Source organism: Sturnira hondurensis, unplaced genomic scaffold (genome assembly GCF_014824575.4).
Source record: "Sturnira hondurensis isolate 20B ecotype Veracruz unplaced genomic scaffold, ASM1482457v3 Scaffold0015767, whole genome shotgun sequence".
Taxonomy (NCBI): domain Eukaryota; kingdom Metazoa; phylum Chordata; class Mammalia; order Chiroptera; family Phyllostomidae; genus Sturnira; species Sturnira hondurensis.
This window is the reverse complement of record NW_028088398.1, coordinates 526089-596770: the sequence shown is the minus strand read 5'-3', so window position 1 is coordinate 596770 and position 70682 is coordinate 526089. Positions and strand designations below refer to the sequence as shown.

General features: G+C 48.1%; 2 protein-coding genes across 7 annotated transcripts; both read left to right on the top strand.

The window, feature by feature from the left end:
- Window positions 1–34188: 34188 nt before the first annotated feature.
- On the top strand, window positions 34189–51227 carry CXCL17 (C-X-C motif chemokine ligand 17). The gene is made up of 5 exons (XM_037065531.1): window positions 34189–34290; window positions 37370–37666; window positions 46064–46144; window positions 46754–46855; window positions 50840–51227. The coding sequence occupies exons 2-5, from the start codon at window positions 37588–37590 to the stop codon at window positions 50935–50937; spliced, it is 360 nt and encodes a 119-aa protein (XP_036921426.1). The 5' UTR covers window positions 34189–34290; window positions 37370–37587; the 3' UTR covers window positions 50938–51227.
- Window positions 51228–54922: 3695 nt separating this feature from the next.
- On the top strand, window positions 54923–70116 carry LIPE (lipase E, hormone sensitive type). Of its 6 annotated transcripts, none has more exons than XM_037065529.1 (10): window positions 54923–55128; window positions 61956–62491; window positions 64231–64321; window positions 64428–64573; window positions 64742–64927; window positions 65149–65443; window positions 66177–66404; window positions 66647–66823; window positions 68970–69391; window positions 69816–70116. In XM_037065529.1, the coding sequence occupies exons 2-10, from the start codon at window positions 61967–61969 to the stop codon at window positions 70029–70031; spliced, it is 2286 nt and encodes a 761-aa protein (XP_036921424.1). In that variant the 5' UTR covers window positions 54923–55128; window positions 61956–61966; the 3' UTR covers window positions 70032–70116. The 6 variants fall into 6 exon arrangements, with proteins under 6 accessions (XP_036921424.1, XP_036921420.1, XP_036921425.1 ...); XM_037065525.1 differs by lacking the exon at window positions 54923–55128 and adding an exon at window positions 55428–55608; XM_037065530.1 differs by lacking the exon at window positions 54923–55128 and adding an exon at window positions 59269–59468.
- The last annotated feature ends 566 nt before the right edge of the window (window positions 70117–70682 follow it).

Below are 70682 nucleotides of genomic sequence, written 5' to 3'. Positions count from 1 at the left end.
TACGTCACAGGGTTGTTGTCGGGAGTCGGTGAGTTACTTCACGTGTGAAACATTTAGAAGATGGTGGGCAAACCATTCCTGTTCATTGTAATGGTAGCAGTGTCTCAGCCCACCATCCCACACATTTTGAAAATTGCACCTAATTTCTATTTGTTGCTCGTCTTCTTTTTGTTAGACCGTATACTCAGAAAGCAGGGACTGTGTCTCATCTATCTCTACATCGCCAGGACCCCGCCTAAGGCCCTGCCATAGCAGGCACTCACCAGGCAACTCTTGTATAAGGCAGCAGGGGAGGGACTGCCTTACTCCCCTGTGGATTGTACCCTCCATTCCCACAATTCTTTGGCTTCCTCTTGCTTCCTTCCTTGTCCCCACCTCCTCCCTTACTCTGCTTCAGAGGCGTTTATTCACTAATGGTGCTCTCTGGTCCCTTCTCCGCAGGCGGTCAATGCTTCCTTTCTCTCTCTCTCCCCACAGCTCTATTCTCCAAATGGCCTCTGCGTCCCTTATTCTGCAGTTGGTGAAGGGTGAAGGGCAGCCGGATTTCTAGACCATTGGCCTCATATCTATTTGTTAGAAGTAGAATCCTCTGAAAAATAGAAAAGCAGGTAGGATGGTAGACAGAAAATACAGACCCATCTTTGAAGAAACCCTGTACACTTACTTGTGCAGTCGGCTACCATCTCACTGGGTTTTGAGAGGTTCAGAAACTACCGGGGAAGAGAGAGGGGCATGAGAGGCAAAAAGCCCAGTTTTGTGTTCATTTTTGCTTTGCAAATTTCAGGATTTATTTTCCCACACTAAAAAACATTCTCATTTTCCCCCGAGGGCAGAGGTAAGAGAGGACCTCAGGGAGGAAGAGGATATAACGATCCAGAGACTAAGAACCAAGAAGCTACAAAACCACAGACGGCTGCAGATTCTAAAGGTGAAGTAAGGAAGGTCAGATGCAGATGTCTCTCAATCACAACTCTCTGAACAAAGTGCTCTCTGCCCTGAGCCCTGATATGGGGTGGAACCTGACCTTTGTCTCCCCAAGTGCGGGAATTGCTGGTAGAACATTAACTAGCTAGCCAGGAGCAGAAGGAAACGGAGCCCTCTGAAGTACATCTCCCTACCTATCCTCCCAAGTTTCTTCTATGAGGAGGACAATTCAAGGCTATACTCCCAGCCCTAGGCTCTTTTTTTTTTTTTTTGCGGGGGTGAGGGCTTATGGGGGGGTACCCAGTCAGTGAGGGGATCACAAAGCAGAAATGGGACACGGGTAAGAATGCACTAAAAAGATAGTTTCAGCATGCTTCATTTAAGGTCAAATTCTTGTGAAACGCACCAATCTCTCTCCACTGCTGTCTGGGCTCCTTACTTGGAACCCTACCTGAACTTGAACTAGAGCAAGAAAGAAAAAGGGGAACTAGGAACAGGAAGACAAATTAATACAGAGTGATAGTCTCCCTGAAATACTAGGTGTGACTACAAGGAAGTGAAACTGGTTTTATATGAGTCAAGCTGCTTTTTGAGAACAACTTTACAATGATTAGTGACCAAAATATTTTAATTCATGGCAGGACTTTTGGAGTGTATGTATAGTCACCCAGGACAACTACTTTTAAGGTGCCCCTATTTATCTGAATATGATACACCTATAAAAGAAATCCTATAATTTGCATGAGTCTCACAACTTTGTTGACTTAACTTACATAGGAACCAGGAACACGTCGATACAACCAGGAGTTTGAGGAGAAAGGGAACTGCAGGGAACAAGAAAGTGTATATGGTGGCAAAGACTTGTGGAGAGGAAGAAAAAAGAACCAAGGAGAAAAGTAATATAAAAGAAACGATAAACTCTTATCATAAACCAGAGATGGAAGCAGTGATTTAACTATGGCTAAACTCAGCTAGCAGGCCAAGTCCCCCAACTGAAAGACCCCCTGCGTGACTCTGACAGCCGGCCCTTTGGTCCAGGGGTGGGACAAAGACGGTGGGCACAGGCAGGGACAGACACTAAATTCTCCCGCTTCCATTTAAACCCAAGAAGGGCTTTATCACCCGCACAGGAGAATTACACTTTGCACATTTGTTGACTACTTTATATTACTGTCCATTCCTCAAAGGCAGCTGTAAAACTTGCCCATCACTAATGAAAGAGCACAAGTTATTAGTGCTTCGTGTGTTTGTGAGCTTTTTCCCTAAAGCGACCTCTATTGTTAGGAATCCTAAGGCTTCTATATGACCCAGCAATCCCACTCCCAGGGGTCGGGGTTGGGGGGTGGTATGTATGTATCCAAGAGAAATGAAAACATATACCCACACAAGAACTTGTTCACAAATGTTGTTAAGAAGCATTCTTTGTAATAGCCAAAAAAAGTAAAAACAACCACCTGGCCATCAACTGATGAATGAATAAACAAACTGGGTGTACAATGCAATACTATCTGTCAATAAAAAGAAAAGAAGTACTGAGACATGATACAACATGGATGAATCTTGAAAACATTTTGCTAAGTGAAAGAAGACAGGCACAAAGGCCCATATTATATGATTCCACTTTTATTAAATATCCAGACGAGGCAAATTCAGAATAATAAACCAATGAGCGGTTTCTGGGGGGGTGGAGGGAGGAGATGGGGAGGAGGTATGGGAACAAGGAGTGATTGTGAATGGGTATAAAGTTTCTTGTTGGGGTGATGAAAATGTCCTCAAACTATTTGTGGTGCTGGTGGCATAATTCTGTAAACACACTAAAAACCATTGAATCACACACTTTACATGGATAAATTGAATGGTATATGAATTATATTTCAACAAAATGATTATTAAAAAGAAAAGAATCTTAAGGCCTCGATAAGGGCTGTGTCAGCTGGCTGGAATTTAGATTTAGCTGTTCTACCCCATAAGCCCATTATGACCCATACTCAGTTTGTAAAACTGCAAAAATCCGAAATTTTGCTTTAATTTTTTTAAGTGACATCAAGGCCTCAAACCTCATTCCTGCTCTCTCCCTACCAGCTCTGTACCACTTGCTCAATTGGCTTAATGAGAAACGTGTTTGAAGTAACTATGGTGAATCATTCACTGATGTCACAAATATCTACTGAACTTCTACTATGCGACAGGTCCTTTTCTAGGCTTCAGGGATGCAACAATGAGACTTGGAGTCCCCCCCTACAAAATGTTTACAGAACCTTCACCAGGCCATCTCCAGAGAGCACAGATAAGTGCTGCAAAAGGAGTACATGATAGGTACTTCAGGAGCATGATCTGGAGTTGGAGTGTTAATGTGAAATCACAGCAGAAGTACTGTATTAACCAGGAAGTACTGGATTAGCCTGAAGGATAACTGAAATTTATAGGAAAATAAGAGTCATGACAGGAGTGTTCTGGCAGACAGGATAAGTACAAGGGTCTAGATGTAATTGAAAGCAGAGGCATTTAAAGAACTATAGTAGTTTTCTGCCCTGGCCAGGTAGCTCAGCTGGTTAGAGCATCATCTCAATGCACCAAGGCTGTGAGTTCAAACCCTGATCAGGGCACATACAAGAATCAACCAATGCTTTTCTGGCTGGTGTGGCTCAATGGATTGAGCACACCTGCCTGTGAAACAAAAAGCTGCCGGTTCAATTCCCAGTCAGGGCATGTGCCTGGGTTGTGAGCCAAGTGGTGCCTCCAGTAGGAGGTGTGCAAGATGCATACTGATGTTTCTCTCCCTCTCTTTCTCCTTCCCTTCCCCTCTCTCTAAAAATAAATAAATAAATAAATAAATAAAATATTTTTTAGAAAAAAGAATCAACCAATGAATGCATAAATAGGTGGAACAACAAACTGATGTCTCTCTGTCCTCCCACCCCTCTCTAAAAATCACTAAAAGAAAGAAAGGAAGGGAGGGAGGGATAAAGGAAGACACAGGACAGAACCCTAGAGACCATGGACTTTTGTGGAATAGACAGACCAGAAGTGGCAAGGAAAAGTGAAAAGGATTGGCCAGACTGGTGGGAAGCCAACAGAGTGAGGGCCGTACAGTAGTCCCAGAGTGAAGCAGTGGTCACCAGCGGCAAGTGCTCTGGCATCAGGTAAAACAAGGGTGAGAAGGGTTTATTTGTATTTGAGGACAACTTCACCATTGGAGACCTTGGTTAAAGTAGTTAGAGTTGCATGATGAGGGGGTGCGGGTGGGGGAGTTCAGTCAACTCCATGATGCTGAGGAGTAGATGTGAGAGATTCTGGTTAAAAACAACTCTTGGAGGAAGTTTGTCTGTAAAAGGGAAGAGAGTGATAGAGTGGAAGCCAGCAACACTAATAGGGTTCAAAAAGGGACTTTTTAAAAATGTGAGCAAGAGCTAAATATATTTAAATACTAAAACAGATGCAGGGAGTTTGCAGTTCTGTATTACAGTAATGGTCTCCCCTCCCTCTCACAGGAAACCTGGCAAGAAACATCTTACGATATGCTAGGTGCTCAGGGTTTTTTAAAAATTATTTTTATTTTAATTGTTGTTCGAGTACAGTTTTCTGTCTTTTACTCCCATCCCAGCCCACCCACCCAGCCCTCCCCACTCCCTCCCAGTTCTACCCCACCTAGTTTTTGTCCATGTGTCTTTTATACTTATTCGTGTAAACCCTTCCCCTTTTTCCCTGAAATACCCTCCATTCTCCCCTCTGGTCACTGTCAGCCTGTTCTCAATTTCTGTGTCTTTGGTTTTATTTCACTTGTTTGTTTTGTTGATTAGGTTCCAGGTAAAGATGAGATCATATGGTATTTGTCTTTCACCACCTGGCTTATTTCGTTTAGCATAATGCTTTCCAGTTCCATCCATGCTGTCACAAATGGTAGGAGCTCCTTCTTTCTTTCTGCTGCATAGAATTTCATTGTGTAAATGTACCACAGTTTTTTGATTCACTCATTTACTGATGGGCACCTAGGTTGCTTCCAGCACTTGGCTAATTGTGCTGCTATGAACATTGGGGTGCATACGTTCTTTTGGATTGGTGTTTCAGGGTTCTTAGGGTGTAATCCTAGCACTGGAATTGCCAGGTCAAAAGACAGTTCCATTTTTACTTTTCTGAGGAAATTCCATAGTTTTCCATAGTGGTTGCACCAGTCTGAAATCCCACCCATAGTGCACAAGGGTTCCCTTTTCTCCAAAACCTCTCCAACACTTGTTTGTTGTTTTGTTTATCATGGCCATTCTGACTGGTGTGAGGTGGTATCTCATTGTGGTTTTATTTGCATCTCTCTGATAGCTAGCAGTACTGAGCATCTTTTCATATGTCTCTGGATCCTCTGTATGTCCTCCTTGGAGAAGTGTCTGTTCAAGTCCTTTCCCCACTTTTTAATTGGGTTGCTTATCTTAGAATAGAGTTGTGCGAGTTCTTTATATATTTTGTAGATTAAACCCTTGTCTGAGGTATCATTGGCAAATATGTTTTCCCATACAGTTGGTTCTCTTTTTTATTTTAATACTGTTTTCTTTAGCCATGCAGAAGCTTCTTATTTTGATGCAATCCCATTTGTTTACTCTTTCCTTTATGTCCCTTGCTCTATCAGTAAAAATGTTGCTGTGTGAAATATCTGAGATCTTCCTGCCTATGTTTTCCTCTAGGACTTCAATGGTGTCAGGACTTATATTTAAGTCTTTTATCCACCTTGAATTTATTTTTGTGTATGGTGTAAGTTGGTGCTCAGGTGTCATTTTTTTTTGCACATAGCTGTCCAGTTCTTCCAACTTATAAAGCTCTAATGCAGACACGCAAAACACTGACTTTTTCCTCTTTCTTGTACCAGCAGAGAATCTCCATTGTACCAGCAGAGAATCTCCATTGCTACTTCATGAGAATGCTTATTTGTTATTGGTTTTAAAGGAGCTGTGGTTTCAGATATAGAAAAGGGAAAAACCTGTCAAAACAGTAAGTGCATAGGAGGTGCTGATCCTAAGCAGAAAGTCTATCCTGCCTGGCCTCTGTGCAATTACTCAGAATATCCCCCGACTCTACCTCAAATTTTCACTCCACTTTATTGAACTACCTGATAGTTCATCTGATTCACTGAACAAATGATTCTGAGAAGATTAGGCAGCTTTTGACTGTGCATCAATCACTTGAATAGTCAGACTGCTTTTCCCCCACTACCTACCTCTGACCTACCACATTGAGTTGGGAACTTTGATGGGGTAGGGTTGGAAAGAGGACTCAAAAGCAAGGCAAACTTGGGGCCCAAGTGAGGAATAGGCTGGGCCTAGGTCAAGTACTACAGTGAAAGACTAATGGAAGTATCAAATTCCTATGTGCCTGAAATCTTGGAAAAAGAAGAAAAGTTGAAATGAAAAGACTTCAGGAAAATGAAAAGCTATCAAAGGTAAGCATCACTTTTTAAAATATTTTATTTATTTATTTTTAGAGAGGAGAAAAGGGAGGGAGAAAGAGAGGAAGAGAAACATTAGTGTGTGGTTGCCTCTCACACACCCCCACCAGGGACCCAGCCCACAACCCAGGCATGTGCCCTGACTGGGAATCAAACCAACAACCTTTGGTTCACAGGCCAGAGCTCAATCCACTGAGCTACACCAGCCAGGGCTGCATCATTTTTAAAGTGTCCCTCATGTTTTTCCAGTGCCAGGAGGTAGATCAAACTTTTTCTCTAGCATATTTCTAAAATCTAGCACATACATCAAGGTTCTCCAAAGAAACAGAACCAATAGGATATACTGAGAAAGAGAGAGAGAGAGAGAGAGAGAGATAGACAGATAGAAGGAACTGGCTCACAGGGGTACAGAAGCTGACAAATCCCAAGACATGCAGGTTAAGTCAGCAAGCCAGAGACCCAAGAGAGCCACAGTGTATTTCTAGTCAAAAAGTGTTATAGACCGCTCTGCCTGGTTTTAGGAATTGTATCTCGACCCATTGTGGCTAAGGGCGAGAGACGACCTCTGGAGTGCCAGCCATAGGAGACAAAGCTTGTCTCTGGTAGCAAGTGCTGCCTCAGTTTCCTCTCCCTGCCCCCAAAGCTTGGTTGGAAGTCAATGATGGGTAAGACCCCTCACAGCGGGGGGCAATCTAAGCCAGACTCAATCATTTGGGAGGCCTTCATGGAAGGACTCAGGGTGGGGGCTGCAACAAAGAGCAATGGACTCTCGCCCCTGGCTTTGTCAAAGCCTGAGTCCCCATGTTCTCTGGGAGAAGTGCTTCCTGGCTCTAAGCCCCTTAAGCCTGAATACCTGTTGGGGAGAGATGCAGCTCCTTGCCTTGCTAGAGTGTGTCCTGGGGGAAAATCTGGCATCACAAAGACTTGCTGATAAACCTGTGAAATCTGCTCTGCTAAGAGTGCTTTCATTCATATGATAAGGGTCCGAGAAGAAACGAGTATGTCTCCCAAAGTTTCTGCAACTCTCTTCCTGACAGACACTGACTCAGACTCTGAAGCCCTCAGATATCTTTGAAATGTTATCTACTGTTTGATCCTTGCCGCCCTGTATTCCTGTGTATTACAACCCAATAAAAGGCTATAGAGGAAGGTGCTCAGGGCCTTTTTCTCATCAGAGAAACTGGCCACTGCTGGTCTTTGTCTCCCCTGAGAAATTGGCCACAGTTCACTTCACCTCCCCAAGCAGATCCGTCATGTCTCGGTCATTATTCACTTTTGTCCGTGGCACCCAGGGGGACTCATGCAAAGTCGCCCCCACAAAAAAGTCAGCAGGCTAAAGAGGAGCCAATATTTTAGGCCAAGTCTAAAGGCAGGAAAAGCTGATGTCCCAGCTCAGAAGCAGTCAGTCAGTAAGAACTATCTCTTATTCCAAGAAGAGTCAACCTTTTCATTTTATTCAAGTTCAATTGCTTGGATGAGTCTGCCCACATTAGGGAAGGCGATCTGCTTTACTCAGTCTACCAATTTAAATGTTAATCTCTTCCAAAAACACCCTCACAAAAAACACCCAGCATAATGTTTAACAAAATGTCTGGGCACCCATGGCCCATTAGGTTGACACATAAAATTAACCATTATACTAAATTAGTAATACAGTTCAGTCACATCCTTCATTGAGCATTCACAAGGCGCTGTTCTAAAGAGTAGAACAAAAAGACAAATCAGAAAAACATGGTGAGTCATCTAACATAACTGTAGTTTAAAGGGTATGAGGAGAAACAAAAGCCATTTGTATAAAAGCAATGGTAAAGGAGGGGACTTCCGGCCAAGATGGAGGCATAGGTGGAAACACTGTACCTCCTCGCACAACCAAATTTAAGGACAATAAAGATTTAGACACAAAAACACAACCAAAATGAACAGAAACTTGAATAGTACCAAAGTCCGATAACAACAACAACGAACCATTCATCCAGACCAGTAAGAGGGGCGGAGTCAGCAGCCGGAAGAGAGGGGTCATGGCAGGAAGAAGCAGTGGCTGCCAGACAGACCCAGGTGCACAGGCGGCAGTTGGCAGATCCCAGGCATGGGGTGGCAATGGGCAGACCCACTGAGGGCACAAGGTGGCTGGCTGGCCACAGTCACACATTCACATGCAGATAAACCAGGCAAAAAAAACAGACAGTGAGACAGACCATGCAACCCAGGACCCCAGAGACGGAAATTAAAGCCTAAAAGCACTGATTGGAAAAACTTTTGGGGGTTGAGGTGCTGGGAGAGGCTCCTCACAAGAGAGTTCGTTGGAGAGACCCACAGGGTCCTAGAACATACACAAGCTCACCCGGCCCCCTCAGGAACCAGCAACAGAAGGCCCCAATTTGCTTGTGGGAAGTGGCAGAGGGGACCGAAATTCGAGAGAAAGAGGAAGTAGCACCATTGCTTCCTCTCTGACCACATACAGTGTCACAACCCAGCAACTGGGTTTACCCGCCCTGGAGAACACCTAAGCCTTTGCCCCTCATACCTAACAGGTGCAAACAGACCAAAACATTATGGCTCAAGAAGAACAGCTCAATGCCCCAAAGCCAATACTTCTAAGCAACCAGGAGATAGCCAACCTATCAGATGCACAGTTCAAAACAGTGGTGATCAGGATGCTCACAGAACTGGTTGATTTTACTTGCAAATTAGATGAAAAAAATGAAGGCTACACTAAGTAAAATGAAGAGAAATGCACAGGAAACCAATAGTGATGGGGAAAAAACTGGGACTCAAATCAATGGAGTGGACCAGAAGGAAGAAAGAAACAACCAAACAGAAAACAAGGAAGAAACAAGAATTCAAAAAAAATGAGGAGAGGATTAGGAACCTCCAGGACATCTTTAAACGTTCTAACATCCGAATTATAGGGATACCAGAAGGGGAAAAGAAACAGCCACGAGTGGAAAACTTATTTGAACAAATAATAAAGGAGAACTTCCCCAGTCTGGCAAAGGAAATAGACTTCCAGGAAATCCAGGGAGCTCAGAGAGTCCCAAAGAAGTTGGACCCAAGGAGGAACACACCAAGGCACATCATAATTACATTACCCAAGATTAAAATGAAGGAGACAATCCTAGAAGCAGCAAGAGATAAGGAGACAGTCATTTACAAAGGAGTGCCCATCAGACTGTCAGCTGATTTCTCAAAAGAGACCTTACAGGCAAGAAGGGGCTGGAAAGAAGTATTCCAAGTCCTGAAATCCAAAGACCTACATCCAAGATTGCTCTATCCAGCAAAGCTTTCATTTAGAATGGAAGGGCAGATAAAGTGCTTCTTAGATAAGATCAAGTTCAAGGAGTTCATAATCACCAAGCCCTTATTATATGAAATGTTAATGGGACTTATCTAAGAAAAAGAAGATAAAAAATATGAATAGTGAAAGGACAGCAAATGCACAGTTATTAACAACCACACCTAAAACAAAAGCAAACTAAGAGGACAGCTAGATCAGGAGCAGAGCCACAGAAATGGAGATCACATGGAGGGTTAGCAACAGGGGAGTGGGAGGAGGAGAAGGGGGAAAGGTACAGAGAATAAGTAGCATAGATGGTGGGGAGAAAATAGACAGGGGGAGGGCAAGAATAGTGTTGGGAAATGTAGAAGCTAAAGAACTTGTGACACATGGCCATGAACTAAAGCGGGGGAATGGTGGGGGAGGGGTGTGCAGGGTGGAGGGGAATGAAGGGGGGAAATGGGACAACTGTAATGACATAATCAATAAAATATTTTGTTTAAAAAGACAGTGTGAAGGAAACCCAGAGCTTCCCAATCTCCCCCATAGGACTTTCTAAGAACTGCCTTTGATGTAGAATCCTTTTGAAATTGTTTCAGTTCAACTACTAAATATTTCTGCGAAGAAACTTCCCATTCTACTAACTTCCTATCTCCTAGAGTTTCTTTCCTTCTCAGGGCTTCAATATGCCCAATTAGCCCTGTTAGGTTATAGATTTAAAAGGTTTCTAAAGGGGAGCCAGCATCTCACCAACATTTACAGCATATTTCATGAACCATATTTCAAGTTCAAACAGTGAATTTCAAATTCATGAAACAAATATCTATCATCATCCACCATGAATAAATGAATGGTATTGAATGTTTATTGGAATCCATGTATGGACACATAGAAAAGCCTTCCATTTAATAACTATTTACTGGGTATATAATACATGTAGTCAGATACTACAGTGGAGGACTAATGGAAGCATCAAAATCCTATGTGTCTGAAGTCTTGGACAGGGAGAAGAGTTCAGATGAAGAGGCGTCAGGAAATGAAAAGGCAAATAACTTGCCAGATAGTCTAAAATTCAAGAAAAAAACCCACACAGTTTCTATCCTTAAGCTGTTTTCAGAGGAGCATGACAAATTAAATACATGCTCACATAAAGAACAAGGCATAATAACAATACAACAGGCACTATTAGCTAGGCCATGGCCATGGCCACCGCCACGTGCTTCGAGAGTTGCTTCCTTTTTAAAAAAATATATTTTATTGATTATGCCATTACAGTTGTACTATTCCCCCCTTCATTCCCTTCCACCCTGCACACCTCCTCCCTCACCATCCCCCCTTTAGTTTATGTCCATGTGTCACAAGTTCTTTAGATTCTATATTTCCCATACTATTCTTGCCCTCCCCCCTGTCTATTTTCTACCTACCGTCTATGCCACTTATTCTATACACCTTCTCCTCCCTTCTCCTCCTCCCACTCCCCTGTTGCTAACCCTCCATGTGATCTCCATTTCTATGGTTCTGCTCCTGATCTAGCTGTCCTCTTAGTTTGCTTTTGCTTTAGTTTGCTTTTGCTTTTGCTTTTGTTCCTTCATATGTTGTTTTAGGTGTGGTTGTTAATAACTGAGTTTTCTGTCCTTTCACTATTCATATTTTTTATCTTCTTTTTCTTAGATAAGTCCCATTAACATTTCATATAATAAGGGCTTGGTGATTATGAACTCCTTGAACTTGATCTTATCTAAGAAGCACTTTATCTGCCCTTCCATTCTAAATGAAAGCTTTGCTGGATAGGGCAATCTTGGATGGAGATCTTTGGATTTCATGACTTGGTATACTTCTTTCCAGCCCCTTCTTGCCTGTAAGGTCTCTTTTGAGAAATCAGCTGACAGTCTGATGGGCACTCCTTTGTAAGTAACTGTCCCCTTATCTCTTGCTGCCTCTAGGATTGTCTCCTTCATTTTCATCTTGGGTAATGTAATTATGATGTGCCTTGGTGTGTTCCTCCTTGGGTCCAACTTCTTTGGGACTCTCTGAGCTTCCTGGATTTCCTGGAAGTCTATTTCCTTTGCCAGACTGGGGAAGTTCTCCTTTATTATTTGTTCAAATAAGTTTTCCACTCGTGGCTGTTTCTTTTCCCCTTCTGGTACCCCTATAATTCGGATGTTAGAACGTTTAAAGATGTCCTGGAGGTTCCTAATCCTCTCCTCATTTTTTTGAATTCTTGTTTCTTCATATTTTTCTGTTTGGTCATTTTCTTCTTCCTTCTGGTCCACTCCCTTGATTTGAGTCCTAGTTTCCTTTCCATCACTATTGGTTTCCTGTGCATTTCCCTTCATTTCAATTAGTTTAGCCTTCATATGTTCCTCTAATTTGTGGCTAAAATCAACCAGTTCTGTGAGCATCCTGATCACCAGTATTTTGAACTGTGCATCTGATAGGTTGGCCATCTCCTGGTCACTTAGAATTATTGGCTCTGGAGCTTTGAGTTCTTCTTGAGCCATAATGTTTTGGTCTGTTTGCGCCTGCTAGGTATGAGCGGCAGAGCCTTAGGTGTTCACCAGGGCAGGCAGCCCAAGTCGCTGGGTTGTGACACTGTATGTGGGGGCAGGGTCAGAGGAGGGCAATCTGCTGGGGCCTGTGTGGTCCCATTGCTCACTCCTTCTCCTGGTTTATCTGCGCATGAATGTGTGACCGTGGTCAGCCTGCTGTCTTGTGCCTTCACTGTGTCTGCCCGCTGCCACCCCACACCTGGGATCTGCCAAGCACCACCTGCGCTCCTGGGTCAGTCTGGCCAATTTTTCCTTCACAACCCCACTCCACCAAAGCTGCTGGCTTTGCCCCTCTTACCGGTCTGGCTGAACGATTTGTTGTTGTCTAACTTCTGTACAGTTCAATGTTCTGTGTTTTGGTCGCATTTTTGTTACTAAAAGTTTGTTGTCTTTAAACTTGGTTGTGCGAGGAGGCATAGTGTTTCCACCTACACCTCCATCTTGGCCAGAAGTCCGAGAGTTGCTTCTTATGCAGGCTAGGTAAGAGTGAATCTTTACTACTTAGTTCAACTAATTTTTCAGTGGGAACTAACAACAAAAATAAGAAAAGAAAAAATACTAAAGAATTTTTTAAATAACAGAAATTTTCAGCTAAGGGAAAACTGAAGCCTAACCAGAAAAGTCTCACTGATACCACATGCCTAAGTTTAAATGTTCTTGAATAACACGTCCAGGTCCTCAGGGTCCTAACTCACTCCCCAGGGTTCTGTTTTCTGAAGGCCTTCATCATGTCCACCCTTTGCCAAAAAAATAGAAAGAAGCTTCCTTTCCCATTTTAAAATTGCTTCTATATAATGACAATGGTAGTACAGATAATTCTAATGAGTTTTGAGGAAACAATTTGGCAATATTTATTTTTAAAGACTTTATTTATTTATCTTTAGAGGGGAAGGGAAGGAGAGAGGGAGAGAAATATCAATGTACGGTTGCTTCTTGTGAGTTCCCTGCAGGGAACCGGCCTGCAACCCAGGCATGTGCCCTGACTGGGAATCGAACCACAATCCTTTGGTTCGCAGGCCCACACTCAATCCACTGAGCTACACCAGCCAGGGCGTAATATTTAATAAGAACCTAAGTAAGTCCTTCAACTGAATTATCTACTCACTTTCAGAAATATAGCTCAGGGAAATAACTAGAAATGCAAAACAAACCTAATGCAAAAAAGATATTCATCATAGTAATATTTAAAAGAGAAAAAGATTAGAAATAACCCAGATGCCTAACAACAGAAAAATTACTAAGTTATGAATCATCCATTAACATAATGTTAGCCACTTTTTAAAAAGATGATAAAAACATATTTTATTTAGTACTATTGCAATAAGGGAGAGCGGCTTGAATAAAACCAAGCTCAACTCCCAATACAGCAAAGACAGCAGGGGATTCACAGCAACCAAGCAGATTAAGAGGGTCAGTGGATGGAAAATCACCAGAAGCAGACAGCAAGTTTGGGGGGCTCTTGCTAAACTGATCTGACAGGATTCTTGTTCTAGGCAGATCAAGGATTTAGACATCAAGCTAGGGGATTAGGAACTTGATCAGATATTAGGAATTGGGATTCTACCTAAACTGATTTAATAGGATTCTTGCCCAAACTGAAGTCTACAAACCGAGAACGGGGCCGGGGACCAGGTCTCGCAGAAAAGAGGGCTCAGAGAAACCTGTCTAAAGTGTGGTCAGAGGTTAAATCTTCATCACAGCAATAGAAACGGGCAGAGGAAACCAACAGTTATTTTTGGAAAACCAAATATTACACTCCAAGCTAGTATATTGATCTGCACCCCAAGGCACGTACTTCTCCGAGTTCCAGCAGCAGAACTGGCTGAATCAACCAACGCTGGGTACATCTGTAATTGGAGATTTTGTCCACATTCTGTACAGTGCTTGTCCTGAAGCTCTTAGCACCTGACACTGAGCCAAGGGAACAGGTACAGTGATCACTGTTCATGGAGTGCATTAGCCATTTTTAAAGGGTTTTTAAAAGTTTAATAGTCTAAGAAAATTCATAAGTGAAGAAATCAGTATACAAAGTTACATACATAGTATGATCTCAGTAAGTACAAACATGGTAAAAGAAAAAAGCCTAAACATAACTATAACTCCAGATGTGTGTGAGGAGAGGAATCTTTTTCTCTACTTGGCAAAATTTCTATATTAAGCATGTATTGTTTTAACGCTCAACCAAAAAAGTTTTTCTTAACTATATGCCCTCTCGTGGGCCCCATATTAGTAGAGTACCTGATGCGTACTGGGCACGTAACAAACATGTGCTGAGTTCATTCACTAATGGAAGAAGCAAGCTATTTTTTTTTTGTCTGAGGAACATGAAGCAGGGGAAAGTGAACTGCGCTTAGAACGAGGAGGCCTAGATCTGAGAGACTGTGAGAGATCACAGCCCTTCCTCATCAACAAAACAGAGGGGGCACCTGCCCAACCTCCCTCAGGAGACTCTGGTGGGAAGCAAATGAGACGATGCCTGTGAAATCATTTTGTAGATTGAAAAACTCTACATAACACCTAACGACAAACACTAAGGAACGACTGTTATTTTTGCCCTTCTCGGTTTATTGCCAAAAATAAACCGGAAGCCCACTGGAAATTACCCCTTTCCCAGAACAGTTAACCAAATCCCCCACTTCTCCAGGTGCCCAAGAATGGGTGTCTCTTGAGCCGGTATCTTACAGAACTCAAGTTGTTACAGAGTTACAGTGTCAAAGTATTTAAAACATACAGTAAAGACCTTCCCCACGTATACCTGGAGTCTCTTATAAGAGGCAATCAGAAGTTTCAGGTCTGAGCCCTGGCTGGTGTAGCTCAGTGGCTTGAGTGCGGGCCTGCGAATCAGACGATTGCGGTTCGATTCCCAGCCAGGGCACATGCCTGGGTTGCAGGCCAGCTCCCGGCAGGGGACACACCAGAGGCAACCATACATTGACATTTCTCTCCCTCTCTCCTTCCCTTCCCCTCTAAAGAAAAATAAATGAAATCTTTTAAAAAAAGAAGTTTCAGGTCTGATTATCACACTGGCTTCCTAAGTAATATTTCTACCTCATTTGTCCTTCCAACCAGTTCTGTGCTTTATCATCAAAATACTCGTCCTGTATCATAGAATCACAGACTCCATAGCTAGAGAAATATTTTTCAATCACACGGTCCAAACTCCTTAAGAGCTAAGGAATCTAAAGCACCTAAAGCCCAGTCATGTTAAAAATTAAGTAAGTGACTGAATCACGGTCAGAATATTGATGTCATCTTCCTCCTCAAAAACCTTCAGATAAATTCCAAACTCCTTAGCATGACTTTCAAGGCCCTTCGCAACCTGGTTCCAACCTACGATTGAATCTTGTCTCCTTCTAGTCTCCCCCACAAACCCTTGGTTCTAGTCCAGCTGGTTTCTTCTCCATGTGTTGAACTTCAGCTTCATGGCCTCATCTCTGATGTTCTCCTGGAGGGCCCCTCGCCTTCCTCGCAAAACTTCACACATTTGCAAGGCTCACTTGTTGGGAAGGCCTTCCCTGGCCAGGTTGGCCCAGGGGGCAGCTCTCCTCTGGGCTCCCAAAGCTCTCTCTGTCCATTACACTTGTGTGTACCATTTGCAGTCCTGACATTGTGATTTGTATGTCTACCTGTCTTATTACCTCTCCCCCACCTAGATTATAAATAACCTCCTTAAAGGTGACGAGTTGTCTTTTATGTTTCTCCACATTCCCCAGCACGGCTGTACCTATTCACGACTGCATGGGATGTAAGTCACTGTTCTAAGTTATTTCCCTTGATCCTCACGATTTTCTCATAAGTGAGAAAACAGAGGCTCATGCAACTAACAAGCAGCAGAGCCATGATGGGATTCCAGTTCCCTCAGCCTCCAAAAGCCTCAGCCATAAACCATGCCGCCTCTAAGCCAGCCAGCCCCTCCCGCGCGCGGGGCAGGTGTGCCGGAACTGCCCACCGCTGCCCCAGCTGTCACCGGGGTGAGGTGCAGAGCCAAGGCACACATGACAAGGAAGCAGAAGCAAGCTTGCTACTCCCCTCTTCTGAGGCCCCAGCTGGGTTCCCCTGAGTCCCTGCGGAGTCCCCTTGACTTCCTGGCATTAACCCCTCACCCTGTGCCGACTTAGGCAGCAACCCCACTCTGTCCCACAGGTAGCTTATCTGGAGTCCTCACCAAATGGGTAAGAAGACACCAGGAAATGAAAAGCCAAACTCCTCTGAAGCTGAGCCAGAAAAATGAGTCTTAAGAAACTAACTGGCTCACTAGAAGGGCGCTCCTCCCTATGGCCACCCCGTGCCAGCTCCTGTGTGCTCCTCTCTGGGGTTGTCAGGCAACTTTGGGACGGCAGGCACGAGGCCCTTGCCAACGAGCCCTGCCTAACCGAGCTAGGGCGGCAGCAAACCCCAGGCCAGCAGGAGGGCCCCGTGTCTGCCCAGCTCGCCTGGCCCAGGGCCCAGTCTTCCACATGCTCACAGAAGCTCTGGGAGCCCACTGTGTGCCAAGCACTGTACCAGTGCTTTAAACGTTTGCCTCCGTTAATCCTTGTTAATATTCTGTGAACTTTCTGTACTAGTGCCGTAGGTGAGGACACAGGCTCTGCGGTCAGACTGTCCAAGTTCAAAACCCCAGCTGCACCACTCACAAGGACATTAACTTGAACCTGCTACTTAACTTCTCTGTGCCTCATTTCTTCATCCAAAAGATGACCACTACATTATACTTAATTCCTTGAAATGTTATGAGGAAGAACTGAATTAGTAAGTGTAAAGCATTCAATATATGCTAGCTAAACTATTATGTGGGCATTATCTTTATTTTACAGACGTAGCCACTGAACCTTAGAGAGCTTAAGTCACTTGCCAAAGTCACACAACTAATACAGGACAAAGAACGGATTTAAATCCAGGTCTGGACACCTGATTCATCCCGTTGCTTGAAGCCTCACTCTGCTTCCTCCCTTTCTGAAATAAAGTTCCCAGGCTCACCCTGGAGAAGCAGAAATCTACAGAGCCCAAGCCCTGGCTGGTGTAGCTCAGTGGATTGAGCGCGGGCCTATGAACCTGAAGATCGAGGTTCGATTCCCAGTCAGGGCACATGCCTGGGTTGCAGGCCAGTTCCCAGCAGGGGACTCATGAGAGGCAACCATACATTGATACTTCTCTCCTTCCTTCCTTCCTTCCCTCCCTCTCTAAAGATAAAAAAATAAAATCTTAAAAAAAAGACATCTACAGAGCCCAAAGCCAACTCTGAGAATGTAGGGGGTCTGGAAGAGTTTCACCCACCCTGCCTAAAGTAATTTTACACAAGTGACATCAGGCTAAAATTAATATCAAAGGCAGTATTGAAAAAGAAAAGTCACAAAAAGGCATCACAGAGCCTTCCTTAGCAGAGTGGGTCTTCAGCAGAGAGGGAGGTCCCACCTGAGTATGGTAGAGGGATGCTAGGTTAGTTCGGAAGCCTCAGAGAAATGATTGGCACCAGTTAGTCTGAGCATTTTTCGCATCTTTCCCTCTATCTGACCCTTAGCAATTGCCCAACCTCCTGTCTGGTGTGAAGTGTAGTTCCCCAGAGACAATTCCACAAGGCCTCAAATTACCCTGCCTTCTCACGGCTAACTTCCTTAAAAATAGCTAACAAGTCCTGTTTCCAGACACCCAAGCAACGTAGACTTGTTCTCCACCTCTGGGAATGCTTGAGGGCGTGCTCCCAGTGAGGGGCTGAGAGACCAGCTGAGGGATGATCGGAGGTGCCTTCCCCACCACATCGCCTATCACAGCATTTCCCAAGGAGCCCAGGTTCCTGCTTCCTGCTCACCGTGCTCCTGAAAAGGAGGCTAAGAAAGCGCAAGGGGCTGGACTCCTGCCCCGCTCTCCTTCATCAGCCAGTCCCGCAGCTGACCTCACCTGTCTGGTTCTGAGAGTCCCCAAAGGGTTACCACCGAGACAGAGTTGGGGACAGAGGGAACTAGGCCCAGAAAGCCTTGCTCAAGAATTGCATTTATCTTTGAAAATCAGCACCTGGCAGTTGGTAGCTAAGTGAGAGTATCAGTGAAATTAAATTGTTTTTACAGGGCAGAATGCCTAAATATTGGTTAGAAACAAGCCATAAGTCTGCCCTGCTTCCTGCTTGTCAGCTTATCTCTAATCTTCCCAGAACAGGCTGCTGCCTGTGCCGCAGCAGCTCCCCAATCCCCCGGGTCCTTCTCGCAAAGGGTGGAGACGGCTAAAGGCTCCCCGTCTAGTTCCAGAGACCTGAGCTCAGCCGGCTTCACCCTCCACCTCCCCGCACTCCGGTCCATTACACACTCTCGAACAAAGCAAGGCGAATGTCACACCAGATTAAGGAAATTTCTGTCACCTTTCTAACCAGCCCTCTGACAACACAAGTGGCCGGTACATTGCATAAAAAGCGAAAACATAAAGAGAGCAAACCCAGCTCCTGAATCACTTCCTCTCAGCAGCAACTGCGGTTGACCCCACACTCGGACCCACATGCACACACCCAGGCACATGTAATGCACTCATGCACATTCACAGCACCCACTCTAAACTCCTAAGTGACAGAGCCATGCAAGGCATGCAGACGCCACACAGGTTCACATATGTGTTATGCAGGCCCCAGACCATATTAAGAACAGAACCCCACCTCGCCCTTCACCATACATGCATGCGAGGAGCATGCACACGTGTCTCTCTGTGACCATGTGTTGTGTCAGGTTTTACGGAGACAGAGGAAACCATGAAGCAGAGACCCCGATATCTATGGAAACAGTTTCCTGCTATTTGTTCCAGGGAACTACAGACAGGAAACAGCCAGGAGAGTTATCAAAACAATGACAGCCCACTCCGGAAACTGACTGTGATGCTCAGGGAAGGTTGTGGAGGAGGGGGAGGAACCGGAAGTCATATAACACCCGAGCAGGAAAGTCTGTGCCAGGGCAGGGAGCTTGCCGAGTGGGCCCTCGTTCCCCAGGGCCAAGGGGCCTCTGGCTCAGAGACTCTCCTCACCACGCCCACAGCAAGCATCTTCAGGCCACTGAAACACACAGCTGTGCAAGAGAAGACACAAAGAGAACTCACAACCTGCTCCTTTGGAGGAAGGAAGGCACAAAAGACCCGCCCCCCCTCGCCAAAAAAGGCAGCACGCCAGGCTCTGCTACACCTGCCCCTGCCTCTGCCTGCCTCCCTGCTACTAATCATAGAATGAGAACTCAAGAGCAAAACAGAACACAACACATTATTTCACCCAAATCCAACAATTTGCTGATAAAAAACTCATCCAGAGTGGGCGCGGGACTTCCTCATGGTAACAGAGGAAACCAGTCGCTCGGCTGACACAGAACCAGATCCCTCGCTCCAGCCCAGGGCCCTCACCCACGTCCGGATCTCCCAGAGACCACCGTGTGTGAGCAGACCTCCAAAATGAACTGCATGAAACTCCCTACTGTCCTTACTCAGGGTAGGGGGTGTAATGGGATCGGCCCTTCAGACTTGCCAGTAAATGAAAGATTCCTACGTCAGCACAGCCGACCACTGCTGTGGGTGACGGGATTCCCACAATTCCCAGGCTGCCACCCCCCCATCCCCACCGCTGCTCACAGCTTGTCCCCGCTCTTAAGCAGACCGAGGTGCAGCAGCTGAACTTCATGCAAAGCTCCATCTCCATGTGAGGGTGTGGCTGGGCCCACGAGGAACCACAGAGCAGCCCACCAGCTGGTTAGCCACCCAGGGGACAGGCAGAGAAGTGAAACCCGCCCCCCGGGGAGGAGTGGGCAGGAAGAGTAGGTATAAGAGGAAAGAAGCAAATGAAGGATGAAAGGACAATGTGCATAAAAGATACGGCCTTAACACATCCTCTCCGGCATAAACATCAGCGTGATCTCGTCCATTCTCAGAACGAAATGCACCCCTCTGACAGGCCAGAGAAAGGAAGAAAGCACAGACCACACTGTCGATTTTACAGAGGGACAAGACCCAAACTGTGGGCCACTAGACAAGTCAAGATTCTGTTGCCTTCCAGAACCCAGACATCCAGCCCTCACTCAGGAAGATGCAAATAAATGTCAATGCCTGAGAAACTCCACTTTCAGTTGGTCCGAGGCGAGACGTACAGATCTCAGCTTGTAACAAACATCCTGGAGCAGTCAGCTTTATCATCTCGCCACTGGACAGCTCAGGGTTAAAGGCACAGGTGATGAGCTTCTCCAGGCAACCTGGCTTTGAATTCTGGCTCCAGCACAGGAGCTGCAAGGGCCGGGGCACACAACTATACCTTAACCCCATCATCTGTAAAATGGGGCCAATTAAAGTACCCACCTCATGTACTGTCGTGAGGGTCAAATGAGGTAATCTAGTTAACGTGTTTACCACCCTGCCTGGCAGGTGGTAAGCATACAAACTTGTGGGCTATCAGTTGTTCATTTAGCACACAATTAGCTGTACTAATTGTCAGCTGTACCATAACTGGTAAGCATGCCGTATTTGTTAGCTATTAGTACCTTTTTTTTAAGATTTTATTTATTTTTAGAGAGGGGAATGGAGAGAGATAGAGAGGGAGAGAAAGATCAATGTGTGGTTGCCTCTAGAGCGTCCCCCACTGGGGACCCAGCCTGCAACCCAGGCATGTGTCCTGACTGGGAATCAAACCAGCAACCCTTTGGTTCACAGGTCAGCGTTCAATCCACTAAGCCACATCAGCCAAGACTTACATGCAATGTGTTATACAACGCATTACTCCCAAGAAATTGGCACGTAAAGCAATGTTTAAGCTATTGGGAGCCTTCCCAGGAAATTTCCTGACCTAGTAACCTAGCTATGAGCTTAATCCTTCTAAATTATTTCTTTCCCCTTTGCCTTCCTCATTCACCCCTACCCCACACTGTGTTCTCAACAAAACTTTATACTTACATTGTGCTTTTATGTTTCGTAATGAATGTTAAAGTGTTGTGTAGTATATGTTTTGGTTGCCTGCTCTTCTCTATTATCTTTCTCCAGATGTCTTCCTTTCTTTCTCCCTTTTCTATCTCTCCCCTCGTGGATTCACAGCCCCCATTTTCCAAAAGATTGATAAGTAGCTAATATGTGATCTGCCCCCAGGCTAAGAATGCCTATCTGGCCAAAACCCTGAAAAGCCACTCTGACCAACAGAGAAAAGATTGGTGAAGAGAAGAACTCAGCCTGCACCTCGTGACAAGGAGAGGAGACCAGGCTGAGCAGAGTGCACAGGCCAGTGCTGGGCTCGTGCCCTCTTCCCCATCTCTGCCCCCACCACTCCCTCGCTCCAGCCTAGCCTCCTTCTAACGGCAGGGGCGTCAAACTCATTCTCACCGGGAGCCACATCAGCTTCACGGTTGCCTTCAAAGGGCCCAATGTAATTTTAGGACTGTGTACATGTAATGGCTCCTTAACTACGGACAAGGAGTTCAGTGCCGCTCCTGGGTAGAATCCAGGTGGAGGGCTGGATTGGGTCCATGGGCCTTGGGCTTGCCACCTGTGTTCTAGAGCTTCTTTCCACGGCCCATATAGCAGTCACACCTGGCTCGACCACAGGCATCTTATCTAAACACCTGAAACTGAGCTTAGCATCTGAGGGTGGATTCTTGGGCCCTTGAATGGATGAAGCAGGTTCCAATGAGGAAGAGGAAAGAAAAATGCACAGCCAGGGCATTCAAGCTGTAGGGCTTGAGTTTAACTAGTCAAATCTCCTCATTTTGCTACAGGTAAGGCTAAGGTCTATTGAACAAATCTACTAATTCAAGGTCAGAACTTAGTCATCAGCACCAGGACCCAGGTCCCCAGGCCCACAACCCTGCTTTTTTTTTTTTTTTGCTAATAGGCACAGAAGACTCCTAAGCTACACAGGATTCCCACAACTTTCCCCCTTCCCTGGACACAGCTCGGGACCCCTTCCCCCAACCCACAAGCCTGCAGATTCCAAGGTGACCTGGAAGGAACAGAACAGGAAGTCGTGAGCTTTGGCACCAGTTCTGGGTGGAACTCTTGGGGGCAAACACAGGGGCCTTTGACTATAGGAAAGAATAGGTCCATTGTCTTGGTGGGTGGAACCCAACCATAGCAGGAGCAAGGAAACTAGTTCTGTGCCCAGAGATCAAGACGTGGCCCTAAAATATCAGGGTGGAGAGAGGGAAGGGAGGAAGGAACATACTTTAAGAAAAAACAGGCATTTACAACCATTCTTACTCATGCCTGAGATTTGTTTGTTGTTTTGCTGTGTTTCCCTCACACAGCGCGGCTGAGTGCCCTGGGACCTAGCCGGGCCAGGAAAAGGTGGGCCTCCCCAGAGGGTGAAGCAAACAGGAGACTTAGATGGCTCAACTCCGAAACTGTCAGTAGAAAAAGGAGACACTCCCCCATTCCCTAACTGGTCAAAGAAAAAACAAAAAAAACTCAGAGCTATACATCCACCTCCCAACCAAGGAAACAAACCCTCCTACAAAATAGAGGGGACTGTGTTTGGGGACTGGGGCCTTGCCACCTCAGTACTGCAAGAAACAGGGAGGGGAAAAGCAGAAAAGGCTGGGCCTTCCCCAGCAAATGTTTCACTAGCACATTCTCCCCAGCCATGAAGTCTTAAAGCTGATTCCAAATTGCCGTCAAGTCTCGGTTTGCCCCGTAAAAGATCTCTAACCATATTCCCTAATTCCTAGAGACTTGTTCCCTTGGATTTAATCCACTGAAGTAGTGAACCATTTTAAATGAAGGACAGAGTCCCACACTTACGCCCAGGACAAAGCCTGTCGTTTCTCCCTTCCTGCCCTTGCACAAGCTTCCCTTTACCTGTCACATCCTTCCTTTCTCCTGCCCGCACCCTTGGCAAACAAATGGCATGCTTCCCAGAGATCTTGAAGGCGTTTCCATAGACAACAAAATGTGCTCCCACACACAGTACATTGAACATACCTCTACTTACACCACCACGATGTAATGATCATTTTTAATTTTTAAAAATTGAGGTACAATTGAGCCTCGGCCAGATGGCTCAGCTGGTCGGAGCATCATCCTGTACACCGAAAGGTTGCAGGTTCAATCCCCAGTCAAGGCACATAACTAGGTTGTGGGTTTGATCCCCCCTCGCCAGGGTACATACGGGAGGCACATCAATATTTTTTTTTCTCTCTCTCTAAAAAAAAATCTACAAACATCGCTGGCTGATGTGGCTCAGTGGACTGAACACCTGCCTGTGAACCAAGGGGTCGCTGGTTCAATTCCTAGTCTATGGCACACGCCTGGGTTGCGGGCCAGGTCCCCAGTAGGGGGCGCACAAGAGGCAACCACATATCGATGTTTCTCTCTCCTTTCTCCCTCCCTCCCCCTTTCTAAAAATAAATACATAAAATCGCTTAAAAATAAAAAGTAAGAAATCCATAAACATATACTCAGGTGAGGCTTTTTTAAATCGAGATAAAATATAAAAAAGACAACAATATCACCAGATTCCATTTCCCACCCATAATCTAGACTTAATCATTGTTTAACATTTGAGCACATTTCCTTCCATCTCTCTTTCTGGGTGACAGGCTATCACTCCTGGAATGCAAAGATTATATACTTTCTTCCCATTTCTTATAGATCTGGAGGTCAGAAGTCCAAAATGGGGCCCCACGGGGCCGAAATCAAGGTGTCAGCAGGACAGCACTGCTTCTGGATGTTCCGGGCAAATCCCACTTCTTTCCCAGGTCAAGTTTCTAGGGGCAGCCCACATTCCTTGGTTCACAGCCCCTTCCATCTTCAAAGCCAGCATCGGCAGGTGGCGTACCCTCCTGACCCTGACTCTCCTGCCTCCACCCTCGTGGTTACATGGAGCCCACCTGGGTAATCCGGGACACTTACCATCTCAAAACCCGAACTTCATCATGTCTGCAACGTCCCTCTGGCCACATACAGTAACACTCACAGGTGTCAGGGATTAGGAGGTGTGCATTCTGGGGAAGCCACTGTCTGCTGTACCCCAGGCACCTTTTTAAAACTTTACCCACAACAAAAAAATTTTCTATGCCTTCTCTCTCTTTCACATTTCTTCTGATTCAGAGGCACGAGCACAAGGTAAAACACACAAGCTGTGTCATTAACTGGTTGGATGACCCTGGACCAGTCACTTCACCTCCTTTAGAGTCTTTTTTCCGACTTGTAACGAGGATAACTCTTACTGCATGAGGAAATGACAGTGAAAGAGCACGCTGAGATACACGAGGCACTAAACCCAGCACCTGGTAAACAGTGAGCCCTCAGTAAACAGACCTTTCGGTCCTTCCTCTTGCCATCCATTGTCTCTCAGCCTCGCCCATGTCTCCTTTCTCTTCAGTGACTCCATCTAACCGGTTAGCAAAGAAGGCATACCGCGCTTCTCCCGTCATTCTGCCTCAATGCTTCTTGGGATGGGGTCTCATATACACTCAAGGAGCCCACTATACAAGATCCATCCAGAAAGTATGTAGCCACATACTATGAAAGATAGAGACATTTCTTGAAAAAGATACAAAATACAAGAAACATTGTACATAGGACAATAATACTTCAGTCCCCTTAAAAGTAGGTACCTTGGGCTCTGGCTGGTGTAGCTCAGTGGATTGAGCACAGGCTTGTGAACCACACAATTGCAGTTCCATTCCCAGTCAGGGCACATGCCTGGGTTGCAGGCCAGTTCCCAGCAGGGGACTCATGAGAGGCAACCATACATTGATGTTTCTCTCCTTCTCTCCTTCCCTTCCTCTCTAAAGATAAGTAAATAAAATCTTTTAAAAAAATTTTTTTAAATTGAGTATTTCCTTGCTCCAATAAAACTTTTAAAAAAAAGTAAGTACTTTGGGACCTCACACAGTTCTCTCAATTGCCATCAGCTGCCCCATATTATTTTCCTGAATCTCATCAACGTTCTGAAATCACTCTTCTTTCAAAGGTGATTTTAATTTTGGGAAAAGCCAGAAGTGACAGGACACCAAATCTGGGCTACAGGGGGCCTGAGTCACCTGGGTGATTTGAGGTTTCACCAAAAAACTCTGCACGAGACATGATGCATGAGCGTGTGCGTTGTCCTGATGAAACTGCCAATCACAGTTGCCCATCGCTGCAGCCCTCTGAACCACCTGAATAGTTTCTGCACAGGCACGTTCAGGCTTAACATAAAATCCAACGCAGATTCATTGCTCTACTAGTTCAGTCATTTTGAATGTGATGGCCACACAGCACACATGCTCACTCAATGGCATCTACCGCCCCCACTGACTAGTGCAGTGAAGTTGTCATTGTTCACGCATGTGCATTCCAGTCCACTCTTCTTGGCTGCCAGGTTACATGGATGTGGTGCAAAACATTCTCGTTAATATTAACAATGGCTGGCCTTCTTCTGGACAGACCCTGTAAATATTGGGAGAGGTCAAACTCTTTTTACATTCATATACATTTTACAGTTTCTAGTAACTTGCCAGCCCTAATTCTGCCCTGTTAAACTATACGTTCATGTTCTGACTTCATCCTTCTTCATCCTTTCCCTTTACACCTTATAAATAAGGACAGTATGGAGACCAAAGTAACGCCTGGGCCATATCAGGGGATTCCTTTAGCAAGAATGCTATTTGTAAGACATCTCCTGAAGCCCGTTTCTCAGGCTGACTTCCAGCAAAATCTTCCCCAGACCCACAGGGAATATAACTGTTGCAGAAACTACACGCCCTCTGGGTATTTCTGCTCTTGAATTAAGACATTTTCCGGAATGTTGTTCATGAGTTACTACCCAACCCTTCCACTCCTGTGTGTTAAGCCTTCCTCTATAACTTTCCTCTCCAGCTGGCCTGCCAGGACCCTGGCTAGAAAATGCCTCTTTACCCTAGATGACCAGGGTAGGACCTTTGTCTAGTCACATAATTATAATAGCTCACACTTACTCAGCACTGACTATTTGCCAGGTACTATCCTAAGGGTTTTATATGTAACTACAGCCTTCACCAAAAAAAAAAAAAAAAATTTTTTTAAAGCCATGAGTGTTATCATCCCATTTTAACACACTAAAAAAAAAAAACCTGAGAGATGCAATTTACCCAACATTGCACAACTCCATAATTTAACCTCATCTCACACACAGATAAATATTAGTGATTTAATCTGGGCAGAGGACACTCTGAGGTCTCCTGAAAGAAATCCATCTTCCAGAATGACCTTTGCCCGCCCCCATTTTCAGGATCTGCCAGTCAGCGTTTTGCGTCCCGTCCTACCCTCACTTATATACCTGTTCCCTCGCACCACACTCACAACTGCACATCCTGACATAAAAGTTTTTTTGAACCTTATCATTGCTTTGATGGGCCTGAATATATTTGCGAATAAACAGGGTCCGGTTCCCGGTCCCCAGGAAAAGTCCTGTTCACTAAATTGTCACCTATTTGCACAGCCGTTCTTTGGCTACAAAGGAAGTGTGCTGGGGAAAGGAAGCCTCGTGAGAAGGAAGCAGGAGGGGGGAGAGTTTCTGGAATGGTCACAAAGGGGGAGGAGATTTCAAATCCGAAACAGTCATAAAACACACCCAGAGTCTGTGGCCTTTGAACAATAGCAGCCCCACCGGTCTCTTTCCAAGCATGTTGGTATCTGACTTCCTTCTCAGCCTGCCCCTCCTGGCCCTGTGATCTTAAAACAGTACCAGAGGCTGAGGACCCCGGGCACTATACTATGGGTGGAGGCAGCAGAAAAAGGAGTAAAGTGTTCAACTCATAAGCAACCTGACTCACCTATGTACATACCACCTGGGCAGGGAATGGTTTAAGGAGTGTTATTCACGAGTCATACTTCCCCAAAGCCACGGCTGAGAGCAAAGGGATGGGTGTGGGAGGCATCACAGCTTTTTTCCCTTTAGAAACCCATTGTCCCTTCATTCTCCCCCTGTTGGGTTACATTTCTCTGTCCATAGATCATTTATTTACTGAGTTGGGTTCCAGGAAAAAAATCTCTGTTGAATTCCTTCAAGTCCCAAGCACTGCATTCAAGAGTGTCTAACTACGGTGATCAGACACAAATATCTTTCAAAGCCTCTGCAGGACATTTCCACAAGAGCCTTTGCACCCCCCGCCCCCCCAAACAAGAGGCGGGAGAACATGTGTGCGGGAACCTCTGTGTCCGCACCTCGTCTAATGCTCACAGTGAGCCTGGAAGTAAGTACTGCTATCTCTATTTTGCAAGTGAGAAACCAAAACTCCAAGAAGTCAATTAACTTGTCCCTTATCCAAGAACTGGCAAGACATGGAACACGGATTAAGACTCACGTGTTTCTGAATCTGAAGCTCATGTGTTCACTCCACACCATCCTATCTACCAGATTTCAAAAATAGGAAAGATGACTGCTTCTAACAGAAATCCTCATAAGAGGCTACAGTGGAGAGTCAGAACCTAAAATGGGCCTTAGAATGAAGAATAATTCCGCCCTGTCTGGTGTGGCTCAGTGGATTGAGCGCAGGCTTGCAAACCAAAGCATCGCCAGTTCGATTTCCAGTCAGGGCACATGCCTGGGTTTTGGGCCAGGTCCCCAGTGGAGGGCGCACAAGAGGCAAGCACACATTGATGTTTCTCTCCCTCTCTTTCTCCCTCCCTTCCCCTCTCTCTAAAAATAAATAAATAAAATCCAAAAAAAGAAAGAAAGAAGGAAAAGAATTAGAATAAACTCATACATGAGAAAGTAAAATGCAACTCAGTTCACAGAGACTGAGGGAGCAGACTGGAGCCCTGCTTCGGCTTTACATGGCAGCCTAAGAAATTTGACCTGAATCCCAGAGGTGATAGGAGCAACTGAAACCCTTTGAGAAAGTCAGAAGCCTGACAAAATAACATTTTCAAGAAGATTGCTCTGACAGTATTAGGCAAGATGACTTAGGAAAGTGGTTCTAACTCTGGCAACTCATTAATTCTCAGGAAGTTCTCTTTTTCTTCCCCCTACTTTTAATTTTAACACAGCTTTGGAGATTCAAAACGTTTCAGAAACAGTCAAAGTTTCCATGTTCCCCTTCGTTCAACTTCGCCAAACATTCATGCTGTGGATAACCACAATGCAATGATCAAAGTCAATAAGCTATCAGCAGCATAATACCACGAGCTAATCTACGCATCTTATTCAAATCCCATCGACCTTCTCACTAAGGCCTTTTTTTCCAGACAAGGAACCCTTCCGGGCTTACACATGGCACTTAGTTGTCTCGTCTCCTCGGTCTCCTTTACTCTGGGCCAGTTTCTCAGGATTTCTTTTTCCTTCATGACCTTAACATCTCTTAAAAACGTTGGTCAGTTACTTTGGAGAATGGCCCTCGGGCTGGACTCATCTAACACTGCCTCCTGATCAAACTTAGGTAAGGCGCTTTGGGCAAGAATACCCCAGAAGGGACGCTTGCAGGTGCTCGGATCATCCTCATCAGGAGGCCTGTGACACCAACCTCTCTCCCCACTGGCACTGTTACCTGGGAACATTTGCCTCTGGCTTCTCCACGTCTAATGACTATTTTACCTGGATGCTTTTTAAAACTACCAATGCGTGGGCCACATTCCACAACAAAGAAAACAGGCTTCTGCATTGGTAAGACCTGGGCATTGGTAGGTTTTCAATGCCCTGCAGGTGATTCTAACCAGCATTCAGGGTTGAAAGCCACCGTCTTAGATAGTGAAGATTAAAATCCTGGAAATAGGCAAGGAATCCCTTCCTTGAGCCTCTCTTCAAAAAAATAAGTAAAATCAACAGTTTCAGGCACAGATAAATGGACCTGGACTTTGGCACGAACCCATGGTGGGAAAAAGGAAAGGCCAAAACCCCGTAACGGAGAAAGGAATGAATGAGCAGACTGCGTCCAATAAAACAAGAGGGCAGGGAACTAATTATAGTGTCTAGACTTCCTGGTCCACTCCAGCTCCAGGCCACCGAGAAACCTTCACTACAGAGAAAGCACGTGCCATAGAATTTTACTGTCGCAAGCCCGACCTGAGCTCCTAATTGCCGCTGACAGAGGGAATTATGAATCCTGTGAGAAAATGTATCGCCACACACACAAAGATAAACACGGCTGGGTGCAGCTGAATGAATAACTCACAGACTCAAGGTCAAAGGGATGTGATCCCCTTAAACAACCTTTCCCTCCCCACTTATCTTTCCGTCCTTAATCTCTTCTGAGATAAGAGAGCGAGGACCTTGCTGTCAGTTTTATGAAATAGAAAAGTGTACACATCTCTGGCCCCCGGCTGAAGCAATCAAGGGTAATGTGGTCAACTTCCTTAGTGTTATTAACTCGTGGTTTCCACATATTTATTTCACCAACCCCTCCCTCGGAGGGGTCATCTGGTAATATGCCCATCAATTTAACCAAAATGTGGAGGCAGGAAGGAGCCTGAAGAGAACAGGCCCTGAAGTATTCACCAACTACCAGGGCCTGGAGCTGCTGATGCAGCAGAGCTGCTATAGGCAATAGGTGACGAAAGAGAAGGACGCTCTAACACTCAGGGGGGTACTAAAAAAAATTAACTCACCCTGGCCTAGTGCCTCAGTTGGTTGCAGCATCATCCCCTACACCAAAAGGTTGCAGGGTTCGATTTCCAGTCAGAGCACATGCAAGAGATCGCCTGTTCGATCCCTGGTAAGGGCGTGCACTGGAGGCAACCAATCTCTTTTTCTCTTTTTCTCTCCTTCCCTTCCTCTCTCTCTAAAATCAATAAACATATCCTTAGGTGAGGATTAAAAAATATTTTTAAATGGGGGGGTGGTGTGGAAGGGTGGAGGGATTGAGCAAAACAGAATTAAAGGAAAATAATTACGAACACAGACAACAGCGTGGTGACTGCGGCAGGGGAGGAGAGTGGGTGGAGGTGGAAGAGGGTATGAAAGGATAAACGGTGACGGAAAAAAAATAAAATTAAAAACAGAGCCCTGGCTGGTGGGGCTCAGTGGATTGAGTGCCAGCCTGCACACCAAAGGGCCCCTGGTTTATTTCCCTGTCAGGGCACAGGCCTGGGTTGCGAGCCAGGTTCTTAGCAGGGGGCATGTGAGAGGCAACCACACATTGGTGTTTCTCTCCTCTTTCTCCCTCCCTTCCCCTCTTTCTAAAAAATAAACAAATATAATCTTTTAAAAATTAAAAAATAAAGTAACTTTTCAAAATTAACTCAATTATCCCTTAATTATTACACTGTCAATTCTCCCTCAAGCCTAACCAGTCTCACTGAGTGGACTGGCACGTAATTACACACTAACACACAGGTAAAGTACTTTGCAGAAGGGAGGAGCCAACTAGGTCAGGAATGGCGGGGAAAGGTTACACGAGACAGGATTCAGGTGAGGCCTTTGGAAGGTCGAGTCTCAGGGAAACAGAGACAAGGAGACACACAAGCACAGGGAACCAGGTGCCAGGCACCACTGTGGACACTAATTTTGAAGGTGATTTCAGGAATGAGAGTGGGCTAGCATATGCTACTTATCCCCCTCAACCACCGTATGGCGCTATTTCAGAAGAATATGCTGATCTTCAAGAAGCTGAAGTAACCTGCCAAGGTCAGTTGTGGACCTGAAATTAGAAAGTAGGTGTGCCTAACTCCGTAATCCACACCAGTACCATTACCACAGAGAGAGGCCCAAACACAGAATGCTTAGAGAGCAGGAAGGCATGAGGATTGTTACAAAAGAAAGACAGGGTTAAAACACTGGAAAAGTAGGTAAGCTTCCTAACGTGGGACCACCTGTTGTACACCCATGAAAACTCATCAGAGACATTTGAACTCGATCTTGTGGTTATAGAAAAGCTACCGAAGATCCTGAGTAACCGAAGGGACACCCTGAGCAAAGACCAGAGGGGATGATGGAAAAATTGGGAGTTCTGGGTTCCTAAGCTAAAGAGATGCCACTAAGGAGAGTAAGGGAGGCCGTACAATGTGGTGGAGTCAGAGCTGGCCTGCACCAGAAGTTTGGGTTTAAATGCAGAAAGTTACCCACCGAAGTCACCGCTACGTTAAAGCAGGTCACATTCTCCCTCTAGACTTCAGTTTCTCTTCATTCATAAGTCAGGTGAAGTGAGAATTAATCTCTAAACGACCTCTGAAACTTTGCTACTCAAAGTGTGGTCCACCAACCAGCAGAGAGTGTCAGCACGGCGCATTATAAGAAAGGCAAAATCTCAGGCCCCACCAGAAGAATGTATCCGTATTTAAACAAGCTCCTCAGGTGATCATAAGCACATTCACGTTTGAGAAACTTCTCTAAGGTGTCTTCTAGCTCTGAAATGCAATAGTTTCAGACTCAGATTAACTCTGTCACTTCACAAGGGGGAGTAAAGGAGAAAAAAGTTTACCTGTTCACTTCATTTATGCCATTTTCCTAAGCCTAACCACTGCTCTCAGACTTGTCCACACCCGGGGAGCGCTTAGAAAACGCCAGTGGGGAAGTGCTGCCACCTTGTGGCCATAATTAGTAAATGCACTTACTCTTGGCGTTCTTACCAGTGAGGGCAAAGTGGGGAAAGTTGGCAGAGTGGGCAAAATTCAAGTCGCAGATTAGAGAACCACAACCACGGACAATGCCTGGAATTAATGTCAGAGAGAGGTAATCGTGCATCCTGGAGATATGTCACCTTCCAAAGGGCAGTTTTTCTAATACCTAATAAAATGTGATATTAGTGGGAAACCAAGGTTTCAAACGGAGCTGTAGGGTATGGAGGGAACCCAATCAAAAGCCAGACCATGATAATTCAGTGAAAAACACCCTGAGAGAGGTCAACACAGACTTTTTTTTTTTTGGCCTGTCTGATCAACCCGCCTGTGAATATGCCCACTTTTGGTTTTCTGGGCTTGGTTTTCCTAATTTCAAGCTCAGAGGGGAAAAAAAGAATGCAGACGTCCCAGATGGCGCTTTTCGCATTCACGGTTGGATTGGACATTCCCTTCTGGTTCATCCAAGGTGTTTTCCAGCTGCCACCTCATTCTGAATGTCCTCTCTCTCCCATTAGAGCTCGCCACACCTGGGCGTGCAACAGCCAGCCAGGTGCGCACCAGCAGAAATTCTAGCAAGCCAGGAAACGAGTGTTAGTCCTGCGGCTTCTCCTTTGTTCCCTGCACTTCAGGCTCCATTGCTGCAAAACAGAGCTGTTGGATTAGCGCTCCGTGGGTCTGTGTGCCCCGTGAGAGCTCCTCGGAGACCGCACTGGGCTGCTTCCTCTTGGCAGCCGACACCTAGAAACGTCGGCTCTCAAATGTTCACTGAACGGATGTGTGAATAAATCACTGCTATTAGAGCAACATGAATAAAGGACTCAATCAACAAATATCTCTAATGGCCACTGAGAACACTGTCGGGGGCGGGGAAACAAGTAACAGTGGCAGAATGGTATTTTCTCCCCACTTTCCCCTTCCCTCGTTCCTGGAAGGAGGCCTTTGGAAATCAGACTGTGTTGACACAAACACTGTTTTCAAGATGTGCTTCTGTAGCTATCAGTATTAATAAGAGAAAAGTCTGTGTGTCCTAGGGGTGTTTTAAATTGTTAAGCCAAAAAAAAATACCTTTTAAATTTCATGGCCGAAAGTCTTTTAAAGAAAGGGTTTGCCATTGCTAGCAGAGGAGGAGGAGGAAGAGACTGGTCTTGAGGCGAGGAATCTAAACACCAGCAGGTAGTTTTAAAAAGACATGTCCATCCCTGGGTTTTGCAAGCACTTTCACACGCCCAGTAGGCAGGAGAAAGATCTAAGCCTTGAAAGCTGTAAGGATTTACACTGGCTATAGAACAAAGGGGATGGGCTAGTTCTGGGACAGACTCTGCAGAGCCCACAAGGAAGACGAGTCCTCCCTCGGGGACTGGCTGTGGGCGGCAGGTTGAACGACTCACATGCAAATAAGCAGAGGCCCCTGGGGCTCCCTGGTGCCTGGCTCCGCTCTCTTTTGGATAATCTTGGGAATAGCCACCTGGAAATCAATCCCAAATTCCACCAAATTGACCGGAATGCAAGCAGTCTTTTGTCAGAGTAGGTTCACAGCTATCAACAAGCTGTCATATTTCTATTCTCTTACTCTCCGGCTGCTGTAAATTTAATGTAGAACATCTCAGAATTTTTTGCTTGTCGAGGTCAATGGGTTTCATGGATCCAAAGCCCCTTCCTGTGGTACAGAGGACCGCACATCCCACCCAAAACCCAGGGAGGGGAAAATCAGAGCGAACTGACCAGGAGCCAGGACACGGGGCAAGGAGGAAGGTCTGAGGAGGAGCTCCCTGGTCCCGCAGCAGCCTGGGTGTGGGCTGACAGACAGCTCAAAGGGAACAGTAAGGAACGCCCCCACCCGTTTCCCTGTGTATGCAGGGCCATCCATCAGCAGAACTTTCTTTCTGGTAAGGAACTGCACTTTCACATGCTTTCCCGCATATCAGGCCTAGTTAAAGTATTACAAGAACGTCACTCGATTCAACCAACATTTATAGAATACTCCCAGAGTGCCAGGCCCTACAGCAGTCCAGGAGCACAAAGCAAATAACAAACAGCCCTGGCTTCATGCTGCTTCTCGGCACTGCCCTCCTGTGTGCCCTCCACCAACCCAAGTCCCGCCCACCCTGTGAGACCCAGAGTCCCCTGAGCTACTCTCAGGCCACCGTGAGCTCCTGCCACTTCCGAAATTCGGGTCCATTTCTACCTCTAAGTTTTATCAAGTGTATGTCCTCCTCTCTCTGGTTCGACTTGAGCCTCCTAAGGACAGAGACCACAGTTAGAATTTTCCGGAGAGAAACCACAACAGCGGTTTATATCAGACCAAGCCTTCTTCCACCAGAGGACCATCTCCAAGGCCTCGCACAGTGCCTGGCCCCCGGCAGACAATCTATAAGCTTTTTTCTAACAAAGACTACAGTTGACTCCCCAGCGTGTCAACAGGCACGGATAATCTGAAAACTGAGAGGGTAGGAATGGTCAAACAAAACATCAAAGAGCACCTGACTCATGCTTTGCCTCTTCCCTCCTCTTAGGTGAAGCCAAGCCACACCACCTTTTCTCCTTCCTGCTGGATCCTTCCTCGTTCACTCTCCCCTGGCTGCCCATCCACATCGCCCAGCATTCAAGCCTGGCCTCTCCCTTTTCTTTGAGCACATTTCCCGAAGTCTCTGGAATGACTAAAGGTAAGTGCTAAGGTTCTGTAATCCCTCATGTTTACCCTAGGTAGTAGTACGGTCTTCTTTTGCTTTAGGCTTTTTGCAAACAAGGCTTGCAGCCAAGGGCCCCAGAGGCCTGTGCAAACAGCTGCCCCCTTGTACTTCCTGCTCCTCAAACCCTCCCGGGCCTGAAGTCCTGGGGGTTTTCCACCAACTTTCCACCAACCCAGCTCCCTCTCCTTTAGGTGGGGGAACTAAGCTGCCTTCCTGAAGAACAATGAGGAGGCCTGATCTGACCCACCCCTTGGTGCCTCTGGCAGGAGAGAATGACCTCTGCCTCCCACCGTGTGTGGAATGGAGAAGACTATACACTGAGTGAGGATGGGGAAGGCCCCAAGCACACCGCCACTATGGCTGACCTTGAGCCAAGGGTGGAAAGGGGACACACGGAGGGGAAACAGACCACGCCATCCTCTCTTCAGCCAACCCTAGGTACAGCCAGACCTCGCTTCTCAAACGTCTCCCACCTCAATAATTCGGTTCTCAACCAAGTCGTTCACAGAACGGAATATCTTGGTTTTCAGACAAAATTTCAGTTCTGGGCCCAACTGCCCTTTCATGCTGATACCTGTCTGATCAGCCATGAGTCTCTCAGGAGACAAGGGAGAGAATGAGCGAGTATGAGTCAGGTCACCACTAAGCCTCATGTTGTTAACATCTCAGGAAATTAGGCTGTGAATATTTTCATGGCTTTTTTTTTTTTTTGCTTTTGTTCCTGCTTATTATGACTAAATCCACCCAGTAAGTCACCATGGACTCTCAGAAGCTTAGTGATAGCAGCAAAGTAAAAGGAAAGTTGTGAGAACAATACCAGAGCTTTAAAAAGAAATAATTGCAAAGTAAGATAGAAGTGTTTGCCTGTTTGATCTGGCTACCGAGTATGGTGTGGCTAAATTGATTAGCACAACTTTAAAACATACAGAGGCCATCAACAGTGCCAATGGTGTGAAAGTGCTCAGGAAACAACAATCACGGGCGACTGAAAAGGTAGGAGAATTGTTGCTGGTTTGGATAAACGAAAAGCAATTAGCCGGTGATAGCATTTCGGAGGCAATGATACGTCAAACGGCGAAGATGCTGCGTGCCGGCCTCCTGAAAGACAGCCCAGGACGGAGTGCTGAAAGGGATTCCTTTACCGCCAGCATGGGGTGGTTCGGTGAATTTAAGACGTGGCATTCAGAGTGTAGTGAGGCACGGGAAGGCTGCCAGTAGTTCTAACAAGTAGCTGCTGATAATTTCATTATAGACTTCCAAGAATGCATAGAAGCGGAGGGATCTTTTCTCCAACAAGTGTTCACGTGCCATGAGACGGGCCTCTTCGAGAAGAAAATGCCAACGAGGACCTACATCAAACCGGAGGAGAAGTCACTGCCAGGACACAAGCTGGTGAAGGACAGGCTGGCGTTGCTGTTGAGAGGGAACACGACTGGGACTTTACATTGAAGCCTCTCCTCGCCTACCATTATGAAAACCCACAAGTTTGCGAGAAAAGCAATGTTATAAAAAACAACTTGAATGTGATGTGGAGGGCTAACAGCAAAGCTTGGGTAACCAGGCAATTTTTAATTGAGTGGATTCAGGAAGTGTTTGCCCCGAGTGTGAAGGAAAACAATTACTGCTCAGGGCACTTCTTGCAATGGGCTCCCTCCCGCCCGCCCGCCCTCCAGGCTCAGAGGCCCTGTTGGCTCCAGAGTACAACCTCATCGCTGGTGGGCCCTGCCAGCTAACACAGCTCCTCTCAGCCAGCCCACGGACCAGCAGGCCATTTCGAATTTTAAAAAATTCTACACAAAGGCACTGTTTCAGAGGTGTTTTGAGGTGACCTCTGAAACTAATTTAACCCTCAGGGAGTTCTGGAAGGAACATTTCAATCTTCTCACTTGCTTGAGACACATGGACAAGGCATGGGGGGAGTGTCTTCCAGGACCGTGTAATCAGCCTGGAAGAAAATGTGGCCTGAGTCAGTTGCAACAAGAGACTTTGAGGGCTTTGAGGATGAACCTGCGTCTCTTGTGGAGGACAGTGTGTCTCCAGGCACGACCATGGCCTTGGAGGTGGATGATGATAATGTGGAGGCCCCCAGCACCGAGCTGAGCACCAAGGAACTCCCAGATGTGCACGGAGCAGCAGCCAACAGCAGCTGTCTTCAGAGGAGGAGGAGGAGGGAAGGGAAGATATTCAAGGAAACGCTTGGGAAATAGGAAGAAATGAAAAATTTTATTGAAAAGTAGCACCCTGACAAAGAAGTAGCAAACGGAGCAACAAACAAGCTCTATGGAACAAACACACACACAGAGAAAGAACCCCAGAGGAGCAGCTACCTGACGTTTTTACGGAGGGGACGCCCTTTCCCAACAACATCCCTCTGTCCCTTGTTTTCATTTTTCACTGTACATTTCATTTCCTTTGTGTTAAATTTCATTTATGTTTCATGTCCTTTCCATTTCCAAAGGGTTTATTTATATAACAGCACATCAGACAAGTATGTATGTAAGAAAGCTTAAAACAGCCCTGGCTGGTAGAGCTCAGTGGATTGAGCATAGGCCTGGGGATCCACGGGTCAGGGCACGTGCCTGGGTTGCAGGCCAGGTCCCCAGTAGGGGGCGCTCGAGAGGCGACCACACCTGGATGTTTCTCCCCTCTCTCCCTCCTTTCCCCTCTCTCTAAAAATAAATATTTTTTTAAAAAAAGAAAGCTTAAAACAAGGAATCATTGGGGGTCTGGAATGGATTACTTCAGCTTACATTATTTCTAATTGGAAAAAATGATTCAGTTTTCAACAAAATCCCTTCTCACATAGCCTTCCGGAACAAATGAAGCTCAAGAACCGAGATTCCACTGTACTCGCTTTCTTGCCAGATATTAAGCTACAAGAATCACTGAAAGGTATAAGGAAATCCAAAGGAGTAAAAAGGCCGGGGAAAGAAATCACCACACGCTGTGGGGGAAGGAGGCGGGAAAGAGACGGGGAGGGCACAAACATCGCTGCCAAGTTATCAGTTACGTCTTATGTTCTTAAGAATGCTTCACGTCTTTGTTTGGCCAGTTTCACCTCCCAGATTCCCGTAAAGCGTATGGTGCAACCTGTTACCTAATGAGACCAGTGGCACTTAGCTCTTCTCACCTTCTAAAGGAAACACCGACGGGGGTTAAGGTGCACCGAGCCATATACAGTGGCCTGAGCCATCCCCAGAAGTCCGGAGCCTCCACCTGGGGACCTTCCGCACTCTCTTCAAGTGACTTACAGCAGCACCAACAGTCACGATGAGAGTCCTGATCTCTTCGGTCCTTCTGTTGCTGCTGCTAATGCTGATGCCCATCGTCTCTAGCAACCCAAACCCAGGTAAATAAGATGAATTTTCTTCTTTTTTTAAAGATTTTATTCACTTACTTTTAGAGAGAGGGGAAGGGAGGGAGAAAGAGAGGGAGAGAAACATCAATGTGTGGTTGCCTCTCACATGCCCCCTCCTGGGGACCTGGCCCACGACCCAGGCACGTGCTCTGACTGGGAATCGAAATGGTGACCTTTCAGTTCATAGGCTGGCGCTCCATCCACTGAACCACACCAACCAGGGCAGATTAAGTTTCTATAAAAGGGGGGAACAAGATTTGGGGGTAGAGGGAGAATGTGGCAAAACAGAAAAGACAACGTGGCTCAAAAAACATTCATTAAAATGAAGCTCCTTTCGCTACAGGTATTTGGGGTAAGTTACCTATCTCATGCCCATTTCCTCATTTACAAAAGGAAGGAAACTGTACCAGCATCTAAAGAGTGTTGTGAGAGTCAAATGAGACAGCGTATATGAAAATTTAGGGGGAAACTTTCTGACATGGTAGCTGGCAAAGAAAAAATTTTAAAAATGGGCTCCCTTGCTCCCTTACCTCTCCCCCAATCCCTTTTCCAGAAGAGCAACGCATTTCCCCATGGCCAATCTTGGTGGCAGTGCTGTGAAAGTGTTGAGGGCAACCGTACATTTGCAGAAAATAAGGAAGTCCTTCTTTATATTCTTTTCTTTTAATCCTCACCTGAGGATATGTTTATTGATTTGAGAGAGGGAGAAAGGAAGAGAGAGAGGGAGAGAGGAAGAGGGAGAGAGAGAGAGAGAGAGAGAAACATGAATGTGAGCAAGAAACACTGATCGGTTGCCTCCCGTACAGGCCCACACCAGGGACTGAACTCGCAACCTTTTGGCCCGTGCAATAACACTCCAACCAACTGAGCCACCCAGCCAGGGCTGTTCATATTCTTCAAAGTGTACCAGACATCCCACCAACAATTTTAATGCTATCTAATGGCAAAGTAATAAACTAGAAAAATCATACCACCAGATAGTATCCACGTTTGAAGCACTGGCCATACCAAGCCCTGTTTTAACAGTTCACCTTTTGGGAAGCAGACCCTTGGTCAGGGTTTTTGAATCAGCTCCCGTGGCCGAGCTCTTAGCGGAACAAACATGCAGAAAAGAGTTCATCCCCAGGTATGTTTCTGCTTGAGAGAACCACCTCCCCAAGGGCTGCTTTGAGGTAAAATAGCTTTATTAGATAGTCAGCATGAACTCAGTCCTAAAATCAGGAGTGCACCCTAATGCCCCCCAATTTCAAACTTCTCCTTTGCAAAAAGAGTTTTCTGGAGACTGGAAAAGAAGGATTTTCCATCACTAGGACAGACGCCAAGGCTCGAGTCCTCAGCCTAGAGTCAAAGCTCTAGCCACAACCTGCCTTTCCAGTCCACTCCCCTCCCCTCCCCAGCAAACGCTCTGTGCTCCACCTAAACCAGGTGGGAAAAGGTCTTATGCTTTCCCACCAGCTCAGCTTTGCTCATACACCCAACTCCAAAAGCAGCTCCTCTCCACGCCTCCCATGATTCCTCCCGTGACTAGAAGTGAGCTCCACCTCCATGCTTATCCCTAATGGACTCTCTCTTTCACACTTACCATATAGTCCGCCTTCCGCTGAGGGTGTTGGTCTGCCTCTCCTACCTCTACCCCCCCCCTTCGAGACTGCAACCTCTTTGATGGCACAGTCTGCACAATCTGGTGTATTGTTTCCATATCCCTCACACTATCCAGCACAGTACTCAGTAAATATTTGCTAAGTGAGAGAATAAATCCTCAAAGTGTGCTTGATGACTGTACCCTGAGGTTTGACAGCAGCTCTGTTGACATTTGGGGCTGGACGATTCTCTGTTGTAGAGGGTCATTCTGTGCATTGTACGATGTTCGGCAGCATTCCTGGGGCCTCTCCCACCTAGATGCCGGTAGCAGCCTCCCCCACCCCTTAAGGTAGCCAAAAATATCCCCCAGACGTTGCCAAATGGCCCCAGAAGGGGGAAACCACTCCCCAGTCGAGAGCCAACCACTGCTCCATTCGAACAGTTCTCAAATCTGCTCCCACTTAGACTTACCTGGACTTTCAGCCTTGAAGCCAGGGGATCTAGATCCAAATCCTGGCTTTCCCACTTACTTCCCAACCCCGGGCAAGTTCCTTCACTCTTTTGAACTTCAGTTTTATCATGCTTAAATGAATAAAGTGCCAGTTAGAAAACACATATTTTGTGAAGATTAAGTGACCTGTAGTGTGTACCTAATAAGAGGTGAAGAAATGGACGGGGCAAAATGTCTAAAGTAGCTCCTAAGCCACAAGGGCTATGAATCAGGAAAGCTCACTGTGCCGCCAGGTAACGCTATTGCCAACCACATCAGGTGGCTGGAGGCCAAGTTCAAGGCTTGTTTCCCAGCCAAGTACAGTATTGCAACACCAGATTAAGTCTGGCGAGAGGAAATGATGCCCTACCATCACTGTAAAATATTCTCAAAGTAAAACTTTTTTTTTTAAGATTTTATTTATTTATCTTTAGAGGGGAAGGAGAGAGGGAGAGAAACATCAATGTATGGTTGCCTTTTGTGCGTCCCCTGCTGGGAGTTGGCCGGCAGGGAACTGGCCTGCAACCCAGGCATGTGCCCTGACTGGGAATCGAACCGCGATCCTCTGGTTCGCAGGCCCGCACTCAATCCACTGAGCTACACCAGCCAGGGCTAAAACTTCTTAATTTACCTTAAAATAACCACATACCTGCACAATGTGCTTTTCACAGGAGAAAGGAGGAAAAGGTAAGTGAGACTATAGAGAATTTAGGAAATAAATTACTTATAATAATAGTCTACTCACTGCTCATAATACTACTTATTAATTGTAAAAGTACTTAAAAAGTAGTTGACATGTGTTAAGCAGCCCTGTATGGCAGGCACTGTTCGGAGTACTTCACACACATTATCTCATTGTGTCCTCACAAAAACCGAATTTACTTTTTTAATCTTTCACTTTTCAGACTTTCAAAAACGTAAAAGTAATCAGAGTTCCGCCCTGACCAGGTGGCTCAGTTGGCTGGAGCATCAACCCACACACCAAAAGGTTGCAGGTTTGATTCCCAGTCAGGGCTCTTATGGGAGGCAACGGATTGATGTGTCTCTTTCTCTCTCTCTCTCTCTCAAATGAGTAAAAAATATATCCTCAAGTGAGGGTTTTTAAAAATTTTTTTTAAATAATAATCAGAATTCCAGTATGTCTTTCATCCAGTTTTTTTTTCACAAATAACACCTTACATAACCATACTATGATGACACAATACTATTAACTAATGTACAAATATTCAAATTTTTCTATTCATATCATTACTGTCCTTTTCCTAGTCCAGAGTCCACTCTAGAATCCTACACTATTTGAATAAAGTTATTGTGTCTCCTTGGTCTCCTCCGACCTAGAGTATTTTCTCAGCTTTCCTTGTCTTTGACCTTGATACTTTTGAAGATCACTAGGTACTTTGTAGAACTTCCCTTAATTTGGATTTGTTTGATGTTTCCTCATAATTAAGTTCAGATTTGGAATTTTTGGCAAGAACACCATAAAAGTGATGCCTGCCTTCTCAGTACACCACATCTCAAGAAGGCCCATGATAGGATAACCCTCATTACTGCTATGAACTTTGAACATGTCATTAAGGTGGTGTCTGCCAGATTTCTCTACTGTGGAGTTTATATTTTTTCCATTGTAATTCATAAGTATCTTGTGAAGGAGTACTGTAAGACTATGCAAATAGCCTGTTTCTTCTCATCATATTTTTACCCATTAATTTCTTTTTGCCCATTAATTTTTAAAATCCATTGATAATTCCTGTCTACAATAGGTATTTTTATGGCATTAGTGAAATAGTGGTTTTCTATTTCCATCATTCCTTCTGTTTATTAATTAAAATTCTACTATAAGAAAAAATTGTTCTGGCCCTGGCTGGTATATAGCTCAGTGGATTGAGCGCAGGCCTGCGAACCACACGATCGCGGTTCGATTCCCAGTCAGGGCCCATGCCTGGGTTACAGGCCAGTTCCCAGCATGGGACTCATGAGAGGCAACCATACATTGATAATTCTCTCCTTCTCCCCTTCCCTTCCCCTCTAAAGATAAATAAATAAATAAATAAATAACTGTTCTGCCCTGGCTGGTGTGGCTCAGTGGGTTGAGCACCAGCCTGCAAACAGAAAGGTCGCCTGTTCAATTCTCAGTCAGGACACATGCCTGAGTTGTGGGCCAGGTCCCCAGTAGGGGCCCTGTAAGAGGCAACCAATTGATGTATACATTGATGTTTCTCTGTCTCTTTCTCCCTCCCTTCCACTCTCTCTAAAAATAAAGTCTTTAAAAAATAAAAGAAAGAGCTGTTCTTTCTCTCCCATTTATTCAATTACTTATTAATATAAGTACAGACTCACAAATATTTATGGATTATAACCCATTACTATCTTACCCTATTATGTTCTTCGTATTGTCACAAAATTGGCCATTGAGAGCTCCTATAAATTAGTTCTTATGTCTTTTTTTTTTTAAGAGAGAGAGGGGAAGGGAGGGAGAAAGAGAAGGAGTGAAACATCAATGTGTGGTTGCCTCTCGTATGCCCCCTACTGGCATGCAGGACCTGGGCACGACCTGGCCCACAACCCAGGCATGTGCTTTGACTGGGAATCAAACCAGCAACCCTTCAGTTCATGCTGGCGCTCAATCCCCTGAGCCACACCAGCCAGGGCTAGTTTCTATGTCTTTGAACATTTTTTTAGCAGTTCTGACACCACAAGATGTTTCCGACTTATTTTGTTCTTCCCTGCCCCAGGTTGGGAATTAGCCATTTCTTGGAGGAGCCCTGGTTTCTTTTATGGGAGAATAATATTAGGTGGTTATTGCCCTTTGGTTCTAGGTGCTAGCTCTTCCAGGCCCTCTAGTGGACAAAGCTAGGAAATAGATGTATGGATACAAACACATATGCACCACTAGTCCCATTCTACGTATTAGGTAAATGAGGCCCAGAAAAGTTAAGTAACTTGTCCAAAATCGTAAAGTTCATATATGGTGGAATTGGGAAACTGAAATAATGACAGAACTACCACAAACCCTAACAAGTAAAAGTAACTTTTTTACACATACAAGTCAGCAAAATCCGACGAGCCTAACATTCCAGCATAGACACTCTCTTTGGGAAATAACTAGAAGTCAGCCCTGGCTGATGGAGCTCAGTGGATTGAGCGTGCGCCTGCGAACCACACGATCACAGTTCGATTCCCAGTCAGGGCACATGCCTGGGCTGCAGGCCAGTTCCCACCAGGGGACGCACGAGAGACAACCACACATTGATATTTCTCTCCTTCCCTTCCCCTCTAAAGATAAATAAATAAAATCTTTTTAAAAAATAACTAGAAGTCAGCAATTATAACTACAGTAAACACTATCATGTACTGAACACCTGCTTGGACACTGGGCGCCCACCATATCTCATTTAGTGCTAACAAATCTGTGAGGCAGGGACTCCTGTACTCGTTCTACAGATCAGAGAGCCAACGATTAAAGAAGCTAAGTGACTCATCCAAGGCCACATAGTTAAGAGGCAGAACAAGCAGTTAATCCCAGTTCCATCTGGATATAAAATCCATGCTTATTCCACTGTGTCAGTATTTTCCAAAACTAATTTTAGGTGGAACATGAAGTAGCTTTTCTTCAATAGTTATATGTCCATTTTACTGCATGTTAGGAAAAAAATCTAAGCATGTCATCAAACCCATAATCTCACAAATAATATTGCATAGGATAAGGCTATTTTAAGTAAATTAAATTTAAAGAAAAAATATGAAGTAAACAATAGTAGAGGAGAGACGAGCAATAGCAAAAATTATAATAGTGGCCTATAAATACAGCTTCAGTCACACCGAAATATTAGAGTCATGTAGAGCTGCAGAAAGTACAACTCTTGCACCTGAATTTTAGTTCCAGACATGTCTCCATTATCTTTATGAACTTTGCCTTTTCATTTGCTCTCTCTGGGCCTCTGTTTCCTCATGTGAAAAATAAGAGGTAGTGATTTAGTTAATTAGTGCAAACAATTTTTTTATGATTTAATTTCTTTATTTTTAGAGAGAGGGGAAGGGAAGGAGAAAGAGAGGGAGAGAAACATCAATGTGTGGTTGCCTCTCACATGCCCCCAACTGGGGACCTGGACTACAACTCAGGCATGTGCCCTGCCTGGGAATCGAACTGGTGACCCTTTGGTTCGCAGCCCGCACTCGATCTTCTGAGCTACACTAGCCAGGAGTGCAACCATTTTAAAAGCAATTTCAGAACAACATCAAGAAACATAGAACTGTTCCTAACTTTCACCCAAAAATTCCTTTCTAGGAAATTTTGCCCAAGGCAATAATATAAAATTTGGAAAACAGTTACAAGCACGCAGAAATTTATCAATACAAAAAAATAAAGCAATCCAAATATTCAGCTCTAGGAGAACAGTTAAATAAGTTGGGGCAACATACACTTGTTGGGAGTGTTGTACCATCATTAAAAATGAAGAGGACACTTCAACATGCTTACGAAGTACACAAAAAGAAATTGTTCACATACTGTGGTTATCACTAAATAAAGAAAATCATATGCAGAAACATGTCAAAACACCAACAGCTGGTAAGAATAAAGATTTCTTCATTTGTACTTTTCAGTTCTTCTGGTTCTAATATTCTGGGGCTTTTCCCTGGAACTAGGAGACATCAGGCGAGAATAAAATATTTAAAAAGTTTGGATGGCAGGGGCTCTGCCTGTTTAAATTACTTTAACAGCACTCAAAACAGCACATGAAAACATTTAGAAACTGGAACTTGAGGAAATGAGGCAACACCCTCCATCTGTGTGGGAGAAAGGACACGGGCCTGGGAAACAGGAGACCTGCCCCTCACCAGATGCTCTCTATCTATAAGGCTCTCTCCGCACAACCTGTCTGTGCACCTATTGGGCAAATATTTACCAAGCACCCAACATATGTCAGGAACCACGCAGCCGAATGACTACTGGTTCAGAGCCCCCGGTTCAGAGGCTACAAGGGAAAAAGAGTTTCAGTGTGCTCAAGCTACCATACCAAAATATCACAGACTGGGTGGCTTAACCAACAGGAATTTACTTTCTCACAGTTCTAGAAGCCAGAAATCCAAGATCAATGTGTTGACAAGTTTGGGTTCTTCTGAGGCCTGTCTCCTAGGCTTGCAGATGGACCTCTCCCTGGTCATTTCTCTGCGCCCATACATCCCTGGTGTTTCTTTGTGTGTTCAGATCTCTTCCTCTACAAGGACTCCATTCAGACGGGATTAAGGCCAACCATAACAGCTTCAGCTTAACTCAGTCATCCCTTGAATGGCTCTATCTCTAAACAGTCATTCTAAGGTACTGAGGGTCAGGATATGAACATGAATTTGGGAGCAGACACGATTCAGTCCACAACAGATTTCAAACAACCTAAACTATAATTGTGTAACAGTGGGGCTGCATTCAACCACGATGGGGATTCAGGGAAGGCACCACTAATTCTGACAGGAACATCAGAAACTACTGTACAGAGGACGCATCATCTGGGCCTAGCTCTAGTTCCAGAACCTTGAGTCTATACATAAACCATCGTCCTTGATTGTCACAAAAATATCTTAGGTGTCACAAAATGGGAATAAGACAGCATCAGGTGATAAGGCACAGAGGTCAAAAAAAGGAATGGCTTTTGTTCCAGAGGGGCAAAGGATAAATACCGTCCTTCTAGAACTGAACTGGGATTAGGGATTCAAACACAGCGAACTTGGAGGTCAGGGACGATCCTGATGGGTTTACGCAGATTATGATCCTTCCCCTCATTCCTGAAGTTATGATGATTTTAATGTGTGTGTGTTGGGGGGGGAAGGTCTTTATTAGGCCCCATCCTCTGTCCTCTCTTCCATCCAGAAGCCATTCTTTCTCCACCTACCTCAAGCTAAGCTTTTCTCTAGGCTGGATTTTCAATCTCAATTCCTTATCCATTTAAGATAACGCTTCTCTTTCCCTGGCTGGTGTGGCTCAGTGGATTGAGCGCTGGCCTTCGAACCAGTGGGTCAAGGGTTCAATTCCCGGTCAGGGCACATGCCTGGGTTGCAGGCCAGGTCCCCAGTGCGAGGGCGCATGAGAGGAGGCCACACATTGGTGTTTCTCTCCCTTTCTCCCTCCCTTTCCCTCTCTCTATAAATACATACATCTTTAAATATATATAAATGAGTACTTGAGGTAAAATACTCCTAGATCCCCGAATAAAAAAGGGACAGAAACGGAAAATTGTGCTAAACTGGGGACCATTTCTGTTGGCCCCTTCCCTTTCCAGTGCCTAGAAGTGGCCTGTTTCAAGTGACCCGTTTCCTTCCAACAGGGGTCGCCAGAGGCCAGAGGGACCGACGCCAGGCTTCTAGGAGGTGGATCCAGGAAGGGGGCCAAGAATGTGAGTGCAAAGGTCAGTAACTCAGTATCAACAACATCATCGAGGCGCCAGCTATACCCCACCTCTCTCCCCTGAGTCCCCGAGACCAGTGCAGAAGTTATCTGAGCTGACTCACCCATTCCCTCTCCACCAGTCCAGCCCGTGCACCACCAACACCAGCTTTCTTCCTGAGTCTCCTCCGAGGGCTGGACTCCTCCAGGAAAGAGCTGGCTAAATCTCTGCCTGCCTCTTCCCTCTTACTTTTTCCCTAGGTACCCACCCAGGGTTGCCTTGAAAAAGCTTCCTGGATCTTACTCTCAACCTTATTTTATTCACACAAAAAAGATTAAATCAAAATGGCTTGCCCCAGATAAAGCAGCTACTAGACATATATCTAGGTCTTATTTCTCATTTTCTGGTCTCCCCAATGATATCCTGCTGCCCTCTCCACACCCGCCACCAAATTCTTGCCAACACAAGACAGGAGAAACTGCTCGGAAATATATAGATATAACTGGATATCTCCACTGTTCTATGTTGACCCTTTTCGCCATCCCATTGCAGTATAAAAAAGCAAAGATCTTACATCCAACTCTCAGACACGTTAACCCTCCCATCTAAGCAACAACCCTGTTATTTCAGACTGGTTCCTGAGAGCTCCTACGAGAAAACTCATGGCAGTGCCCAGGCTGCCAAAGAAACAGTGTCCCTGTGATCATTTCAAGGGCAATGTGAAGAAAACCAGTAAGTTTCAAAAGGGTGACCTTCGTTCTTTTGCAGGAAGTCATTCAGTGGGATGAACTAGGGATGAAGCAGCGGGTGAGGAGAGACGGTAGAGGTAAAATGAAGACCAGGATAAACATCTGAGTCCTTTCTACTCATGTCGACTTGTGGGGAAACAGGAAGAGGAAGAAAAGCAGGATACAATTCTCCTAGAACTAGGACAGTTTCACCAAAGTCTTAGACTTTAGAACTCTGTTGTGGAGGAAGATGGAGCTATTGGGACCTAGACATTGACCTCTGAAAATGACACACGTCCATGTCAAACAGAAATTTTTCCTTTTTGAGGATCAGATGCAACTTATTATATTTTTTTCCATTACCATTTGTCTGCTTTACAAACAGAATTCGATTCTTCCATAGTGTAGTAGGTTTTTTCAATTGATTGACTGATTTTTACAGGGAGAGAGAAAAAAAACATTGATTTGTTGTTACTCTTATTTATGCATTAATTGGTTGATACTTGTATGTGCCCTGACCAGGGATGGAACTGCAAGCTTGGCATATTGGGACAATGGTCTAAGTGACTGAGCTACCCGGGGTAGGGCCTAGGCTAGGAGTTTTTAAATGTCATATAAAATTAAGTTGGTAAGCCCTGACTGGCATGGGTCCACAGGTTGGGCATTGTCCCACAAAGCAAAAGGCTGCCAGTTAGATTCTGGGTCAGGGCACATGCCTGGATAGCAGGCCTAATCCTTGGCTGGGGCTGTGTGAGAGGCAACCAACTGACGTTTCTCTAGCATTTCAATGTTTCTCTCCCTCTCTTTCTTCTCAGCCCCTTTCCTTCTCTCTAAAAATAAATAAATAAATTTTTAAAGTAAATTGGTAAATGTTAAGCTGATCGATATTATCATATTATCAAGAATGGGATAAATTGGGCCCTGGCCAGGTAACTCAGTTGGTTAGAGCATCATCTTGATACACCAAGGTTGCAGGTTCAATCCCAAGTCAGGGCACATAGAAGAAGCAACCAATGAATACATAAATAAATGGAGCAACAAACTGATGTTTCTCTCTCTCTCTAAAATTAATCAATAAAAATGGGATAAATCAGGATGCTTATCACTGTTGATGGAATAAAATATATGGTACTACTTATCAAAAATGTAAATGTGTACACCTGTTAACCCAGTAATCTCACGTCATGGTATCTCTACTATAGAATACTTGCATGGATACTCAAAGATATATATGTATAAGAATATATAAGCAATATTTGTATTAACAAATAAATTGTAATTAAAAATGTTTACCAGTCCTGGCTAGTGTGGCCAGTTGGTAAGAGCATGTCTTATAGACTGAAAGGTCACAGGAAGGCAACCAACCAATGTTTCTCTTTCACACTGATGCTTCTCTCTCTCTCTCTCTCTCCCCCCCCCGCCCCCCTTCTCTCTCTCAAAGCAATGAGAAAACATCCTTGGGTGAGAATTTTTTTAAATGTCCACCAAAAGCAAATTGGGAAACTCTGCAGTTGTCAAAAATAATGAGGTAGATCATTATGTGTTGGTCAGAAAGATATCCACCATATGACAATATGTTAAGTGAAAAAAGATGCAGAGGTCCCCTACTTCGCACTCTTCATGAAAATAAATTTCAAGTGGATTAAAGATCTAAATTTGAGAGACAAATTTATAAGGGAATATAGGAGAATATATGTATGACTATGGAATAGGAAAAGATTTCTTAAATAGGATACAAAAAGTACAAGCCATAAATGAAAAGATTAATAAACCTGACTTCATTAAAATTGAGAAATTTTGGTCCTCAAAAGAATCAAATGACTAAAAGTAGGAGATGGTATATATAACCGAGGATTAATATTTAGAATATATAAAGAATGCCTGCCGCCCTGGCTGGTGTAGCTCAGTGGACTGAGCATGGGCCTGGGAACCAGCTGATCGCGGTTCGATTCCCAGTCAGGGCACATGCCTGGGTTGCAGGCCAGTTCCCAGCGGGGGACTCATGAGAGGCAACCACACATTGATATTTCTCTCCCTTTCTCCTTCCCTTCCCCTCCAAAGATACATAAATAAAATCTTTTAAAAAAAAAGAATTCCTGCCCTTGCCAGGTGGCTCAGTTGGTTGGAGCATCATCCCATACACCAAAAGACTGCAGGTTCAATTTCCAGTCAAGGCACATACCTAGGTTGCAGGTTCAATTCCTAGTCAAGGCGCATTTGGGAGGCAAGTAATATCTATCTCTCTCTCTTTTTTCCTCCCCTTCTCCCTACCTCTCCCTTCTTCTCTCTTTAAAATCAATTAACAAATCTTCGGATGAGAATTTGAAAAAAAGGAAAACAAAAAGAAGATCTTAAAAAAAAAACTCCTACAGATCAATCAAAGGAAGGCAGGCAACACAACAAATAGGCAAAAGACTCAAATCAGCTATTTGGAGACAAGGAAATCCAAATAAGTAATAGACATATGAAATGGCACTCACATACCATTAATTGGGAAAATGGGAGCTAAAACCAAACAGATATCACTATAAGCCACCATACTGACAAATAATTTAAAGTCTGATGATATCAAGTGTTGGCAAAAAGTAGGGAACAAAGAAACTCATACCCTGCTAATGGAAGTGTAAATTGGCAAATTGTTTTGAAAGAGTGCTAGCAGTGTCTACTAAAGTTTCAGCTCTGTCACCAAGCTAAATGGTTAAGTACTCATAAGAAATGCAGGCTGATACACCAAGAGACATATATGAGAATTTCATAGCCGCATTGCTTATAACTACCCCCAACCCGAAAATTAACCAATAAATAGGGGTATGTTCAAATATTATAGATCAGTGAGAATAAACAAACACATAACAATGTAAATCTTACAAACATAACATTGGGTAAGAATAACCAAGATGCAAGAAAATAACTACAGGATGACTTCACATAAAGTTTAAAAACAGGCAAAAATTAGCCCCAGCCTGTGTGGCTCAGTTGGTCGTAGTGTCGTCCAGTATCTGAAAGGCTATGAGTTTGATTCCCAGTCAGGGCACATACCTGGGCTTCAGGTTCAACCCCCAGTTCAGGTCCAGGCACATGAGATTCCCCAGTTTGGGCACCTTCGGGGCAGCCCATTGATTTTTCTCTCTCGCATCAGTGTTTCTCTCTCCCTCCCTTTCTCTGTCCCTTCTTCTCTCTCTAAAAAACAATGAAAAAAATGTCCTCAGATGAGGATAAAAAGATGTAAAAAAAAGGCAAAATTAAACTAAATTATTTAGGAATAGATAAGTGGTAAAAAAAAAAAAGAAAGAAAAAAGGCCCTGGCTGGTGTAGCTCAGTGATTGAACGCGGGCCTGTGAACCACAGGATCGAGGTTCGATTCCCAGTCAGGGCACATGCCTGGGTTGCAGGCCAGTTACCAGCAGGGGACTCATGAGAGGCAACCATACATTGATATTTCTCTCCTTCTCTCCTTCCCTTCCTCTCTAAAGATAAATGAATAAAACCTTTTTTAAAAAAAGTAAATGTTTACTATAAAAGACAGGGGGTGAGGGAGGATCAGAAAAGGAGGGAGTTGCTGACAATATTCTATTTCTAGGCCTGAGTGGTATGATCATGAGCACCTGCTCTATAACTATTTACTGAACTGCACACAGAAGTTTTTATGGGTTTCTATAAGTGTATATAATATTTTGCAATAATAAAACATTTGTTAAAGGTGCAGAGCAAAACAACTCATACATATATAATTTAATTTTTAAATTATATAATAGTTTATATACAAGAAGATATGGAAGACTCTATAGTAAACTATTAATAGTAGTTTGTTCTGGGGAATGGAGAATGGAGTTTGAGGGGTTTGTCCTTTCATGTTTTTTCCTGGGTATATTTTTTAATTTTAAGTTTTTCCACTGGACAAATCTTACTTTCATAACTTTAAAAGTGCTCACAAAAATTAAATTAAAAAATGTTTAACACTAGTCTTTCCCCTTTATTTTCACCACAGGACACCGAAGGCACCACCGGAAGTCGAACAAGCATGTCAGAGCCTGCCAGGAATTTATCAAACGTTGCCAGCTAGCAAGCTTCGCCCTGCCTCTCTAGGAGCCAAGAGCCCCCTCTCCCAGTGAAACATTCTCGGTCAAGGAGTCAGCACACCTAGAGAATGTTCTCCCACCTCAAGTTCCTTCTCCGTCCCCACTTCCTAAATCATTCCAGTAATCTCAAAAAGCAAGTTTCTCAAGATTATTTTGATGATTGCTCCCTCTAGTGCTTTCCCTTGTCAGTCTTTTCCTATGCTCTCATTCCCCAGGCTTCATTTAAGCTCAACTACCTGAATGAAACCAGGAAACCCCAGCTTCCTAGCTGGTTCCACCTGACCTTAAATACAACCAGGCAAGTAGCAAAAAAAAAAAAAAGTCAATACCTGGCTGGTGTAGTTCAGTGGATTGAGCACAGGCCTATAAAGTAAGGGGTCACTGGTTCGATTCCCAGTCAAGGCACATGCCTGGGTTGCAGGCCAGGTCCCCGGTGGGGGACACATGAGAGACAACTACATATTGATGTTTCTCTCCCACTCTTTCTTTTTCCCTTCCCCTCTAAAAATAAATAAATAAATAAGTCAGTAAATATTATTAAATATGACAGGTCAAAATAATTTCTTTCAAATGGGGTCTGGCAACTCACATTCAAGCCAAATGGCCCACTCTACCCTGTTCACTCCAAACTCAACCCAGATTCTACATATACACATACTTCTTCCCACCATCTCTCCCTCTCTCTCTCTCTTACTCTCTCCTCCCAACTTGTTATTCTTTTACTCTTTCAACAAACCCTTTCTGAGGTAAGAGCCAAATGGAGACACTAAAGCAGGTAATGAATTAGATGCAGTCTTGTTAAAAGTAATACAGGTTTAAAAAACTAGTCATTTCCTAGCATGTAGAACACCTTTGGGACTCATTATTGTTATCATCACCAAGGGTCACTGTACTCTGTGAGTTTTCGAACTAGGACAGAAGACCCAGTATTTGCAGAACCATAGGTCCAGGGTAAGAGAGATGCCATGGCAAGATCTCAAATGCCATTGAAAAGGGCTTCGAACTGTAACAAAATGGAAGGGAAATTACAAAGCAATAATACAATTAAACTGGCAACCATTTGAAAAATGAATAAAGAGGAAAAGAGTATTATTACAAGAGTATAGAGACAGCCTTCCCCTCTGACCCCTTCCCTCCAACATCAGAAGGGGGGTAGGGTGGGGGGACACAGAATCTGGCTTCTGTCATCCCAGAGGACTAAGTTGGGATGTTGTCTTATGAGAGAAAAAAATTTTTTAACTGAGCGGTCAGTCGGGTGGGGCCCTATTTATGACACAAGAGGGCAAGCCCCTCCCCTCTGGTAGCAGAGGGCTGGGCCCACGGCCTCCTCCTGTCCCTAATCCATCCTCGCACAGCTGGAGGCACAGAAGGGCCTCACTTGGCACAGGAGTGGGGGCCACCAGTGGTCAACCCACTTGTTGACTGCCTTAAAAAGACCAGGAATGCCAGGGTAAAGGAGTGGAACCCAAAGGAAGGTGTCATCATGAGGAATCAATGAGGCATCTGTGACACAGAGGCCAGAAGAATGAAGCCTGGGAGATCCACATCTCCCACGAGGGAGATTACAACTGTGGAGCCAGGTTCTCAGTCAGTAACTGGGCCTGACTGGGACCCTGAGCCACCCCAGACACCTATCACCCAGCCAGAGCCTGGCCCAGAAAAGACACTCACAGCACAGCCAGCATCTAAGACCCAGCAAGGACCCAACACCCAACAGGAGCCTGCTTCCCAGCAAAGACCGCTCACTCAGCAGGAACCCCGTGCCCAATATGAAGCTGAATCCCAGCAGGAAACTAGAGCCCAGCAAAAAGCTGCTTTACAGCAGGAGCTTCTTGCCCCACAGGAATCACCTCCCATCCACAGGGTGTCCTTCACTCAACAGGAAGCTGCCTCACAGCAGGGAACTGGGCTAGAAAAAGAATCTAGAACTGAACAGCAGTCAGAATTGGGAGAGGGACATGTAGCCCGGCCAGCATCTGGCCCAACCGAGCCACCTTTAGCTCAGCAAGAAGCTAGATCAACGTCTCTGGCCCAAACCGAATCTTTGTCCCAAGAGAAACCAGGACAGTCAGACCCTACAGCCCAGGAAACAGCTACAGGCAAATCCCAGCAGCAATCTTCAACAGAGTGGGGGTTTCTATCAAAGCTTCACAGACTATCCCTACAGCAACCAGGCTCAGACTGGAAGACATTTCTTAGGTGGGTCACAGATGTTGACTCAGAATCAGATTTGGGGTATCCATATGAGACCAATTCCCCAGCCATGAAGGATGGAACAGTGACCCAGGGAGTGAAGCTGGACTTCGGGGGGAAACCTGGTTATGAAGTGATGTCAGGAAGTGCTGGGACATCGACCCAAGGAAAAACCAGAGACTACTGGGACACAGGTAAGTTGAGCCTGAAGGCACAGGAGTCTCCCAGGGACAGTTATTAAGTACTGAGAGATACAAGTATGTCAGGTTAGCTTAGGTGATCCCTCAGCAGTCCTGCTAAATGAGGATCAACAGCCCTATTTGATAGATGAGGAAGCCGAGGCCTTGAGATCTAAAGGATCTGACAGGAGGGGTCAGTAGGGAGTGGCCAGTCCGGGATCCAAAGCCAAGGTCTAACTTCATCATAGGCACCAGGCTGCCTTCGAAGGATTTGGGGGTAAATCAAAGCGGGAAAGGACTCTGACCAGGGGCCAGAACACCGAGGAACCCGCCTCCCTGCCACTCACTATTCATCCATCCCTCCCCAAACCCACTGGGCACAGCTCTGGAGCAGACACTGCAGAGTCTGACAGGAGACAGAAGGCTGAACGTGACCCCTCACCCGTGAGGAGATTCCATCCCGACTAGGCCGAAATCTGTGCCTTCGCAATCCTTGAGGTTCTCTGGGTCAGCCCTCTGCAAAGGCAGGACGCTTGCTCCCCTCCCCAGGCTGTCCCCTCTGGGAAGTCCCAGTCCAGCCAGGCCTCTGAAGGCCTTATGGGTCGTGTGCTGCGAGAGGGTCCGTGGGGTCCGCCAAAGTCCCCAAGCAAGAGCTAGAGGAAGGGAGGGCTGCGGGGTGGCAGGAGTGGAGGGTGAAAGGGCCTCCAGCCGTCCCTTCCTCCCTTCCTCCGAAGCAGGCAGCGGTGCCCTGGGGTGTGGGCTCCAGCTCCCATCCCCCTTCTCTAGGCTGCAAACAGGTGTCAAGTGTTCTCCCTGCAACGAGGAGTTCCTTGTTGAAGTGGCAGGACGGTGAAAAACATGCAGCCCCACTCGGGAAGCTGAGGGCGCTGTAAGATGGCCGGAGTCCAACGGCCCTCCGCAATGGCGGTCCCCGCCCACCCGGAAGGGCTGACCGTCTCCCATGGCCGAGGCGAGGGAATTAGCGTCCCTCGGTGCCAAAGCTGCTTGTAGGCCTATGGGAGGGTGGAAAGGAGGGGCAGGGTGGAAAGAGAGAGTCCCAGGTCCTTTCCCAGTGCTGAGGATGAGTATTTCTCTAGGCCACCAGAAACCGTATCAAGGGACTCCCTCCCCAAACTAAAGGGGCGACCAGGCAGCCTTTCTTGAAGCGCGCCTGCGGCCGCTGTGTGTCCATGCGCCAGCCTCGAGCGTCCTCTGTTTCCCGCCTTTTCCCGGGCTCACTACACCGCTTCCGCCGTGGTTCCTCCTTCCCGCGGGCCGGCGACGCGGGGCTAGTACGCAGGCGCCGAGTAGTCCCCTTGCCCCTCCCCTCACTCTCCGGGGAAGAGAAGTCAGAAAAAAGAACAGCGAGAAACGGGGCGATAAAGAGAATTAGGAGGTGGGGAGGGGTGCAGAGGATGGAGAAAGCGGGGCTTCTTCCTCCAACGACTAGCAGGCAGAGCCACGCCTCCGGTGCTGGCGCCCCGCCCCGGCTTTGAATTGCCCCACAACCTGGCCGGCTCCCCTGCCNCCCTTGCCCCTCCCCTCACTCTCCGGGGAAGAGAAGTCAGAAAAAAGAACAGCGAGAAACGGGGCGATAAAGAGAATTAGGAGGTGGGGAGGGGTGCAGAGGATGGAGAAAGCGGGGCTTCTTCCTCCAACGACCAGCAGGCAGAGCCACGCCTCCGGTGCTGGCGCCCCGCCCCGGCTTTGAATTGCCCCACAACCTGGCCGGCTCCCCTGCCCCGCAGGCAGAGGCTCAGCTGCGCCCCGGTCTCCCCTCCAGCGGGCGGGCAGGTTGGCGTTCTAGGGGCTTCCTACGCGGGAAGGTGAGTGGGAAAACAAGGCTGAGAACCAACAAGTGATAAAATCGAGGCTTCCGAGCCAGGATGGCCACCGTGGGACTCCCCACTAGTCCTGCCTGATGGACGCTCTTCACTGCCTCCAGGGCTGCAGTTTTGTCTGTCGTGGGTCCTTTGGTGTGGAGGGGGCGGGGCCAACCTTAGGCCCGGGCGGTTGAGGGCGGGACCCGGCGGTGGAGTGGGGTTCAGATTGCCCAAGGGGTGGGACCCAGAGTGGAGCAACCCCCTGATTGGGTGATAGGCGCCCGGTGTTGTGTAAACAAGATTAGCTCTCCCCGCGGAGCATGAAGGCTGCAATTGGTCCCTGCGCTGGGAACTGAGGAGAATTGATGGAGTCAGCCTGGGGAACCGGGCCCTCCGGGGCCCCTGGGGCCCGGGCCTCGAAGGAGGACAAAGAGGGATCCAAGTTCCGTAACCGCCGGCGGTGGCGAAAAGTCAAGGCCAAAGGTGAGCGCGTGGGGGTGGGTAACAGCCCGGAAGGAACCTCAGCCATCCTGCGAGGACCTGGGGACTAAGTGGACCGACCCACCACCTCGAAAAGTAGGGGAGTCCGTGGATTGGCCCATTGCCGCCCTGCGGGGGGATGCGGGGATGAGGTGAGCGCGGAATTTGCCCCCAGCCTAGATACTGGCTACTGGACGCCCCACTACTGTCCTGGGAAAGGAGTCCGGAATGCGCGTCTTCTGGACCAACGTGGCCGCTCTGGCTCTGTATTCGCTGTGTGGCCTTAGGCAACTCCTGTTCTCATTGCTTCCCACCCGGGAAATGGTTCAAGCACTGATTTTCTGGTCAGAGGCACTCTTGAGAGGATAGTAAGAAAGAGGTTTATAAGCTGTTGCCCAAAGAGGAAGTTTAGGCGTGAGTCAGAGAAAGGTAGGAGGAAGGAGTGCCCCACGGTGGGAAATACCAGGGGGCCATTACAGCCCGAAACAAACCTGTTCTCCTATTCTTCGTTCAGTCCATTCATCCCTGTCAGACCACGTGCTTTGGCCCCACTCCCCCTGGGCCTCACTTCCTGACCCCCCACTCCTTCTAGGACTAGGGGTTCCTGGATTGGCTTCCGCCGCCACACCCTTCCTTAGGAGAAGGGAGGTCTGTCACATTATTTACGGAAAGACTGAAAATCCAACAGAGATGCTACAAGCCTCAGGCAGGGCCTGGCATTAAGCCCTTGCTCAGTTTTGAGTATTTGTCAACCCTAGTGAGGACCTGTGGGAAGTTCCTGTACAGAAAAGAAACTGACAGAGCACCTAAGCCCCAGCAACTCCAAACTCATTGTTCTCCCTGCCACAGGCTGCACTGTACATCCCTGTCAAGGACAGAACTGGAATTGGCTGTGATGCACATGCAGGCTCAGATAGGCTCAGACCGGTGCCCACGTGCATTCACTGTCACACAGCAAGACTGCATCACAAGCCCACAGAGTGCCCAGAGGCAGTACAGACCGTGGTTGAGTACGTGGGCATTGGAGACCTGGTTCCTCAGGCTGTGGGCAACAGGCTCCCTCCCCTACCTCAACTTTTTTAGCTATAAAATGGACATGATTAGAGTGCCTGACCCGTGGGACTGTTGTGAGGTTTGAGGGAATGCAGTGTGTTTGGTGCTGGCACACAGCAAACCCTCAGAAGGAGGGAGGTCCTTATGAGACAGCAAGTTCCCTAAGAGTGGGGCTGTATCTGCCTTGTTTACCCCATATTTCGAGAGCCTGCTATGCCAAGCACATGGGCACTCAAATATTTATTGAATTAACAAGTAAAGGAATGCATGAACTGTAACACTGGGACAATAATAAACATGCTGCACTTAGGATTGTCATGAGGAGTCAGAATGCTCGTGGGCAGGGCTTCCTGCACAGGCTGAGCCAGTCCTCACAAATCCATAGGCCCACCTACTCACACAGGCTCATTCCCCCAAGCTCTAAGATTTGCCTCATTTGTCCTGGTGCCAGGTCTCAGCTGGGTGAATCAGACCTCGCCCCTGCCCCAAGGGCATCCAGGCTTGCTGGTTCAGTCCTTGTCATCAGTTCGATCTTGCCAGTACCCAGTGACGCTAGTGTCAGCATGATCACCTTATTTCCCAGTTGATGACACTGAGGCCCTGAGGGAACAAGGTCACCTGGGCTTCCTTTTTGGCTAGTGGGGGCAGAGAGATGGCCATCTCCAGCCTCCTGAGGGCAAGGAGTGTGTGAGCTCAAAACTGCTCTGTGTACAAATTAGTTTAGCAGACATTCACTGAACATCTATTTGTGCCAGGCCTGGGCTCCCAGATATAATTATAAACTGTGATAAAGACAAGAGGGAAATCCCTAAGAAAACATAAGTGGGAGGCTTTCCTAGGAGCCTAGGACATTGGGCCCAAGGATGAGCAAGTGTTGACTGCTCAGCAAGGGGGCAGGTCAGCAAGGGGGCAGGGAGGGCCAAAGGGACAGAATGGGCAGAGACCTTGAGGCCCAAGGAAGTAGCACGTTACAGCACAGCAGGAGTTCACTGAGGGAGGGGAGGAAGAAAGAAGGCTGGGCGGGTGGGGGCCCAGGTGGTCCCTGGTTTAGGAGGCCATGTCCAGGATGTGGGGCTTTGTGCTGAGACCAAGGATGGTGCTGTTGAAAGGCTGGGAGTGTGTGACCAGATTGATGTTTTAGAAAGATCCTCGAGCTGCTGTGTGAAACAGACTGAAAAAGACAAAAATCAGAGACACTAAAAAGTTGTTACAACCATCCAGATAAGGGAGCAGTGGGGGTGGGGAGGACCAGGTTCTAGAGGTGTCTAGGGGGCAGGGTAGACAGGGCTTCATGATGGGCTGGATGGGGATAGGAGGTGACCGGGATGACACCCTGGTTTCTGGCGTGAGCAAACAAAGAGACATGCATGCTTCAGCCACACACACACACACACACACCAGGCTATGCACAAATCTCAGTACATGCATTCATACTCACACAAACACATGCCCACACAACTTCACAGGCCGAGACAGACAGGCAGATACACTCACAGCCTGAGAAGCCCACACACAGGCCGTGGCACATGCATAAAAATATGCCTCCATATATGCCAAGAAACAGAAAAATGCACAGGTTAAGAAAAAATGTCAACACACCTACCCTCACACACAGGCTGGATCAAACACTGGCCATGACCCAAACCTGTCTGTGTCCATACATGCATGTGAGCCTCAGACACACTCAACACCTGCCAACCCAGAGAGTATACAGCCGAGACCTAACGGAAGGAGCAACACTCAGATATGCCATCCTCGCTGGTTCTGTGACCCTGGGCAGCATGTCACCTGTCTGGATCTGTTTTCCCATCTTCCAAAAGGGGTGATAGTAGTCCCCACCTCATGCATCCTGGGGACGATGAAATGAGTTGCTTCACAGAGAGCAGATAAAAGAGATCAGTACCCAGCACACTATGGCCGGACCTCAGAGCGCTGTTGGCTCTTCTGTGGGAACACTCAGGGAGTGAGCTACACTCGTCGGCCCCCTCCTGCACATGTTCCCAGGCATCTCCCCTTCAAAAGCCCTTACCCCTCCCAGGCCACAGACCTCGCCCTTCCTTCATCCTCCCCCTACTTCCTTCCACAGTGCCGCGCTCCGTCCCCAGGGGCCAAAGTCAGATTCCAGTGTTCTGTAGGGCAAAGGGCTGGTGCCCAGACAGCAGGACCCCTCAGCCCTACCTCTGCCCCAGTCCCTGCCCATGGCCCTGGTGGGCCTGCCCATGCCCCAGTGCCCTCTGCCTGGGATTCTTAACAAGTTTCTGGCAATTTCAGCAGCCCTTCCTGCCAGCTCCACCCAGCCTAGCCCCCAGGGAGCCACCTAGACCAGGACAAAGGGCAGGGCCCTCAGAATCCTAAGGGCCTGTGATCCAGCCTCTTCCCCACTGCTTTGTGCAGGTCACTTGTTCTGCCCAGGTCTCTTCTGACCTCATCGTCAATAAAGAGCCCTACCACATAGATGGGAAGTAAATAACAATGGCTGTAGGAAACCACAGTCTGTTAGGCAATAAATACCACATGCTGGCTGTGCGCCAGGCACTGTGCACGGGGTTTGGGTACAGCAATAAGACAAAGTCCCTGCCACCAGGGAGCCTGTAAATTAATGAGGGAGCCAAAGAGCAAAGACAAACAGTCCGTGTATGGTATGTTAGACAGCAGTTCATGCCACAGAGAAAAATGACCCAGTGCACTCCTTGGTGAGGCCGCACGAGAACCACTGAGCAGACAGCTATAGAAAAGGCTGCCCAGTGGGCAGGCAGGATGGCCAAGTGCAGTTTCCAGATGAGAAAACCAGGCTGATCCAGGATCCCCCGGTGAGTAGCTTGGGCCAGTGTTCCGCTGTCACAGCCACCAAGCTTAGAGCTCCCTCCAGAGACCTCTGTCCACCTTGTCTGCCCTGGGGAGGGGTGGTCTTCTCCCAAGCTCCCATGCATGCCCTTCTCTCCCTCACTCCCTGTGACCTCAGGCTTTCCTTCCTTCAAGTATTCGCTGAGCACCTACTATGTGCTAAGCCCACAGATGGGTCTGCCTTCAGGAGGATGGTGTTTCAGGGGGAGAAGGAGGAGGACACCCCTGGCCAAGCAAATGACACTGAGGCCTCAGGCCCTCTCCTTTGCACTGGTCCTTTGCAAGGCCCTGCACCTAAATTGTGATTTTGTATTGTTTTTCCTGAATAGCCCCACCTCCACACGTAAGTTTCGTGTTCTAATAAGCTTCGTGGCTCTATGAAGCCTGGTTCTGCCCCCAGGGGAAAACAAATAATAAACATGTAAGCAAACAAATGTGTAAAATTCGAGGAAGAACAACTTAGACATGATGGCAGAAAATAGTGCTGGGGCAAACCTCCTACGGGGAAGAGCGGTTAGGGACTGCCTCCTCAAGGAGGTGACAAGCTGAGGACTGAAGGGCCAGAAAGAGCTGGCCAGGCAAGAAGCATGTGGATTAACGTAGCTGAAGTGTGTCTCGGCCTTGCTTTCCCCATATGTGAAGAGGAGAGGACAGTCACAGCAGGATGGGATGTGAAGGGTAAGTGGCAGGTACAGGGTGCCCTGTGTGAGAACCCCGCACAGTAGGTAGAGCCTGTGAGCCGAGATTGGCCCTGCCCTTAATCTGCTTTTGTCCTCCCAGGAGGGACAGGCGGCGCTAGCTACCCTCTTTCTTTCCCTAACAGCTGGGGCCAACTGTGCCAGGGCCAGCCTGGGGCGGGGGAGGGGGGCAGTGGCAGGAGCAGAGATCACGGGGCCTTTGCTCCCTGAATCCACACCGGAGAGAGGGAGGGCAGCTTGGCTGAGTGAGAGGGGACAGTTTGTTCAGAACTGGGGCTTAGACTCCTGGGTCTGAGGGAGGAGGAGCTGGGGGCCTGGACCCCTGGGTCTGAGCAAGGAGGGAGCTGGGGGCCTGGGGTTCTAAAGCAGAACTGAACTGGGGCTGGGCACAGGCATGGGGGCAGGGAATTGGGCTCCAGCTCTGTTTACAGCACGTGGTTCTCACTGTCCCTTGTGGGCAGGAGGGAGGTGGATCAGTGGCCACACCCTGAACAGACTAGGCCCCTCCCCGAGTTTATCGGCCCAGGCTGCTACTGGCAGGAGCCACAGTCCAACTGTCCTGCAGTCCTAGCCTGGGGGAGGCTCCGAAGAGGCCTGGAGGGGTGAGTGCCCACCCAGCTAAGACATAGGAATGGCCCTGAGAGACAGGAATGGCCACTGCCAAACCCCAGGGCCTCGAAGGGAGGGGATACACCTTCTTCTAGGGGAGCAGGGTCCCCACAACGCAGGAGCCAGACAAGGTGCTGAGCAGGCTGCAGGAGGGAAGAGTCTCTTGGGCAAAGGGCAAGGGGAACTCTCAAGTGTGGGGAATCCAGTTTCTGAGGAAAGAAGCCCTGGGAGGGAGACAGGGCTCTGGACCTGGGTTTGAATTCTGCTCCACCGCTTTTCATGCAGCCTTCGGCTCCTTACTTAACATCTCTGTGCCTCAGTTTCTCCTGTATAATGGGATGCTATCACTAATAGTTGAAGCATGAACCAAGGCAGTCTAGGTCTCAGAGAGTTATCAAGGACAAATGAACAAATGCACAGAAAGCTCTTAACATGGTCTGGCACGGAGTGAGCTCAAGGTCAGAGGCAGCGATGATTATGAATGAGTACTGCTGTTCCAGGCAAGAGAGCAGAGCTGGCCTGTGCAATCTAAGCCGAGCGGATAAGCCAGAAGGCCAGGCGATCCACCTGGGAGAGGAATGCGACGTTTTGGAGGTGGAATTTGGAGGGGGTTCCACAGCCAGACTTGAGGGGCCAGGAAGGGGCAAGAGTGAACTCCTGGGTTCAGGAAGAGAACTGGGCTTGGGACACCACCGGGTGAATGGGAGGGTCCTGTGGGCAATGCCTGGAGCGTGAGAGCGAGGTAAGATGAAAGCCTGAACTCCTGGGTCCTGACAGCGGGGACCAACTGGAATCCAGACTCCTCAGAACCTAGAAGGAGTTGTGGGCCCAGGACAGTGAATGGGCTTTCAGGTCCCTGAAAGACAGGAAAATGGGTAGGAAGACTCCTGGGTATAGGAGATGCTGGAGTGAGGGAACCAATCCAATAGGGGAGAGCAGGGACACCTGGGGAGAATGGGCGGAGGGTCTGAACGCTGGGCTCCTGAGGAAGGAAGGGGAGGAGGCCCTAGCCTCCACCATTGGATCTAAAGGAAGAGGCCAGATTCTGAGGCCTGAGTCTGAGGGAGGAAGGGGACAGAGACCAGGGCCCCCACTGAGCCAGGGATGATCCAGCCCTGCTTAATGAGCCTCTCCACCTGCTTGCAGCCTCGCGGCTCATGCACAGCATGGACTTACGCACGATGACACAGTCGCTGGTGACTCTGGCAGAGGACAACATGGCCTTCTTCTCGAGCCAGGGCCCTGGGGAGACAGCACGGAGGCTGACAGCGGTCTTTGCAGGTGTTCGGGAGCAGGCGCTGGGGCTGGAGCCGACCCTGGGCAGCCTGCTCGGCATGGCGCACCTCTTTGACCTGGATGCAGAGACTCCGGCCAACGGGTACCGCAGCTTGGTGCACACAGCTCGCTGCTGCCTGGCACACCTGCTGCACAAATCACGCTACGTGGCCTCCAACCGCCGCAGCATCTTCTTCCGCACCAGCCACAACCTGGCTGAACTGGAGGCCTACCTGGCTGCCCTCACCCAACTCCGTGCTCTGGCCTATTACGCCCAGCGCCTGCTGGCCACCAGTCGGCCAGGGGGGCTTTTCTCCGAGGGTGACGAGGAGCTCACCACCGACTTCCTGCGAGAGTGTGTCACTCTGCACAAGGGCTGTTTCTATGGCCGCTGCCTGGGCTTCCAGGTGAGCCCCTGCCCTTCCCTGGGCCCACAGTAAAGGCACCTGGTGGCCCCTAACCTGGCCCAGTAGTGTAGCAGAATAACCACAAGGGTCAGGGGTTCTGAGAACTGCAGATACCAAAAAGGAAAGCTGTCTGGGGCTCTGACAGAGCTCTACAGGGACCTCAACCATGTGACCCTCCCCCAGCCCAGGCCAGATCCACCAGGGAGCAGGAAATCTTTAATGTGTATAGCTTTTTACACCAGGCTCCCCACTGTTCTCTATAATCCTACACTCGGGAGTCCATTCACCTTTTTCTGTTCCCTGTCTGGCCCCTGAAATCCCACGAGAACCCCCAGAAGGACAGTCAGTATCATTCTCAAAGGCCCATTCAGTCATCCCCACCGGAGGCCTGGGAGGGAGGAGCAGAGGTTAAGGGGAGGGATCCCTGGAGCTGCTCAGCTGGACCCAGCTCTGCCTGGACTTTGTGACTCACCCTGGGAACTGCAGAATCAGACTCTTCAGGCTGAGGGGAGGGCCGAGGAGCAGATCTGAGTTGGCGACAGTGAGGAAACCCTGGTCAACCCCTCCACCCTGAATAAGGCTCCGCTCCTGCCCGCTGCAGGCCTCCTACCCCCTGCTTACCCCAAACCACCCTGGAGGAGACACAGCTCATCTCTGCCCTAGACAGAGGCAGCCAGAGGCCTTCAGAGTCACAGGAAAATAGTTTGGAGACTCAAAATTGGGTGGCCCTTGGGGCACCAGGCTCAGAGCAGAGGCCAGATTGCCCCTGTCTGGGGTTGGGGCCAGATCCCCTAGTGCCTAGCTGCATTGGGAAACCCCACCAGCAGTATCAAGCTGTCTGGCTCCGCAGCCCCCTTCAGAACCTCTCAGGACCTCCCCCCACCTCAGTGATAGTTGAGCTTGACAATCTCAGCCTTCACCCCAACCCACCATCCCCCATCTCCCTGCGGGGCAGCCTGTCTTTGGTGACCCAGGTTGGGTGTCCCTGGGAACGTCCCCTCTCCTAAGATGAAACCACAAATACTGCTCAGCCCAGCTGGGCCAGCCAGCTCCTGTGTCCTGGCTATGACCTTCAAGTCACAGGAGAGAGATCCTGGGGCCACCTGAGCCAGCATCCAGGCACCCCTGTGCTCTCTGGCCCACTGGGACCCTGGCCAGGGCGAGGCCATGCCTGACAGCTACTCTGGGGACCCAGTTGTGCTGTGTTGCAGGACACCCCTCGCCCCCCTATAAAATGGCAGTCCCAGAAGAGCAGAGGTCTTTCCTGTGTGGGTCTGGCGCGGCCCCTGCTCCAGCCCAGTGCCGAGCACACAGGAGGACCTAGGCCAGTGGGCTCTGTGGGCCCACTTTGCTTCTCTGACCTCACCCCTGCTCCTCCTCCCCTGCCCCCTGCTCCAGCCACGTTGGCCCCTGGTTTCCTTATCCACAGCCAGGCCAGGCCCGCCTCAAAGCTTTGCACTTGCTGTGCCCTCTGCAAGGAGCAGCCTTCCCTGACTTCATTTGGGTCCCTCAGGCCCCCTCCTCTAAGTAGCCTGACCCCTAGTCATTCGCTGTCCCCTCCACCATCTCTTCAAAGCATCAGTCATTACTTGACATTATACAGCACGTGCCTGGAGCAGTGCCTGGCACACAGAGGTAGCTCAGTAAATGTCTGCCGAATGAGGATACCCGCCCCTCACTCCTGCATATCCCTGGCCCTTCTCCTGGGTGGTGGGTGATACAGAGGCCTCTCTCCACAGTTCACGCCCGCCATCAGGCCATTCCTGCAGACCCTCTCCATCGGGCTGGTGTCCTTTGGGGAGCACTACAAACGCAACGAAACCGGCCTCGGTGAGCCCCCACCAGCTGGGCCCTGCCTGCACCACTCCTGCCCTCCCACCCCTCCTCCCTGTCCCTGACCCCACAGCCTGATCTGCCTGGGCTTCCTGACCCCCAGGTGTGACCGCCAGCTCCCTCTTCACCGGCGGTCGCTTTGCCATCGACCCAGAGCTGCGTGGGGCTGAGTTTGAGCGGATCATTCAGAACCTGGATGTGCACTTCTGGAAAGCCTTTTGGAATATCACTGAGATCGAGGTGCTATCGGTGAGCCTGGGGCACGAGGAGGGCCTAACCTGGGGACACTGAGGCCCAGAGACCCCTCCAGGCCACATCAGGTCTCCACAGGGCTCCAGACCCAGGAATGGCACATAAGGGGAAAACGGGGGGCTTCTGCTGGCCCTCCCCAGCGCTCCTTCTGTTCCCTCCCCCCAGTCTCTAGCAAACATGGCATCGGCCACCGTGAGGGTAAGCCGCTTGCTCAGCCTGCCACCAGAAGCCTTTGAAATGCCACTGACTGCTGACCCCAAACTCACGGTCACCATCGTACCCCCCTCGGCCCACACAGGCCCTGGGCCAGTCCTCGTCAGGCTCATCTCCTATGACCTTCGTGAGGGACAGGTAGGGCCCCTGCCTCAGCCAGGAACAGGCACAGAGCAAGGGGCAAGGGCAGCCCCCTCCCCAGCACCCACCTTTTCCCAGATGCCTGCACTTCTTCCCTCCACGCCTTCATGACGCACTGCTCACACCACCCCCACTCCAGTACCTCTGAGTACATACTCTTCATGGGGAAGGCTCAGGCAGGTGGCCCCAGCATCACCTTCCTCCTCCCTCACCCCCAGGACAGTGAGGAGGTCAGCAGCCTGGTGAAGTCCGAGGGTCCTCGGAGCCTGGAGCTTCGGTCACGCCCCCAGCAGGCCCCCCGATCTCCATCCCTGATCGTGCATTTCCATGGCGGTGGCTTTGTGGCCCAGACCTCCAAGTCCCACGAGCCTTACCTCAAGACCTGGGCCCAGGAGCTGGGTGTCCCCATCCTCTCCATCGACTACTCCCTGGCCCCAGAGGCCCCCTTCCCCCGAGCGCTGGAGGAGTGCTTCTACGCCTACTGCTGGGCCGTCAGGCACTGTGCCCTCCTCGGTGAGCCCAGCCCCGTGTCCGCCCCAGCCCCAGCTTGCTGGCCCCCAGACCTCACTGCAGGGGCGCCAGTCACCTTCACCCCCTGCCTCCCCGTCCATCTCCCACCACCCAGCCCTCTGCCACCTGGCATTCCCCCCACCCCACACCTCCATCTCTGCCTCAGTACTCTCTCCCCCTTGCCCCACCCAGCCTTCTGTCAGCCACTTCCTCCTCCGCCTCCCGCTCCCCCATTCCAGCCTCAACACACCATCACCCCTCTCCCCTCCCCCAGTCTCCTTTGACCTTTTCTTTCCTCCCCTGTTTCCCCCTGATGTCTCTAGCCCATTGTTCCAGCTCCTCTGACCTTCCACTTCTGACATCTTGGGAGGTACAGAGCAGGGTGGGACTGCGCCCCATGCCACAGGGCCCATGGTCCCTTGCCAGCCTGAACCCCTGGCCTCGAATGCCCCCTCCTCTCCCCCCCACTCACCCATCCTCCTTGTTTCCAGCCTCCCAAGCTTCCCCAGAGCTTCCTGATCTCTGGGCCCCTCCATGTCTTTAGTCGGCCCAATTCTCTAGTCACTGTCCTTCAAATGAGTCCAAATCCCTTCCTCAGTTTACCAGTCTCTGAACTTGCGGTTGGCTAGACCATGGGGTTGGGGCCTGCACATCCCACCTATAAGAGCCCAGGGCGCCCAACCCAGAGCTGGATTTCCTCCCTGCCGGGCGTGACCAAGCCCCCCCTCCAAAACAGGCTCAACAGGCGAGCGGATATGCCTCGCGGGGGACAGCGCCGGCGGGAACCTATGCTTCACTGTCTCCCTTCGGGCAGCAGCCTATGGGGTGCGGGTGCCAGACGGCATCATGGCAGCCTACCCAGCCACGATGCTGCAGTCCACTGCCTCTCCCTCTCGCCTTCTGAGCCTCATGGACCCCCTGCTGCCCCTCAGCGTGCTTTCCAAGTGTGTCAGTGCCTATGCTGGTAAGGCCCACCCCTCAGAGCTGGGACCTGGGGACCCAGGGGGCCTGGGGACAGGGGACAGGGACAGGGGTAGACCCCCATGTCCTGGGTCTGAGGCAGAGGGGCTGAGGAGAGAAATCTAAGGCTCCTGCTGAAGCAACGAGCTATTCTTGGGTCCTTGGGAACATAGAGACCTGAGGCTCTGGGTGTTGAGACTGGGCCTAGAAAGAGACTAGCCCAGCCCCCCCACACACACTCCACAGGTGGGGAGATAGAGGACCACTCCGACTCAGACCAGAAGGCACTGGGTATGATGGGGCTGGTTCGGCGGGACACAGCCCTGCTCCTCCGGGACCTCCGCCTAGGAGCCTCCTCGTGGCTCAACTCCTTCCTGGAGCTGAGCAGGCACAAGTCCCACCCCAACTCAGCGCCCACGGCAGGTGAGTGAAGCCCTCCCCACACACCCATCCAGGAGGCCCAGGAGGGACAACCTGGCACCCCACAAATCCTGATGCAGGAAAGGGGCTGTGCCCTGGGGCGCTCAGGGCAGCAGACCACCAGAGTCCTGGTTCTGCCCCATTTCTAATCCTGGTCCCTACTGCAAAGCTTTGGTATTCCATGACAGTCCACATCCTGAAAATTCAAGGACTTCAGGTCCCCCCAGGTCATCTCAGTCCCAGGGACTATAGGATTTAACTTTTCAAACAGCCTCTTCCAGAAAGACACCCCAGTAAACAACTCAGAAGGTCTGGCCCAGGTGGGTCCTCAGGTGGGAGTTCAGCCCTCTTAGATTCTTTCCAGACTTTCATTTTAATTTGCTGATTTTAGAGAGAGAAACATGAATTTGTTGTTCCATTTATTTATGCACTCGTTGGTTGATTCTCCTATGTGTCGTGACTGGGAATCGAACCTGCAACCGTGGTGTATTGGGACAACACTCTGACCAACTGAGCTACCCTGCCAGGGTTCCAGACTTTTAAGCAGCACTTGGGGGTAATACCCCCTCCTGCAGGAGCTAACTTGTGAGGCTGGGACGAGGAGATCAGCAAACTGGATGGACCTTGGGAAGATTCCAAGCCTTGGGTGGATGGCAGGACCCTCAGGCAGCGGAAAACCACTTCCATCCAGGGTTTTCCCTCTTTTCCTTAACATTTTCATTTTAAGGATTTTAAACTACAATCAACTCATTTTCTCTCTCCCCCAAATCAACAGTATTTTCTGAGTCATAGAAATTGCATGTTCAAAAGTATGTGAATACTCAGAAAGTTATTCCAGTTAGTTGTTTTGTTTTCAATTAAGTTTTAATTTTAGAGTCTTCAACTGGATGCAGATAAATACATACAAAAACAAGAGAGATTTGAATGGCAGGCACACGGACCAGTGAGCACTGGGACTTTGCCTGCAAAGGTGACAGGTGCAGTCCCTAGAGCCCGGCACACGCAGCAGTCCAGCCCCTGCTGCACCAGGTACTTGCTGGGTGACGTGGGCAAGTAATGGCATCTGTGAGTCTTGCTTTGCTCCTCTGTGAAATGGGTACGAGAGTGCCCGCCTCATAAGGTTGTCATAAGGACTGCTCGCACCCGGTCAGTGCCAAGCACCCAGCACAATACCTGGCACACAGTAGGTACTCTTAGGGGATGCCAGTCTCCCTGACTGGCTATACCCTGTGACTATAGTTAACAGTTCTGTCCCAGCTCACAGACTTAATGCAGTTATTCTCGTATCTTGCATTTGCCTTCGTGGATTTATAAAGACAAATGAGAAAAACTGAAAAACAGAGGGTCTTAGCCCTAGTGCCAAATAGTGTGGGTCTGATAAAATTAATGGAGCTGAGCCCAAGGTGGGCACACCACATGGGCCGGAGCACATCTGTAGCAACAGTTGGGTACTTGCTTTCCTGGTCACTCAAAGGAAAGAGAAAACTGAGGAACACAAAGCCCATTTCGGGAGTGGATCTATGTGGCTACAGGTGTGGGACCCCTGGGAATCTAACGTGCCCCCAAAACACTTTTTCACTCCCTTCTTAGTCTCCTCTCAAACCCTGTGGGCCCGCTCCCTACTCCGCTTTGATCCATTCATACCCTCTGTGTCAAAATAGCTGTAAAAAGATGGCTGGGTCTCGGGCTGGGCCAGGAGGCTGCTGGAACAGGGTGCCAGGCCTGGCGGTAAAACAGTTGGACCTAATGCAATACCTTATCCCTCTGAATCCTCAGTACCTCCTATGAGGTAAGGACTCTTTTTGTCCCCTTTGTGCAAAGGAGGAAACAGAGACTCCCAGAGGTAAAGTGACCTGCTCTTGACCTTCCCAGGCACCACACACACACACACCCCTCCACTAGAACACAGCTCCACCTCCAGGCCCACGAGACTCCTCCTGCCTGCCCCTTGGAGTTGCAGCTTGGGCACGTGGAGCTCCCACTTGTCCCCAAGGAGGTATCTGGGGGAGAACACTCCAGGTCTCCACAGCCCTAGGACGCAGCTCCTCCTCCAAGGTCCTATGACCTTCCCTGCCAGCCACCCACACACCCACAACACAGCCAGGCTGACCTGCAGCCCAGCTAGCCCCTGACCTTGCTCCTCTCACAGAGCCAATTCGGCGCAGCGTGTCTGAGGCAGCGCTGGCCCAGCCTGGGGACCCACAGGGCACGGACCCCCTCAAGGACCTGAAGCTGCAAGATCTGAGCCTTAGGGGCAGCTCCGAGACATCGGGCACGCCTGAACTGTCACTGTCAGCAGAGACACTTGGCCCCTCCACGCCCTCAGACGTCAACTTCTTATTCCGGCCCGAGGATACACCAGAAGAGACTGAGGCCGAAGATGAGCTGGGCACCCAGGACAGAGCTCAGGGCATTGGTGCCACCTACCCTCAGGGCTTCCACCCAAGGCGCTCCAGCCAAGGCCCCACACGGATGCCCCTCTACTCATCGCCCATTGCCAAGAACCCCTTCATGTCACCGCTGCTGGCGCCTGACAACATGCTGCAGAGCCTGCCCCCTGTGCACATTGTGGTAAGTGCCAGGCAGGGACCAGCGAGGAGGGGTGGGTGGGATGCAGATGCACCTGGAGAAGAAAGCGCCCAGGAAAGGGGAAAGGTCAGCAGCATGGCCCCCAGGGGAAAGGTGTGCCACCAGGAAGGAATGGCTGGCAATGGGAGAATGCAAGGGATTCAGGGCTGCCGTTTTCTTTTGCAGTCTTGTTAAGCACCCTGCGACCAAGGGGCAGCCAAAGGGCTTGGAGTCAGGGAAAGGGAAGCTACAGTGGGTCCTGGGGGAAGGAAAAAGCCAGGCAGAAAACAGGGAGCCCAGTTAAACTCATTCTACAACTCCCCAACCTCCCATGTCTCCCTCCTCTGTGTGCCCCCTTGTCCACGTGTTTTCCCCCACCCTTGTTTCCTGCACCTCCTCCCTGTGCTTCGCCCCCACTGTCCTGCAGGCGTGCGCGCTGGACCCCATACTGGACGACTCGGTCATGTTCGCACGGCGGCTGCGCAGCCTCGGCCAGCCCGTGACGCTGCGTGTGGTGGAGGACCTGCCCCACGGATTCCTGAGCCTAGGGTCCCTGTGCCGGGAGACGCGCCAGGCGGCCGCGCTGTGTGTGGAGCGCATCCGCCAGGTCCTAACTCCGCCTAGCACTGCCGCGGGGGTCTGAGCCTCGGGTCAGAGCCAGGCCACCCGGTACATGAGGGTTGGGGGTGAGAGACGGAGACACTAAAGGCCTCCTGTTTCCATCTGCATTGGCCTCATAGTGTATTGTGAATATGCTTCAGGAGGAGGGGAGAAGGGTGGGGACCCCTGCAGAGACCCCCGCCCCTCCCTACATAGGCTGTGGGAGACAGCCAGCTGTGCCTTAAGTTGGGGATGATAAGGGGGAGGCTGGGAGGTGAGACCTTGGACTGGGGGGTGATGGGGAAACCAGTCTCTTGAGACCTCTGGACCTGCACTCCACCATTGCCTTCCACTGCTACTGCAACAGCCGCAGGGGCAGGGCCTCACCCCACCTGCGGATCAGTTTGTTTTTGTTTGTAAATAAAAGTATTTAATTGGTTTGGCCTCTCGCAAATGGGGGCAAGCATCGGACTCAGCTGCTGGGAATGGGAAACCTGGGACTGGAGGGTTGAAGGCTGGGGGCCCAACCTCCGGTTCCTGGAGGAGCCTGTGGGCCTGGATGCTTGGGTGCAAAGGGACTGGACTCCCTAAAACACAAAGACTTCAACCAGGAAGAGACCAGAGGACTCTGGGTTTCCAGCTACTCCCCTTTATCAACCCAACCCCAGCACCCACCAGAAGGAAACCCAAATCC

What these genes read in the sequence shown, in the direction of transcription:
- CXCL17 (XM_037065531.1), top strand. Translation starts at nt 37,588, where the DNA reads ATGAGAGTCCTGATCTCTTCGGTCCTTCTGTTGCTGCTGCTAATGCTG. An exon ending in CTCTAGCAACCCAAACCCAG is followed by an intron (nt 37,667 to 46,063) that starts GTAAATAAGATG and finishes TCCTTCCAACAG; the next exon opens with GGGTCGCCAGAGGCCAGAGG. An exon ending in CCAAGAATGTGAGTGCAAAG is followed by an intron (nt 46,145 to 46,753) that starts GTCAGTAACTCA and finishes CTGTTATTTCAG; the next exon opens with ACTGGTTCCTGAGAGCTCCT.
- LIPE (XM_037065525.1), top strand. Translation starts at nt 55,491, where the DNA reads ATGGAGTCAGCCTGGGGAACCGGGCCCTCCGGGGCCCCTGGGGCCCGG. An exon ending in GTGTGTCAGTGCCTATGCTG is followed by an intron (nt 66,405 to 66,646) that starts GTAAGGCCCACC and finishes CACACTCCACAG; the next exon opens with GTGGGGAGATAGAGGACCAC. An exon ending in TGCCCCCTGTGCACATTGTG is followed by an intron (nt 69,392 to 69,815) that starts GTAAGTGCCAGG and finishes ACTGTCCTGCAG; the next exon opens with GCGTGCGCGCTGGACCCCAT.